The 72,089-nt window shown below is 32.4% G+C and overlaps 1 protein-coding gene and 1 long non-coding RNA gene across 3 annotated transcripts; both read right to left on the bottom strand.

Moving 5' to 3' along the window:
* Positions 1-16,734: 16,734 nt before the first annotated feature.
* LOC135802399 (ras-like protein family member 10B) lies at positions 16,735-67,357 on the bottom strand. 2 transcript variants are annotated; one of them, XM_065315972.1, is made up of 4 exons: positions 67,030-67,357; positions 18,174-18,364; positions 18,066-18,111; positions 16,735-17,975 (listed from the first exon to the last, which is right to left on the bottom strand). In XM_065315972.1, the coding sequence occupies exons 1-4, from the start codon at positions 67,283-67,285 to the stop codon at positions 17,518-17,520; spliced, it is 951 nt and encodes a 316-aa protein (XP_065172044.1). In that variant the 5' UTR covers positions 67,286-67,357; the 3' UTR covers positions 16,735-17,517. The 2 variants fall into 2 exon arrangements, with proteins under 2 accessions (XP_065172044.1, XP_065172043.1); XM_065315971.1 differs by having other exon boundaries at positions 16,735-18,111.
* Positions 67,358-71,053: 3,696 nt separating this feature from the next.
* LOC135802401 (uncharacterized) lies at positions 71,054-71,669 on the bottom strand. Its single transcript, XR_010550544.1, has 2 exons — positions 71,380-71,669; positions 71,054-71,243 (listed from the first exon to the last, which is right to left on the bottom strand). It is a non-coding gene; the product is annotated as an uncharacterized lncRNA (long non-coding RNA).
* Between the last annotated feature and the right edge of the window lie 420 nt (positions 71,670-72,089).

Raw genomic sequence — 72,089 nt, 5'->3', positions numbered from 1 at the left:
TGTTTCCTGCAGATTGATTCGAGATTGTCCATTAATGTTTTCCGTTTCAGCCTTGTAGTTGTGGAGAGTATTTCCTGTTGAATTGATGTCATGCGATGATGGAAGTTTGTTAATGTTTTGTATGGACGGCGACGATGGCCTCATATTTCATATTTACTTGTTGAAATACCTTATTAACAATATTTATTTGTAAGAAAATATCATACCAAATCACGAATTCGCGCACTGTTTGCGCCATAGGTCATTAGCAAATTCGGATACTTCCACTAAAGCATCATATTTAAATAGCATCTCTTTAACGCTCTCCAACCTGCGCTCTCATCTCGTTTCGGGAATAGGCTTGACACTTAATTTGGAATCGTGTTGCTTTAGAATTGCCCACCTTTGCGTTGACGCACTAAATAAAACAGAAATTTGTAACAAAATTCCAAATAAAATAATGGCTTCAACAGATGATTTTGCAATGTCACCTAGCAATAAGTGGCAACCACAAGACACAAAAACAGCTTTCGAATTGATGTTCTTGAAATTCTTGGTTGAATACCAGAGTGACAGCCACCTAGTCTTGTCCACGACAATTTTTTATGTCCATATTTAGCTGTTTAAGTTTGCTCCAAATTTTATACATTGTTCCAATGACTTCGTTCGCTATCGATTAAACGGCGTGCTTTTTTGTCAATAGTTACGTTCTTTTTTAGTCTTAATTAAATTTCAAACCATTCATGGGTTTCGACGATGTTTCATGTTCTTTCAATATCTTCATCATGTTAAGATTGCTTATCCATGATTATCAATGATTGATTATCCTGCCCAATTTTATTTTCTTATGGAGCCAAACATAGGAAAAAAAACACATCAAATACTACAGACACATTAACACAATTACCAAAACAAAATTATTAAAAATTCAACAACAATAAATATGTATGTTAGAATTACGAAATGTTGTTTCGGTTTTACTAGTTTTATTCAATAATACAGAGCGATCGGATCTTAATTGTGAACAGTTTACAACGAATGCCGGAGCACGAGTCTGTGTTATTTCTTAGGAGACGCATGCCCAGCGACGCAAGTCGCTGTCATAAACAGAAAAACCCCCCATCAATGATGTGACTCCATATCCACTGGGTGTTCTGCATGTTGCTGGTGCATGGTCATATACGCAACCTTACATATATTAAACAGAGAGGGGAGTAGCAATGGGATCCCTTGTCAGTCCGTGTGCCCATTTAAAAGAGCATTGTTAGTACCATGTACGAAATATTGCGCAACCGGTCCGCCGGCTAGCGCAGCGAGCCAAAACGCGTAAAACCAGTGCAAAGGCATAGTGCGCGCCACGCCGCCGTAGTGCAGTGCACACAACATCGCCACAGGTGTACACAACACCCCCAGCCGCTGCACCAGGTCCCGTCGCGTCGCCATGGACGGCGACACGGACGCCGGCCACTCGGACGCCTCCAGCGAGCCCGCTTCCGCCACAAACACCGCCGCAACGCTCATGGGTAAGTCCCGTGAGTTATTTTTAAAAACTAAAGCGCGCGATGGCGCAAAACATGCCCGCAGGCGAGTCCGAGCGAAGCTGCTCGACGATGACGGCCGCCCTGTTGAACGTGCCCGCACGTCCGACAGCGAGAACGGCTCCGTCGTCCGCAGCCGCTCCTCCGTCACCACCACCTCCACGGCGACGCTGCTCACCGTGACTTCTGCGACGCCCGTCGCGGCTCCCGTGCCGGCCGCTATATGCGCGCCCCTGTCGCCGGTCGAGCCACCACCTGCTGCCTCGGAGTCCTCACGGAGCATAATGCCTCCCCGCCGGCCCCGCTCCACCGCCTCCCATCCGCGGGACCTAGAGAACGCGATGCTGCGGGAGCAGCTTAAATCTCAGGCAGAGCAACTTACCGCCATGACGGCCGAGATTCGGCGCCTTACGGATCTGCTCATGGCGCTGCATGCGCCTGCCGCCTCCAGAATGCCGCCCCCGCCGCCTACGAAAAAGAAGCTGCATCCGCTCGACGTTCCGGGCGTCACTGGGCGCAAGTTATTCCCGGACGTCGCCGGCAAGGGCGCCAGGGAGCGGCTGACTACGGCCAATGCCGCTGCCGCCCCCGCTGCCCCCCCCCGCAGCCGCCATCGACTCCACCGCTACAAGGCTTGGGGCCACTAAACTCGCTGCGGCCGCTGTTGCGTCAGCTCCCGCCAACGCACGCGCCGCTCGGGTCGCCGCCCCCGCCGCCACCCCCGACGTTTTGGTGCCGGACCCAGAGTGCGGCACTAAAAACGAAGCCGCAGTTGCTGGTCAAGCAGGGCGCAACCATCTCCAGCCCGCCACCACCACCCCTGATGCCGCCGCCTCCGTCGCCGCCCAGGCAGGCTCTGTTCCGGAAGCCGGCCACTCTGCGAGCGACGCCAAGGGCAATTTTGTGCTGCAGGGTAAAGCAGCAAAGCAGGCCCGCCGCAAGGCCGCCGCTCTCGCCTCCACCACCGCATCCGTCGCCGCCTCCGCTAGGAAGGAACCTTCACGCCCTCTCGATGCTCGTGATCTGCTCGCAGCACCGAAGGCACGACGCAATAGGGACCCCAACTCCCCGCCCGGCATCCTGCTGAAGGACCGCGCGCGCCACGTGTCGGTGAAAGACTTCCTCATTAAGTACAATTTACCTCACCGTATCTCAAATTCCAGGTCCGGCATTTGGTTTAACGTTGACACGGTAAATGACTTCCGGGAACTGACACGGTGCCTAACGGAGGCCAAGATCGACTATGCTACAACGGGGCTCGAGAGCGAGAGGCCCCTGAACACCGTCCTCATCGGCGTCGGCAAAGAGCTGAGCGAAGAGCGCATCCAGACAGAGCTTGCCGGCATGGGGTTTGAAGTGGTTTACATCCGCCTCATGCGCTCGAGCGACGGCATCGAGCGTTTCGAGACTGTGGTTTCATTGGCCCGCAATGCTAACTGCGAAAGCATTTTCGCAGTCAAGAACATCTACGGCATCCCTTGCCGTTTTGAGCCAAAGCGCCCCGACAGACTCGGCATGCTGTGCCGGCGCTGCTGCAGACCCGGCCACACCGCTCGCTTCTGCGCTCGCCCGTTTCGTCTGCGGCTTCTGCGCAGGCGAACACTACACAAACGTGTGCGAGCACCTGGAGGATCGTGACCACCGCCGTTGCGCAAACTGTGGGGCGGCGCACCCGGCATTCTCCCGGAACTGCCCGGCGAGACTGCAGCACGCCACCGGCGCCAGCAGCACCCCTCCACCACCTCCGGCGCCGGTTGGCTCCGTCGGCGACAGATTTCCGGGATTACCGCCGGCCGTTCGCACCGCCGCGTGCGCTCTGCCGCCGCCCGTTATGTCGCCGCCGGCTCCACCCGCTGCACAGGCTCTTACTAATCCATCTTATGTTGCAGCTGCTGCTCCCTCCGCGCCAACGCGCCCTACGCCTGCGCAGCCGGCCAACAACATCACGGCCGCAATCATGCAGGCAATGCAGGGACTCATGCCCGTGTTTACGAGCATGCTGATGCAGGCGGCGGCCAGCATCGGCTCGGCCTCCACGGCGCAGGCTCCTCACCACCAAGCCACGCCTGCACCAGCCCATTAGGGCTCTCACCTTCTGGCATCTGCATCGCCGCTCTTCTCCCGCTTCATTTCTTCGGCCGACAACCACGGCTGGGAAACTGCTACGCATCGTCACGTGGAACGCGAACGGCATTCGCCAGCACGTTCCAGAGTTCGAACTCTTCTTAGAATCAAACAACATCGACATTGCGTGCGTTGCCGAGACGCGGCTGTCGGCAAACCACTCGCTCTTCCTGCGAAACTACGCAACAGTCCGCCATGATAGACCCGGTGCGGTCCTCGCTGGCGGCGTCGCCGTCTGCGTCCGTAGAGGCATCAACTTTAAGCCAATTGGCTCGGACACCGGCACGGTCGAAACGGTGGGCATCCAGCTCACCGATTCTCCTCTCCACGTCTATGCAGCGTATTGCCCACGGCAGAACATCGATTCGAAGCTCTGGGATCTCTTCTCCGTTCCCAACCGCGCCCCTGTCATCGTTGGGGGTGACCTCAACGCCAAGGACAGGGCGTGGAACTGCGTGGGCACTAACAGCAACGGTCGCCGTCTTCGCAATGCGACCGTCCGCCACAACATCGCGGTTTACGCTCCCGACGTCCCGACCCACTACCCGGTCAACCGTCGCCATCGCCCAGACATTCTCGACCTATTCATCGCGGCGAGAATCTTCGTGCACTCCGTCACCGTGCTGTCGGACCTAGGGTCCGACCATTTGCCTGTGGTGATGGAAGTCCAACATGGTGCCATGCGTCACCGGCAAGAGGTTTCCACAGTAGACTGGACAATGGTCCAGTATCTGTTGGAAAAATCGACCCTCCCATGCCCCATCATCACTTCTACGGACGACGTTGACTCCGCGGTGGCTGCTCTAACCAGCGAACTCAATTCAACCGTCATGCAAGCAACCATCACCCGAACAATTCGGCCTGGCCACATCAGCCTTCCGGACGACGTTCGTGAACTCGTGCGTCGCCGAAACCGGCTCAGAAAGAGGTGGCATCGCACACGCATTCCCGAGTTGCGTCACCCGTTGAATGTGATGTGCAAAGCCATCAAAAGCCGGATTGTTCAGCTTGTCAGCGAACGCAAGGAGGCGTACTGCGCTGAGGCTGAAGAAAACCCACGCGCAGCGTTCCGCATCGCTCGCAAATTTCGCCGGTGGGCCCCTCAGCTCAGCCCATAAACTCTCCGCGTCGGAAATATAAATTGTACACTGTTAAAGAATATTTATACCTATTATATTATTTTTTATACATTATAGTTTTAGGTACAGCCAAGCTTCATGCTTATTGCAAAAACTAAGCGTACATCTAAATCAAGGTTTAATGTAAAAGTGGTGAATTTTTAAAGTGTTTAAATTGATATTTTTGTACAAGATTAGAAATTTCTTACAGACAACCTAGTTTTCATCTGCATGTATAATATCAATATTATTCATATACAGTGGAATTCCGGTAATTCGGACACGGCTTAATACGGTACACCTTGTAAACCGACATGGTCATATGCCATATGATTGTACTTTAGAGTTTGTCGGATTACAAGGTACTCTTTTGTCAAAAATTCCGGACTGTGAGGGGTCTTAGGCAGTCGTCTATAATCCGACCTAATTCGCTCATCCGTGACTGCCCTGCAAATGATTGTCAGATTATCGAGATTCCACTGTAATAACAAGTATTAAAGGAAACTTTTTTATTTTTACTTGATTGCATATAGCTCATTTGAATTTTTAATTTTTAATTCATTTTCAACTCTTAATTTTTTCATACAACTTGCATAAAATACCATTGACAAATAACAAGGAACAATACCCCTGTCTGATATAAATGAAACTTAAAACGGAATTGATATTCCTTATTCCTTCTTATATTCAATTACTTTTTTGTTCCTGGATGTCACTATTTGAGCGATTTAATGTAGTTTCGCTGAATTGCTATTTTCATAACATTTAAACAATTTTATACCTCTTAATTTTTATAGATTAGTATAATTTCATATATATGCACTGTTGTTTTGTTTAAATTGAACAAAAAGTTTTACTGTTGGGGATCATTTATGAAAATGAGATCACTAACGTCATCATAGAACATTATGTTTTGTTTCTTTCTGCTCATGCTATATACGACATGATATTTATTTTAGTTAGGGAAAGTATGTCCAGGGTTTAGGGATATACTTTTTCTTCTGGTATCATAAATATTTTGAGCTACCTCGTTTAAATAAAGCAGATGTGAGATGTGTTATGACAACTTATGTATAAGACATTGTCGTTACGTCCAGCGCATGAGTATGTCGATTTGTCTATATAACCGTAATAAAAATAAAAATAATGAAATAGAGAAAGGTCTCAATACAAGAAATATTTATAAACATAAAACTTAGAAAGCATGACTCCTGGGTGCGGTTGGCGAGTAAGTATTATAGTAAATAGTTTAGTCGGTCATTATTGTTTAATTTTTGTGAAATAAATACGCTTGCCAATAATCAACATCAGTTAGTTTTTGCTGATCTAGAATATTCTGGAACAGTTTGTAGTAATCAAATTGCACTTCAAAAGAAAAGAATTTACTAATATCATGAATGTAGGCGTACCCTACAAATATTGCTGCAAAAATTATTGACATTCCCCTATTCCAATCTATTTCAACTCAGTAGGAACCTAAATATCCTGGAACCATTGCTAAGCTTTAGAAACATATTTTACTATTGGATAATCATCTCTTCGAAACCGGAGCGCTATACTGCACTCCGTTCGGGTAAAATGTGCAGAGAGTAGTTCAATCTAGTAAACTAGGTGTAGTATGCGCATGAGAAACGAACTTAATATAGTACTGTCGATTTTAAATTATGGCGCAGATTGAACGTGAACCATCAAATCCGAAGAGTATAGATTTATTTAAAATAACATTTTGTTCACGACTTCTCTCCGGTAGATTTTGATAAAAAGTACATTTTTGCATCCAAAATATCTTACTTGCTATTTCAATTTTAAAAATACATCAATATATGGTAAGTGATTTTTGCGTGTAGACAACACGAAATGATACAAAATGATAGGTACTATATCAAAAAAACTGAGTACGAAGTAAAACGCAAAATAATCTGTGTTTATTCGTTGATTTGTGTAACGTACTATTATAACAAACGACTTTTTTAATTTTAATGGCACTATAATGCTTTAAGTCAAATAAACAATTCGGACAAGTTACATATATAGTACGAAAATCAATTGAATTTCTCTACGTACCTGGAATTATTAATCTTTATTTCCATTTTTATTTAAAACTATCAGACTCTACCGACTTCGTTTTGTCAAAAAGATTTGGAATGTGGCGGTTTTTTGTTCCTACCTAGTTTATAGTTGGCGCAAAAAATATTCCTGAACAGAACCGCTACCCTGGAGATTGGCGGTGTGTGGGGTTCAGTTCAGGTGACCAAAGTAGTATCTTTACTTCTACAAACTTTGGCCACCCTTTCAAGAACAAATATATTAGTGGAACCCACAAAACACGATATAATACAATCAATAAAAAATAAATGGAAAACAGCTACGAAATTTGTTTCGTTTATATTTTGGAAGAAAACGTGTGTATAGGAAAAAGATAAGAAAGGACGGTCTTTAGAGTTTTTCCAGCAATTATTCAAATTTTTCTTTCCGTAAAACCATCTTTGGACTTCAACGTATATTTAAAAAAAGAAATGGCCTAATCGGTTTAAGCATTGTGGAGTTATGCGCTTACTAACACATTTTGTGATTTATTTCGATATTATAGATGTACGTGAATTTTAATTTTTGTTGATTTGTTGAGTTTGCTTCAAATAGCAGCTTAATTTGTATTTTGACGAAATGTAAATATGATGAATTTAAATAAAAGTTATTGAAAAAAAATTAAAGAATTAAATTTGGCGTTAATAATACAGTAAGAAGAAATTGATATAAAATTTCCAAAAATCCTTAATACAACACTCTGGAAATGGAAATAAATACGCAACTAACTACATTGAAATAACGAAAAACAAATAAAATAAAATTTGGTCACTAATTAATCACTTTAAGCTAAATTTATGTTTTATGTTTTGATAAGGTGATATAATACAATCATGAAGGTTTGAACGACATTTTTTCGACTTGTAAAGTACAACACAGATTATTAGAAAATATTAACTTCACGCAAATACTCGTACAAAGTTAATTAGTTCAGAGAACCGGCGTTCCATAAACAAGAAATTGCAAATAGGAATTACTAGGAAATTAAGGCATGTGAACCAATGTGTTATATTCTATCGTTTTTTGTGTATACTTTACGGTGTTCATGTTTTGTTTTTTATTGTGAACTTCAAAGGGTTAAAAATATTTAAAGACACAAGTTAATACGTAAGTACCGCAACAAAATGGAAAACATAAATAAATACATAAGTAATAAAAATTACATTAAAACTTGTTTTGATACTAACTGCAAATTACAATTTCAAATTGGCGAATATATAGGGCTAAATGTGAAAAATATTTTTTTTTTCAATCCCATGTGTAACAACAGTCAGAAAATGTTGTGGAAGTTGTAAGTTAATAACAAGTTTTGACACGCGTTTCGTGATAATTAAGATGATTTTTTTTCATGCAATTTAGATAGTTAGTTAATAAAAAGAAATACTGTACAAAAATATAAATTTTATTCTCAACGTATCGAATAAAACTAGTCGAATAAAAATAGTTATTGCACTAGGTAATGATCTTATGCATGGTTATAACAAATTTTAAAATTTTATTTTGCATGGTTTTGTATAACCATTGTATAACCATTATTTTCGTTTCATGCGTTGTTTGCGAGTCACTCGTGTGCAGTGCGAAAACCAGTCTGCGGATATTCACATTTTTTATCACTCTTTCACATTGTCCGCACCGTTCAAAAGTATAAAAACAATTATTTTCGGTTAACTAATAAATATTTCTGGTTGAAAAACATGTATCTGACACTTGCTGTAATTTCGAAGCTGTTTGTAGAAGTAAATGTCTAAAATTTTTATGTGTTTATATTTTAAACACAATTTTCATATCTTATGTTTCTCTGTTACATCAAATTCTAAGTATGATTACAAATATGGCGATGTGAAGCTAGAGCACCGGGGGTCCGGTACGGCTCGGGGAAAAACCTAAATCTTATGTTACCGGTGCATAAGCATAAGGGCAGGCGCAAGCCTTGTCTGACCTCAATCCTCGAACGTTTAAAGCGTTTAAGTGTTGGAAAATAGTTGATGCACATGGCGGTAAGCGTCGACTAGTAGTACGCACGCAAATCTCTTTACAACGTGTGAATTCTCTCTCTCTCGCTTCTGGGTGGTTACTAACCGTGGCCGTCGCGTGATCCCTTTTGTCACAAAGACATTTTATACTAAAACTATCTTTTAAAGAAACTAGAAATAAACTTGATATATTTACAACAATATGCTATACTAAATACATTTTAAACAATATTGCAAAAGTATATTTTTAACAGTTGCTTGTAGACATGTTTAAATTAAATGTTAAATTTAGGTTTAAATAGAACTATGTCCGCATAGTACATCGGGGGTCCGGTATGCGCTCGGGAAAGTGTCATAATAAATATCGTTCAATTTGCGATTCGGACAACGACGAGCAAGACTATAACAAACTGCCAGAACTATTCGAGGGATTGAACAACCTCGAATACTACACGCATCGGAAAAACAGATCGTAAATCGATCTTAATTAAAACGGTTCCATTCCTCGAGAAGGAGGAATTAGGAAAATTCTACAAACAGCGGCACCCCGCAAATCATATCTTTTAAAACTTACGACCGCATCTAACCTCAACGACATCAAGAAAATCAACAATATCATCGGCGCGGACATACGCTACGAAGCGTACAGCTGCCCATCAATAGTGACCATGTGTCGAAGGTGCCAGTAATTCGGCAATGGTACCGAGAACTGCCATAGCGCACCGAGGTGCGTTAAGTGCACCAACAAAACAGCACTTTGCTCGAAAAATATGTGAGCGCTGCCTCTGATACTGATATCTATTGCTACTTATCTAATTTATGTATGTACTCTTCAATCCACACTGTGTGCTCTTTTGCGCGCAACTTCCGCCTATAGTTATCCACATCAGGTTTGACAAACACTCGCGTTGATTTGCAACGGTTTTAATAAAGTATCGTTTAACAACGATCACTTGTGAGGAAATAGCGTTCAATTTGACTACTTAATTTGTTAACTTTGGCTTAGGCATCTCAATATTTAAAATTCGACAATCTAAAACAAATAATGTTTAAAATACAGAGAGAATAGTATGAAAGTTTGATTTTAAAACCAATAATAAATTTTAGTAGAATCCCATGCCGATAAATATAGGTATTAATATGGTAAATATTAATATGTAAATCCACAAAAAATCACGTATAAATTTTAATAATATAATTTTTAACCTATACAAAAAATGGATTACGTATTTAACACTGAAAGTAGTAAATATTTTATAATATAAATATAATTGTTCAAATATAATAATGACGGAGAAAGGCAAAATGAAATCATTTTAAAACATCCAACAGACCCAACAACACTGCTATAAGCACTATTGGCGTATCTTTTATAAAATATTTAATAATATTTTATTATTTCTATTTTAATGTAAATACTAGGCAAATTGATAGTGAAGACATTCAGAAGTTTTTAGGAAAAATTAAGTTTGAATTTTGAATTTGCATCAATCTTATGATATACGAATATATACATACCACATTTTACATTTCCAACTTTATTTTTAAGAATAAAGTTTTAGTTGAGGCACTTACTTACATGATGAAACTCCATTACTATCGTAGAAAGAAGTGATAAACCTTAAGGGTTTCACAAAAACTTTAAACATTCTGCGACATATTTTGCCACACTGAGGCATGATCAGGCAGATGAATATTAAAGTAAAAAGTGCGAAATTAAACTATTTATAGAGAAAACATTTTTAAAAAATGATGGAGGAACTAGTTTAAAAGGTGTATCTTCTACCTGATCATTTAACAATAATCCTTTTTTGCAATAGGTGCTTATTTCCAAAGATCCTAATAATTTTAATTTTGTACTTTGATTACACCTATGTATAATTTTGAAATTTGGATCGAAATTATGATTATGTTTTAATAAATGTTCTGCATATGTTGATGGATTTAACTTGATTTTAAAACTGTTAAAGGACCTCCCTGTTTGACCGACGTATACTTTAGGACAATCACCACATGATAATAAATATTCACCAGAATCTGTTTTGGGATCTACTTTGTCTTTACAATTTTTAATTAGTTTACCTATGGAATTGTTTGTTTTGTATGATACGGTCGGATCTACTGTTCTTAGGAATTTAGCAATGGTTTTGGAAGATTTTTCAACATAAGTTAGAGAATAAATTAAAAAAATAAATTAAAGAATAAATTTTTGGTTTAATGTTATTTTTAAGAATTTAAAATTTTTAGCGCCAAGTGATTACCACCTGTTCCTGTCCATGGCGAATGCCCTTGATTGTGTAAAGTTGAACTCAAAAGAGGCTTGTGAAAAGTGGCTGTCCGAGTTCTTCGCAAATAATGAGGGGGGCTTCTACGAGAGAGGTATTATGAAGTTGCCGTCTAGATAGAAACAGATTATCGAACAAAACGGCGCATATTTGAACTAAATCCGATAACTGTAACACTTTTGATAAAGCATTGAATAAAGAGCAAAAAAGCGGAAGGGAGATATTTGACAACGTATATGATATACAATTCGTTAGAAAACTCCGTAAAAATAAAAAAAAGATATTTTTTTTAATAAATAGTCAATAGTTTGCAAAATAGTTTGCCATCTATTTTTGCCCATTTTGTTAAATTCGCTCAAAAAACTTCTTAACGTGAGGTCACCTGTATTCGACTCTTGTAATATTAAAACAAGTTCTTAATTCGGATGACCATCCCTCAACAAGTTAGTGATTGATGATTTGTGCAGCCAGGCAAAAATTTTAAAACGTAACGGGGCAGATAAGAGGGCCCCGCTGATCGCTCTTAAATAGCAGACACAATAAAAATAGTAAAAAGTTAACGATTCCCGGGGCCCACAGATTTTCTCCGTGCCCCGCGGTTTCTCCCCAAAGGCGCGCGCTGGCTCTCGACGGCCCTAAAACGCAATCGTAATGATAACTATTCGGTGTGAATATTATACATATAATTGAAACTGACAATAAAATAATACTGGATATACTTACGATCAGTAGAAGCTTACGTAGTGGTTTTTTACTTTAAGCACAATGACTGCTGCTTCAGCACCCGTCAATTGTCAATGTCAATTGTTTTAGTTATAAGAAACCATCATTCCACTAGTCATCCTTTCTAATACGCCAATTCTATATTATCACTTGACATATATATTGTGTAGTCTTCAAGAAATACTCATAACAAAATCCCAGAGGCAGGACAACATGAATTTATTTGACTTGTACATCACCATGGAATGTGTGTAATGGAAAGTTCAGTTCCTGTTCACATTGACTAGAAACCCAAACAGCAATTTAATTAGTCATTTAATTGCTAATTGCTTTTATTGTAAAGTAAGTCCTAAAATACACACATAGTTTAAAATATTAATTTCTGATTACCTATATCATTTTTAATTGAAAATATGTTTTTTAATGTTTCAAGTTTTTAAACGTTAATGTATACTAGGGTACAATAATCGTGTTGATTTGTGTTGAAAGTGAGCGGCGCAGGTCTACAATTCCTAACTTACCCAGATGTATACAATATCTTTGCTTCAAAAAGTACAGAAAAACACAAAAATGTGTCTCCGGATGTGTAAAAAAAGACAAAATTTTCCTAAAACTTTCAAAAAGTCAAAAAGGTCATGATATTCGGTTACTGACTTGTTCTTTTGAATATACAAAAGAAATATTTCACAGATGGTCATATATTGGATTTCATATATTAGACCTTTTCTCATTTTTCTAATAACAACTTCATAAAAAAAATTAACGAGACCAAAAACGAGACTCGGACTGTGGTCTCGGAATCGCCGAGAAATTGTTGAAACACGTCTCGTCTCGGTATTGTCTCGCTTTTCCGAGACGAGAACGAGACGATACGAGAAAAGTCTCGGTATCGTGTGAAGCCCTAAATTGGATTCTATCACTAAAGCGATTTTTTAAATTTATTTTTGTGGTTTGAAAACAAATTTTTACCTGCCTTTAAATTTTTGGTGCGCTTTTAAATTTAATGTAATAATATTGTTGTTGTGTGCGTAGTCGTCAGTAAGGGCGACGGACTGTCACCAAAAACTCCAAAGTTCGTATGCTCTGGAGGTGAGGTGGAGATTATAGAGTCAACAACTTGCACGATCATTAATGCAGCACAACGTCGTTGGAGTTGGCTGAATAATTGCTAGTAATAAATATAAAAGAAGAATATAAGTTCATTTGGAAACATTTTGAATTCGCTTGAAGCTGTTGGGACATTGTCGTTCTTGGTTTCCGTTTTAGGAATAGGACCACTCCAAGGATGGCTACCCCAGTAAGGATTGCTATCTAAATGGCGACTGAAAGATGATGATGAACGATTTTCAATGTTGGTTCATCTAATTTAGTTCAGCTTGCTCGTTTCATAGTTGTTAAAATGATTCTGATTTAAGTATGATGAACCTCACCATCATGAAAATACTGTCATCTGTAGGGATCAGTATGAAGCTGGTGTTTGACAATGGCAGGTGGAATCTATCCATCACAGATAGACTACATTGATTTATAGGTATCAAAATGTATTTATTGTTTGTTGCTTTGCCGTTTGCAGAAATCTTAATTATTCCTGCTCAAGATAGTAATATGTTGGATATTTTTCCTTTGCAAATTGTTGCAAGTGAAGTGTTGACGTTTATGGCAAACATCCAAGTATTTGGTGAAAGCAATGCTTTCCAAATAATTCGATTCATCTGATGCGTTTGCATAGAGAGAGCTTTCCGAATATAGGTTCGATCAAACAATTTTTTTTTTTTTGCATCCAGATTAGTATGGGATTTGGCATGTGAACTGGTGATTTCCAAGGCACATACATCTATTTAATTCTTTCTGATTTATCTCAAAGTATTCGAGAAAAAAATGTTACTTTTATTAAATTAAAATTTTTTTAATAGAATTAAGTTTGTAATTGCGCGTCTCAATTTTGCATTATTCTTAGTTTGCAACGTTAGTTGAAAGCGGTCTTGAATTAAAGCCGCTTTCAATCTGGCGCATTAACATTATCATTTTTTCATAGGAGCATGAACTATTTCCTAATTGTTTTTTTATGTGTTGTTTCATGGATTTCACCAGCAGCTTACCATATTACTTTGACATTTGGGGGAGCAGGCGGAGTAAAATGTCTGTGTATTGCTTCTTGTTGAATTTCTTTCGATATCTCAATTTGTTGAATTTCTTTTCCAAATAATTTGCTTGCCCTAAAAAATGTCATATGATTGTCACTAAAAATTTGTTTAAACTTTCCTCGTCGTGCAATGAAACGACGAATTGCGGCTAAAAATGTATTCGTTGTCATGTCACTGACGACTTCTACGAGTATATGTATAGCCTTAATAGCTAAAGTTCTATACAATAGAACTCGTAACATTTTCGTAAGCGATAAAACTTGTTGATTACGAGTATGTCAAATCAAGTTCGTTTACTTGCAACATAAACCATTTGTCTATCCCATGTGAAGCGTGTGGGGCCATTCCACCAAAAATTGTTCTGAACAATTTTCTCGTGGCTAATGCCCCTGAATATTAAATCCGCTGGGTTTTCCTTTGTTGGTACGTATCTCCTGAATTGTTTCCGTACGTTGCTTTGAATTTCTGCAACTCGGTTGCCAACAAACGTTTTCCTTTAATGAGACTCTCCTTTTATCGATGATAGGGTGATCATAGAATCTGTCCAGGCGTTCCAATTTCAGCAATGTTAGCTTCATCTTGCTAAGCGCAATTGGGGATTTTGCCTGTAATAACGTGGTGTATATTCCTCTATCATCTCGCGTTACGCAATATACAACGGTTCCATATACTCGTTTGGAGACGTCACAGAAACCATGTAGCTGGATGCTCTTTTTGAAATGTGTCCATCGGTTAAGTTGAATATTCGAAATAAGTGGTAATTTATATTAGTATTTGCAGCCATTCTTCTTCTTGCTTCTTTGGAATAGGTTTATCCCAAGATTGGTCATCAATCCAAAGCGGTTAACTGTTTAACTTGGCATTGATTATTTATAATTGTTGCCAACCATCCCAATGGATCAAAAATTTTGGATGCTTCTGATAGAATGGTTCGCTTAGTTATCTTCTGAAACAAATTTAACTTATATTTGAATGTGAATATGTGCTCTTCAGGACTTCAGTTGATTCCCAGTTATTTCTTCGTCTCTTGGTTACAAACCTTCATGACTGAACGATCAATTAGCGCTTGTAGTAATTGTGACGATAGTTGATGACACATCACATAACTACTACATTTGTGTCGAGAAAGATAACCAAATAGATCTACTGGAAGACAACCATACTACAATTATGCCTTGTCAGGAATATACGTATCTTGGCACAGAAAAAAACAAACAACAGAACATACGTTGAAATAGAACACCGCATTAAACCGCAAAAGAAAATAATAGGTAGCCTAACTCTATACTCTGGACTCGAATTTATAGAGAAGAAACATGCGGTTCAACTCAATGCTGAAAAGTAATGTTCTGTGCGAAAGTGAAACGTGGCAATTAAACAACAACTCCAGGTACTAGAAATATCAAACCAGACGTCAAACCAGATATACTCTAACATCCCCACAGAAATCAAAAATAACAGAAGACCAAAATCATCCAGGAGGGAAGGGATCAGAAAGAAGTCTTAACCCAAAAGACTGGGAAGACAAAAAAAATTAGAGAACGAAAACTAGAAAGCGTACGAGTATAACGCTATAAGAACTGGATCATGATGATGATAATGACATTAAGAATAACCACAAAATGGTCAACTAAAAATCGACAACAAATTCACAAATCTAAGAAAAACCAAATTCACTGCGACACAAAACAATCTATTAAACAAGGGCCCCAATTACAACTGTAATGCAGAACTCTAATTCAAAATAGAAACAATAAGCGTCAGCCGGTGTAGCCGAAACAGAAAAAAAAACAATATTACATCTTCCAACTGCACGCAGAGAGAAACACGATTCAAAACCGAAAAGAGAAATTAACAAAATATTACACAAACTCAAAACCAACAATAACACAAAAAATAGCACACAACAAAATTACAAAACCATAGAAAACAACATGATATAACAAAAACAAATCCAAAATCAAGCAATAACAAACCAAGACGAATAAACTCACAAGACAAAAACATTTCTAAATAATTTCAAAATAATTACATTACATTAAATAAAGCTCCAAATACAAAATTCTCAATGACCAAAACTAATAGCTTTCCTGAAAATTCACAAAACAAATACCCCAATACCCCTAATTAACTTCACAAGTACACCATCATACAAAAAATTCAAACTTGTACTACGGCCATCAAAAGGCATAATCTTAAACAAAATCATACCAACAATAAAAATAATGAATATAATAAATACAAAAATTGACAGATATAATATTAGAAGCAACACACATTAAATACTACGTAGAAGCACTAACACAAATTCTAAAACAAAACTGCTGCACATTTAACAATAAAATATACGCCACGGAAAGAGGATTAGCAATGGGATCCCCTATATCCGGATTCAATAGTTTAATATTCCTCCAATATATAAGACACTAAAAAATAAAATAGAAAACAATGGGTTACACTCTGGGAGTGCCGGTAGAAGTGAAAACTAGAATAATAATTTTTTCTATTGCAGACCGAGTAACAAGATTTTTTACTTAAAGGAAGCAAGATATTATTATGCAAAATTGTAATTTATCTTCTTTTAATTTCTTTCTTTGCACTTATTATATATGTGTAAGTGCAGATATCTATAAAATACTATCAATTAGATATAGTTCTAAAGTGGTGGGTGATCAATCGTTTTCATAATTTTTATGAAAACAATTTATTTCGCATAACTAAAGATACAAAATATGTGAAGTACCAATTCAACCCATTTATTCAAATTAATTGATGATGAATTTATTAATACTTTTTTATTTGTTGTATATTTTAAGTACAATCATGATAGTTTACAATAATGATTGCAATGACAACCAGTTTAAAATTGTGCGACGCAGATGATTAGTCATTAATACCAAACCAACAATTATGTACACAATTAACAAATATTCGCTACAGCTGATTGTATAAACAAAATATTTGAGCTGCATTAAATGAGCATACAATAACATTTTCTTACAGCTTAATTATTTTCTTAAGTAATTTAGATTCTAATTTGGCTTAATTACATGTTTCGAGGGGTTTTCGTTTTTATTGTACATCTAGGATTCATCAAGGGATGTTACCTAAAACAGTGGTTCGTCATCGTTTTTAGAAAATCACAACCCTTAGTTTTTTACTATGCAACAATTATCTAGTAGTAAGTCTACAACTAATTTACACTCAATTTTTGTTGGTTTTTCGTGTACAAGTATTTGGCCACAATACATTTTGAACAGTTTTTACACGTAAAGACTTTCTGAAGTTGTTGTTTTTATAAAATTTATAAACAATAAAATTTAATACAATTAATTTAACAGAAATTTAGACTTCTACGTGTATAGAGGATAGTATAAATTGTAATAAAATGGACAGTATGGCAAAAAAACACTTTTCAAAATAATACTAAACATTCTTTAACAATAGTTAAATTTGAGGATAATAACGTAACTTTTCAATGAAGTTAAGCATATCTTTCTCATCCTTAGTGAGGGATCATGGCGCAGATGATGCGCACTGGCCGAATTTCAAAGGATTGCGCACTTGTTGCGATCGAGCGCATCCTGCAGATTGTCGAGCATGGGACTTTGCTCACGCACGTCAATGCTATCTACCATGCCCATAAGTTCCCGAAAGGCCGCCACTAATTTCCAATTGTATTTTGCTGAACATTCCATATAACCACACTTCCAGTGCTTGCGTACCAGATTGGCGATATCGCGTCGCTTTTCCGCATCTCCACCAGTAATTGCCTTGGATGAGGCGCTTGTTGAAGCAGCACCATCTTCACCGGATATAAGATCTAGTTTGTTACCAATAACCAGAATTGGCACGTTTGACATGTTACGGCTCTCGCAGATTTGCTCGCGCAGTGTTTTCACGTACTGGAAGGTTTCTAGGTTGGCGAGATCGAAGACCAATACATAGGCAGAAGCGGAACGCAAGCCGTAGAAACGGTAATCGGTCCACTCGTAATACGAATTGACTGGGAAATAAGGTATGACTGGTAAGTCGGAGATTTTAATTTCGTATAGGCGGTCGTTAGAGATCACGCTTGGGTAGTAGGTGTGCTTACGGTCAGTCGGCTGGTATTCGTCACAGAAGCTATTCCACACGAATTGCTAAAAGCATGAAATGTTTATAGCTGATTCAAAATTTAAGTTATTGCCATATAAATTATTACTTGAACAATGCTGGTTTTGCCCACTGCTGGTGGACCAAGGAATATCACTTTAACACGATCAACACTTTCCGGGCTAAACTCTAGCGGACTTTGAAGCGGGTCCTGCGGCCGCAAAGCGTCGTTTCCTGGGCGCTTTTCCGACGCCTCTCCGTTTGCATGGTGACGCTTCTCTAGGAAATCCAGGTCCAATTCTAAAAATTTAAATAGACACATTATTCATTTATTCACAATCAAACAATCAATTAATATACGCTAAATGTAAATAGTGAACTATTGAATTGAAAGTAACATTCATGTTTGTGTTTTGTTATTAAACTCGGTGGTTAGAGGAGATTTGGTTGGCGTTCCGCGTAATTGCATTATTGCTGATTTACGAGCAGCTTTCACGCTTCGCCAACTGGGAGCGTGATGCGATTATCTTGAAATTCCCCGATTGCGCGCCAAATGTATTCTCATACTATAGTTGTTGCATTGTTGCAATTCTCAGCAAGCTCACGTAAAATATTGTTACTCATCACAAAAATTAATTCAAAATTCAGTTTTTTTTATTAGCATATAATAATTAGTATATGAATATCTTTAAATACTTGCACCATTAAAACACAAGTTTTTTCACAGTTTTGAGTGAGCTGTGAATAAAGTACTTTAAAAGCTTTAGCCACGGGATGGAGCTTGCGCCTGCACATTTGCCAACAATGTAGCACAACATCATATGAAATGCCATGCATTTCAACAAACAAAACGATGTTAAACAAAAACTTCCGTTTAGCAACTTAATATTTATTTAGCACCTATTAACTAGTAAATGTTAATAGGTCTCAATTCAATTTCTACGTTCTATGCTGTCCTTAAACAAGAAGTCCGATTATTTCTAGTAAAAATATCAAGTTCCAACAAATTTATGCAAGCCGTGACATGTTTTATATAAATTTTATTTCAAATTTCGCATTCATTTTACAATGTGTGCACAATAGTGTTTAAAATCAATCAATTTGTTTATTTTATTTTTTATACTTGCTTTTATCGCCATGGTAGCCCAAGCAATTGATTTTCTGACAATTGGCAAATAACTCGTTGCCTTTTCTTTATTATCCTTCCGGTTCTTGTTCCCTTGAGCATGGAACTGCTTTGCGATAGTCTCGAAACGAAGGCTTACGTAAATGGCAATATCGACAGGAGCCCTACAAAACGTAGCTCAAGCGTGGTTAAACTACTTTAGATTATTTGCTAAAGAGCGTGTCGAAGGAAAATAGAAGACTGAGCTGTTGATTTTCGAACGTGATAAAAATGTCAATTTTATACCTCACTATAAAAATTGCGTAAGCATCTCGTCACTAACACGGCTCAACAAAAAAACTATTGTTTTTTGTCCTAAAGTTTATTTTATGATTTTTGGGTTAATTATGCACAACTACTACCAGTGAATACCTCATTTTGGTATAAAGTTTGCTTTTGTGATATCTATAGTAATAATACTCATTTTCAATTCTACTATATAAAAATAGGTCGGGTTTTCCTTCCTGACGCTATAACTCCAGAACGCATCAACCGATTTTCACGGTTTTGCATTCGTTGGATAGGTCTCGGGTTCAGAGAGGTTTTTAACAAAGAAAATGGTAGAAAAATTCTAACAGAAAAGCGGGAAAGTACCAGGGAAAGCACCTGGAGGAACAGGGAAAACATTTGTCATTTCATTGATTTTGTTATTGTAGAAATTAGTTATTTCTACATGTTAGGTTGGTATCGAGGAGAGAAAAGTTTTATGTAATTTGCAGTACCAAGAATCTGGCGCTAATTTTGCGTTGTAAATCAAAATAAAAGACATAGCGGAAAAAATGCAAAACCATGGGTTGCAGGATGTCATTGAAAGTACATATGCTTCATGCGCACTTAGATAAGTTTAAAAGTAACATGGGGGCATATTCCGAAGAGCAAGGAGAACGTTTTCATCAGGACATCATGAACTTCGAACAACGATATCAAGGCCAATATAATGAAAATATGATGGGAGACTATATCTGGGGTTTATTGAGAGAAAACAGTTATGATCATAAAAAAAGGGCAAAAATGTACACTTTTAAACTATATTTCACTTATTTATAAGTTATTTTAATAGTAAAATTTCATGAAAATGATAAATTAATTTATTTGTTTAGTTCTATCGTTAATTAAACATAAAAATCCCAAATTTTGAAAAATATTGTTAAATCTGAATTCTGAGTACAGAAGCAAACTTCTTTATGTCATATATTTTTTTTTCGTGCAGTTATGACCTAAATTAATACTTTAAACTGAAAGGCAAATTTTGTGTTGACCTGTGTAATCGTTGAAAAGCGTTTGATTAATTATACGCTCGCTACGCTCTCTCTCTTAATCAATCTCATGCCGTTTAACCAACTTGATTCTTAATATACTGTTTGAATAAATATTTAGTGTTTACTTTTTTTGAGTAATTATATATGATATTTAATTCCATATTAAAATGTGTGTTGAATAACAGGGAAAAATAAAATAAATATTTTGAACAGTGTCAATTAAGATCATCAAAATTTGATCCTAAAACTTTGTCACCAAAAATTAAAGGCATCGTAAATTACACCAAACACAAAACAGTATCTTCCTACTCGTTGAAAGCTCAAAGCTTAATCTATAGATGTCCCATTTGTATTAATTGGTATTTTAATAAAAATTCAGAAAAATGGTGCAACATAAAATTGACATTTTATTACTTTCTTATTACCCTTTGGTTTTATTCAAACAGAATACAGGATTATAAGTATTTTAATTCATTTGGGTAACCATTTGTGGCAGTATTTACTTTTACGGTGTTTGCACGTTCGGCATACAAATGCCTTTATATCAGGTTTATTCTTTCTCTTCCCCAGCATGCCTTCCGAATCAGTATTATTTCTTTTCCCTCACGTATTATTTCAACCGGAAGCAATTTGTACGTACTATAAAGACTAGCATCGAATTCCGATGATAATCACGCGGTAACACCGGAAAACAGTTTTTTGGCAGTTTGCTTTATTTGAAGTGAACTGTGTCATTGATTGGGTCACCAAAAACATGAATTACTCTCCATTAAATGAATTTATATTTAATATTAATGGAAAGTATACAATATAAAAATATTACATATGTAATCTAGATATAAAAAAATACATCGATTCTCAAAATAAGTTTAGCGTTCAAAAGGAAACATGATAAAATACAATTTCAACATTGTCCTCGTAATCATTCATTATACTTGTATCAATTTAGCCTGTTATACGTCTTGTATAAAGTTCACACGTTGATACTCAATTTTACATTTCCTTAAAGTAATAACTTCTCACGTAACTAAAGATGCAAAGTTAAATTCGCAATGTAAATATTGTAAGTTATCAAACACATGACGATGCAAAACACTAGTACAAATTTAGGGGCAGTTTGCATTTCCATTCTTACAAATTCCCCATTTCATAATACATATTTAATATTCTTCCTGTTTTTCCTCCTGAAAATTCACAAATACCATTAAGATATAATACACATTAACAAATAAATTTATGTGTAGTTTTTATTTTGTTAATATTATCACTTATTTCACTTTCTTCTATATAACAGTATTTCCATAATCGACTATAATTATCCATATAATTAGCAAGATAATTAAATTTTTTTAAATCAGATAAATCTAACAAAATTACGGCAATAATAACAATTTACTTCCGCCAACACAACATCATTTATGCTGATGATTATGTAATTTAACAAGAACTAACTTGTGAAACAAAAACTTTAAAACTTTATTTGATTTTCATCACGTCATACGAAGACGTAGCAAAGTAGCAATTTTTTGCATATTATGTCTATATTATCATATTTTTATATCATATTTTATTTTATTTTTTGCGTTAATAAATCCCGACATTTTCTCTGACATTTATGTTGCTATATTTCTTGTGTTTTTAAGCGAACACATTGCATATAAATGCGTTGTCTTTTTATGAATCCCAGCGGTTTGTCCCTTCTTTTCAGTGTGCGTATTTAGATATATTTCCTTATTTTTGTTATGCGTTGTTTTTTTGTCAAGCAAAAGCTAGGTCACATGCTATAATATGTCATATCATATTGTTGTTGTAATCTATTGTTTGTCTTGTAAATCTTCAGGACGAGCATTATAATCATAAGTTGAGTGAACTAATATAGATCGATTATATAATTCTAAACCATTTTATTTGACATTGTCGTAACTTGGCTATGTGTGAGATTAAGTACTGCAGTTAACGAGAAAATCGTAATCGTATTGAAATTTGAAGGTTCGGATTCCTTATATTTCTATTTGTTAGGAAAAATTCACTGTATTATCTTCCGGACAGAGATCATGCTTTTAAATCTACATTTTCATGCCTGTAAAACCACCGACATCGAACGCAAACCTAATTTTGCCATACTCTCTTTTTTCTTTAACAATGTCAAACTTGTTTTGATATTAATAAGGTTCTTCCTAGTCTATTATATATTTGCGTTGAAATGTTTGATTTGTTTTTGCAAAAGAAATTAAAAATTTACATTGATTATCGTAATGAGATCAGGCACAATTTAATAGTCAATAAAATTGAAATCGTAAAACAGTCATAAATCTAGATATTTGGTGTTGCGCTGGGAATTGGCGAAGATTTGCGATGCCATGCGGATAAATAAATCAGACGCTTATCGTGTCAGGCATGTTCGCAAAGTGCAGTGGGTGGTGGAAATGGAAATTGAGGGTAAACTGCGACTCGTTCCAGCCAATGTAATTTGAACGCTTGAAACTTTGTTGACTTTCGCACTTTGTTGAATTATTAAATTCAAAAATATATTTTTGTAACACTACTCGTATTTTTCAGAATTTGCCGTTAATTTATTAAAGTAGGATAGAAATCTTCAAAATGTAGATACAGTGCGAGGTAGAAGTGTTTATAATGTATAACAGAATATTAGGACACATTTGAAAAAATCATTTTTGCCAACTATAAAGTGCTACAAATAGCAAATATGGCTAGGTATAAATGTTGAAAAATGCAATGATGATACATTTTTAAACGTTTTTAAGGCGTATATTTGATTGGACATTGTTAAAATTTTATCCGAAATGTTTAGGTTTTAATCTAACCACATGATATAAATTAAATAAATTCTTTTATTAGAAATTATAACAAACTACGTAATTATTTATGTGTCAAAGTAATTTATGCCCGGTTGTACTCAAAAGATAATTAAAAATTGTTTTGTTTAAAGCAACAAAATAAGTAGTGACGAAGAAGAGAAAAACTTGTAGCACCCGACTTGAATATAAATGTTATAAAATTAGTATACCCGCGTGGACTTTGAAAGCGCAAGCATAGCGAATTATATTTAAATGGATGAATGCGCGCCGCACAAGTTGACAACAAATTGCAAACTATAAATTACACTTTGTAGAAAGAAGGTGTGACCCAGAAAGGTTTTTAACCAGTCCTCAAAAAAAAAAACATTCAAATTTTTTTTCTAAAGTAAACCATTAATTTATAAAAGTTAATTATAATTTATAAGAGAGCCTCACAGTTTCAAACTATATTGAATCAAATATTTTTTGCCAGTACCTTGCAGTTGCAAAAGTACGTTACATTTATTAGGAACATTTTACTAGTATTTACACGTATATTCCTCCAATGTTTCCGATGTCCACGGAACTTTTGAAATATCTATATATCAGAAATGTATGATAATAGTTCCAAATATTACTTGAATGATCCAAAACAAGTGTGGAAAATTAATATACACATTAAGCAATCATATTTGGAAATTAATTTATATGTGCAATAATTATGGTGACACTCGGCACGGTACTGATTTTAAATGTTAAACACATTATCGCTGTGTAAAGCCGGGACAAACAGCAAGCTTTAAAAGAAATGAGAAATGAAAAATGAATTTACATATTTAAATTACATCTGACTTTAATCGCATACTTCAAAAGACCGCTTTTTACGCATAAAATAAGCTTGGCTATGTTGTGTTCATAGCTGTGTTTCAAGTAAATGCGGTTTTATCGACGTCGTTGGTTACGTTTACGGCACCATTTCACACTGTCATATTGTGTTAGGGGTGACATTGTAGCCAGATATTCAATAATACCAAACTTACATAAAACAATAAATTGTAAAATTGTATATTAGCATTTCCTAGATGCGTAGAAAATGAACTTGTCGTATGACATGAAGCATGCAACATTATTCATTAAACTTTGGAATGTATATTGTATCTACCTACTCAACTCTTCATGTCTCAATCAGATGGTTATTTGCATAAATTAGCCTCAGGCATCTAACTTAACATGCATTTGAAGCTTATGTGCACTTTGCATAATGTAATTTTCATTTAACAAATTATTATTATGATACATAATTAATCAATTTCAAGCAAAATTAGCATTTAACAATGCTGAATGTTCAACTTTAATTTTAAACCATAACATTTGAGCCACGCTAAACATACACATATCTTGGTACACCGTCGAAAAACTGTGATTCTGAATCACTTTCATTTACTTTCATTCACTTATTTACTCAATTTAACTTTCAAAGATGGTTTTACAAAACACGAAAACATTTAAAAATCTTTGTTCAACTTAATAAATTTAAAATGATTTATAAATATAAGAAAAATGTACAAAATCAAACATACATATTTAGCATTTTCGTGCTTGCGTTTACACGTTAGTACATTTCTCATGTTGAGTTTTTTTTTCTTTCCTGTACGACTGTTGCTGTCTGTAATTTTTGTTACATAATATTTTCTTTGTCCTAAACATTCTGTACACGTCTGATTAAATTTGGTATTCTTGCAAAGTATTCAATTCCCATTATTCATTTTTCATACTTTCATACTTTCAGTCCAATATTAAATAGAAACTTTTGCATTCCTTTTGCTGACTACACTTTTTCGGGATCCAGTGGTTTAAGACATACTTTATATTTTCATCGTGTCAGCTATTCACCGTGGAGTTTTATATCTACCAATACATTTCTTTTCATATTTATGCAAGTTATAGTATTTTTAGAACGCAACTGGAATAAGATAAGTGCGCAAGTAAAAAGATGGTAAAATATTGAATCACTTGGAGCACCACGCTAAATAGTTTTATGTTTGGGGAAAATAAATATTTTAAGAAAAACCGGAACAAACATTAACGATCTGCTACTATATTTTGAGAACATAATAAATTCAATTCAATTCAAATTTTTAACTTTTATTCTAAACAAAACATTAAAATAATTACTAACTTGGTCAAATAAATATAAATAAATAATATTTTATCGTTTCAAATATTTGATTATACTCGACATTTAATTCGTTGAAAGTTAATCAATGCATTATGAAATTAAAATATCAATTTTCTCAACAAAAATATTTAACTGTATCTTTAAATCGATATAAACTGAAAGCGGATAAAAAGTCATAAACGAATTTGAAACTAAAGTTTTAAATAACACAGGAAATTATAAATTAATTAGGTTTAGCTTAATTATTCAATATCTCTGCCATTTCCATAGATCTGTAGGAATGGTAAAACTGCTGCAGGCTTTGCTGGTTCCTTTCTATAAAATAACCTTTTCAATCTAACTGTTCACCTTCCCTTTTTTGTGATATTGTCAGAATCAATGGCTTACTTTTCCACATGCAAGTGGAGCTAAAGGTTTGTATATGTGTGTGAATTGGCAATAAATCAACTTCTTTATGCTTCAATTCATCCTGTTTTTCATTTGGTCTTATTTGTAGAAAATAAAATGAAAAAACTATTAATGCTCTTTTATTATTTTCTATTCTTTTCATCGTCTTATATATTTTTAGTGTCCGATAGAAACCACTTATAACGGGCTAAGCGGAAACTAAACTTCTAAATAATATTTATAAAAAAATGTTGTTTGAACTTTTGTTCCAAACCTGAACGTGAAAATTATTAGGTATCATAACCAAACTGTCTAACGTTCATAATTTACTCTTCACACATCTAAAATGGCAACTTTTTGCTTGTTGATTATAGATTCAGGGAGCCGTTATACCTTTAATTTGCATACTAGTGTTAATATCTTAAGAACATAATTCATATCTCCCACACTGCAGTCACTTGCAGGTGTAGCTAAAAAAGCTTTTTCAAACAGAACTCACGGTGTCTGCTACAGCTGAAGTTAAAATATGTAATAAATTCTATATTTAAGAATCCTTTTTGTTATTTGCAGTCATTTTGATCAGATAGATCTTAGAATTTTGGTATTAATTTCAAAAATCTAGTTTGCAATTATCTATCCATATCTATCTAGTATTAATTTATATTGATATTCGATAAGCTTTCAAGAAAAACATATGTCCTAAATGTTATTAAAACATATTGAAATTCAGATATTTGCAACAATATTGTAACAATACATTTCAAAAAGCACCGAAAAAATTTAACGCAGGTAGGCATTTGCTTAATAAAAACAAAAATATATTTATAAAATCACTTTAGTGACAGTATTCGATTAATTGAATTTAGTAATACCACAGAAGGCGTTAAGTGATTATTTAAATTCCCCTTAAATACATCCGTGGCAAGTAAGCGCTGCTGCAAAAAGATGGAGTGTTAAAATGTTCTTTCTTACAGCATGTACAGTAGGTACATACTCTCAACATGAAATCCAATGTTGTACCCGTAAATGCTTTAAAGATTTTTGAGCGCTTACTGTAAGGCGCTAACGTTAACAAATTCAGATAATTAAATAGCATCACCTATATATTTGAGTATGTCATATGGCTTTAATCCCAGAAGTAGTATTTCTTATATTGAATGTTGGATATTGCAGTAGACGCTTCTTAATGAATTTATGCCGGTAAAAGGTGTTTGACACAAACGATGCATTGTTTGCAAACACTACAAAAAGTGACCTAGAATTGGTTGAATTTGGAACGTACGTTTTAATCAACCAGAATCTTCTGGAATGATGAATTTTTAAACATCCGTTCATATAATATGGGCTCTTCATATTACTTTTCCAACCCCGGAATCCTAGCACCAAACTTATTACTTTTTTTAAATTTTTTACTGCTCTGCATGCCGTTTATTCTTTATAATTTTTACTTTACAGGAAAGAATATCTTTCTAAATTTTGCAACGCATTTCTGTTTGAGTTTTTAGTAAATATGAGCTGGAGTTGAACACACGACAATATTAAAATTAGATTGAAGAAATAACATCACAAGAAATACTTTAAATTTATTTAGATTATACGCGCTGATTTCTATGATTATTATTTTTAGATTTATTTAGCGTGTTGCTTTACACATTTTATTTTAGTTGAACATATTTGACCTAAATGGCATTTTCAACTGTTGAAAATGGGCTAAGTCACATTTTTTGCAGGCTTACTAGAATTTATTGTACTTTCCATCACTCACACTCCAAGGTGACGTACAAGTCAAATAAATTCATGTTGTCCTGTCTCTGGGATGTTGTTACTTGTGAAGGCAGCGACAAGTTTTTCTTAAGAGTATTTGTTGCAGACTACCCTTATACACAATGTACATGTCAAGCGATAGAATAGAATTGACGTATAAGAAAGGATGACTTGTGGAATGTTGGTTTCTCGTAATTAAAATAGATAAGACAATTTACGGTTGCTGAAACAGCTGTCCTTGTAGTTCAGATAATACCAAGTAAGCTTTTAGTGCTCATAAGTATATAGACAGTATTATTTTATTTTCATTTTCCATGATATGTATAATATTTACACCGAATAGTTATCAGTACGATTGCGTTTTGAAGCTTTTGCCCGGTTGCACAAATCAACATTCACTAACTTGTTGAGGGAAGGTCAGCCGTATTGAGAACTTGGTTTAATATTACTAGGGCCGAATACGGATGACCTCACCTCAAGAAGTTTTTCCATGAATTTAACAAAATGGGCAAGAATTGCTGACTCGCATCTTTTGCAAACTATTGATTATTTATTAAATGAAAACTATCTCTTTTATTTTAAGCGCGCAGTTGTTTTTATCGCGTTTTCTTATGAATTGTATATCAAAATATTGGGAAATTATAAATACTATAAAAAAGGTTGGAAATGCAAAATGTGATATATCATAATTCAAAATTCAAACTTAATTTTTCGTAAAAAACTCGGCATATCTTTTTAATTAGCCTAGTACTTACATTAAAATATTAAAAAAAAATTCATTAAATTTTATATTTCAGATATGCAAATCCTGCGTATAACATTGTTATTGGGTTTGTTGGATATTTTAAAATCATTTCATTTTGCGTTTACAGTCACAATTAAATTTTAACAATTGTATTTGCATTATAAAATATCAACAATATTCATATATTAATTGATATCAAATTTTAATAAAATTTATTATTGACTCTAAAATCAAACTTTCATAAAAGACATGATCCGTTATTTGGTTAGTTCTTGCGTTAAAGTTTCATATTATTCCATTTATACTTTAAACATTATTCGATTTACATAATCAAATTCTAGGTGTGGAGAATCCTAAGCCTAAGGTAACAAATAACGTAGTGAAACCTGTAAACTTCTATTTAAATTTTAAATTGATGTTTTTTGAAAAGATATTTCAGTATATATGAGTACGTAAATATAATTAATTTGTAACAATATTTTAAAGTAATATTGTATATGCCCAAGAGACGCCCAGCCAATTCATAACTTATATCCTAAATTTGCAGACGTAAATTTGTGTAGCGTTTGTGGTTGGCGACTATACAACATTCTCATATGAAACACACATCCTGCAGAATCTGTACACTTATCGAATTCCTAACACACTGTTCACATATCTTGCAATGTTTGCATATTCAGTTGAGAGACAACCACATTGCACAAATTAATCCTTGCGTAACACAAATTTCTGTGTATTAAATTAATAAATAATCTATGCACATTTAGGATTATGAATTATGCGGCGTGCAGCACATCACTACAATACGTAAATGTTATATTAATAACCTATAGATTAAATATAACTACTGAATAAACCATGTACGTAAGTTTATAAACAAATTACTTATTTTAGTAAATATCTAAACTTATAATTTAAACAAAATAATTGCGTTAATAGTATGGTCAAGCTTGAGTTATTCTTAAAACTTAAGCTTCAGTTGAGTTTTTCTGAGCATTTATATTGAATTTTATATATTTGTTTAAGAAATATGTTGACGTTCTGCATACTAGAAATAATAGAATAATTTAAATATGGTGTAATTTTGTTTGGATTATTCAGTTTATCTTGATAGCAACACTAAATTAATAGAATTAATAATTACTGAAGAAAGATATTTATTACGGTGGATAATAAATTCGTCGCGATTGCGACATTATAGAAATGTAGGTTGATTATCTCTGTTTCAAACAGTCACCAACGAGTTAAATATTGTAAATGTTATGAAGTATACAAATAGTAGTTTTAATGTGCCATTTATTTATTATTTGATAATTTTTATCAAGGCAGAATTGTAGATAGCTATTTAGATATTTTCCTACTACTCAGGTCCGCGGGTCCACAAGCTCCAGCCACCACAACAACACCGTTGGTTGGGAACGGTTCGCAATCACTCAAAGGGATTGAGTATATACTAATATGTAGTTTCTAAGCCAAATCTGGATAAAAACAACAGGCTAAATGCCTATGATGCATCACAACCATAAAGCCAGAAGAAGAGTTGAAAATTTTTTTCGTAGAGTATTGCATGACTTCCGTATTCTAAAGTCAATGTCATTTATATTCGCATACCTAATTTTAATAATCACTGTGACAAGATTTTACAGAAAGGACCAATAACTGTTAAATCAGAGAACAGCTATAAATTTTGATATTTGGTGTTGCGTTGGGAATTGGTGAAGATTTGCGATGCTATGAGGATAAATAAATCAGACGCTTATCGTGTCAAGAGTGTTCGCAAAGTGCGGTGAGTGGGGAAAATGAAAATTGAAGGTAAACTGGGGATTTGTTTAGTCCTATATGATTTTCATGTTTGAAACTTTGTTGTCGTTTTGTGAACTCTTTGTAGAGCTAGGATTTGAAAATACTTATGTATCGATCTATATATTCTTAAAGATCTCTTTGAAAATTAGATATTTTTAGAGATACGAACAGCCACATCAATATATCCATCAAGTAGTAAGGCAATTTTAAATTCGTAGAACAACGAATATGTTTCAAATAATTGCTTTCACTTTTACTGAAAATTGTATAAACGGCTATTTTTAATGGAACTCTGTCCATAAATCAATTCAAGTATTTGAAATAGATTTTCATTTATAATTTCCATATTCTTCAAAGTTTTTAGTTTTAGATTTTGCTGAAGTGGCACTATCAACTGTTCGTTCACACGTTTTAAACAATTGTGAAATAAATGTTTACATTATTTATAACACACAGTATAAAGAAAATAAAAACGCCATTTTTATTACGAAACGAATTTAGCGTTTAACGAAGCAATTCACGTTTTTAATAACATAGCTATAGGTGCAATACCTTATTTAGAAAAAAATGTATTGATCTTTTTATTAATATCGGTGCTCATAAATTCTTTCAGAATCATTCAAAGGCCATTGACAAAGAGACAAGAGTGGAAAATGAAAAGACCGAAAAAGAAATTTAGTTAATTATTTAACTCCACGTTTCCCCATACATTCAATCCTCTATTTTAAAGCGTATACTTTGTATATGTAAGTAAAGAACTCAAACATGGTCAATTGAAATGACTCGTTTAAACTATTTAATTCTATCTCAAACCAACATAGTAAACTTGAACGTGCTTTCGTTTACATGATTTCGCGACTGCGAAGCTGCTGTGATGTTGAACTTTCCGACACTAGCATTAATCATTGCAAACAACTATCTCTCAAAACTTCTTAAAGATCTGTTCCGTTTTATTCAAGGATTTGTATTTTTATTCATCGTTAACAAATTATTTTGTTTCACGTTTATATTTCGACTGTTTTGCATACCAAATTAATAAGTTTAAAAATATGCAAGAATTTACATGGTTATTAAATATTATTGAAACATAAGAAATCCAAATAATTATACTATGCCTTGTAATTTTAAGCAAATAATAACAGCGTAACGATCAACTTGTGTTTTTATACATACATTGTATAAATTTATTGGTTTTTCTTATGAAACAATTAAAAGACCAAAAAGGCTCATAGAGCAAATGAGTAATCAGAATATGATATAGTATAAAGTTTAAAAAAATAACAATTAAAATCTTACAAACTAATAAATTTGCAGGTTTTCACTTTACTTTTTGTAAAGGCCCCAAATACTATTGTAATTTAATAGTGAAATAGATGCCAAGATTTAAAAATATTTTGCTTTTTATATTTTTTTATTAATGGATGCGTTGAAATGTCTGTTAGATTAAAGATTTAACTTACTGTATATATGAATACACGTGCAATACCTAAAACTTTTTGTGATTAGTACAGCTTCAACTCTAAAACTATGCTTAAAGTTTTTATAGCGTTGCTGTTGACGCGAAAGTTAGAACTCATTTAGTAAGCAGCAAGTATTACTCTGAAATGTGTGAAAATGTCTTCTATTTATTCCGGCAGATGGTCCCCCCCAAAAAGCAGCAAATTTCAATTAAATACGCGAGTTCTTCGTTTATGATAGTCGTTGCTTCCCCCACAGCTACTTTTACAAACTTTCAGAACAGTCCAAGTTTTTCGCGCTTTTATAAATATACCACTTTACCAAAAGTAGCGTTCATATTAAAAATAATATTGTCTTGGTTAGAAACTATATATAAGTTTTCCAAAAATTATATTAAATCTATTGCTATATATTTTATAATTTCAGTATTATAATGACCACACATTTCATAACTGGGCATAGAAACTATTATTAGAAACCTATACTTTTCTAATATGATGTTCCAGAACCATTGTTTAATATAAATCAAAATTATTTTTTATTATTGTTGTGCATTGTAATAAATTGTTGTTGAATGTTTTATCCATTTTGATCTGCCAAATTTATAAATTACTCACTGTTTCAACAAATTTAACATAAATTGTATTTCAATGTAAAGTTGGCGAAATATCGAATACGTCATTTAAGATTGAATAAAGTGGACTGAGGTATAATATTGAAGCAATATTAACGTAATAATCTCAGCTTCCTATCTAATTAATAAAGGATGGCGTCTTACATTAAGTACTAATTTTAGATTGTCATTCATTAAAAATTCACACTAATAAAAAATTGAACTCATTTTGTCAGCATTTTCAATTCAATTCCTATTGTCATATGACAATATTGTCAGTTACTAGTTACTACCAGTTATGAATCATCAAGAACTAAATTGAAACATAGCGGAGGCGGAAATCAATTAATGTTAGCGATCGAATATAAGATTAAATTCAATGTTGTTGAGCGCGGTTGACACTTTACCTAATTGAGTTATGATTTACAACATGTTTTTCTCACATTATAACTGGCTCTAACCAATGCAATTATCTCAAAATTAATACATTTTAATTATTACACTTATTGTTAAAATTTATAATAAACATATAATAAAGTTTACAATTATCCGATATTAAAAGGATTTTGTTACACGAATTTGCTCATTCACGGAGTACACTATTCGCTGGTTCAATCAAAAAGAAAAAAAAGGAAAGCCAAACTATTATGATTGTAAATGTTTTAGTTTTTAATTTCATAATAAATAAAATAATACGTACTTTATTAAATGAAGACTTCCAGCTATGTATAGTATACAATAATCGGATTAGGAGCAAAGGAAGGCAATTAACAGTGAACATATTACAAGAAAGTTCCTAGAATTAAAGATTTAAAAACGCACATTTTCAATTGTAATTATTGATTTCTAGTAACTCTAATAAATTCATTTTTAATTTTGTCTTTGTATACTTCTTTAATCCATGCGTTGAAGGAACAACCAGTTTGCCCCACGTGAACTATGCGACAATCTCTGACAAAAGAATAAGCCATCTAATTTGATATCGATTTATTTTACACCACTAATGAGATTTTAACAAAAACATTCAATATTTTTGTAATTTCCCTTACGTTCGGTTTTCGAAGTATGTAAAATATTCACTAAAAAACGAAAGCCAAAATAAACTAGTTTGTGTTTCTCGGGTGGTTTCTGAATACGCTCTTAATCATTTAAATTTCAAACACATGGAATGCAAACCTGCACAAAACATAGAATTGCAATGCAACTGTAAATTATAATTACCCTGGAATGGCTGAGGGAACTATTTTCAGAAATGATTAATAGCTCCTCGTTTTCTGCACTATTTGGCATTATTCTCTCAAAAGCATTGCATACATAAACTGAAAACGAATTTGAAATTGCGTTAGTTTCTAGTATACTGAAAATGCACCATATATAAAATGACAGAGAAAACCCGAATATCAATACTTTACAATAGTGATTTTTAACAAAGAAATATAGACTATTGGAATGAATATAAAAACAATAATAACAAACAAAATGTTAAATTTAGCGATAAACTCTAATATTTTTAGTTTTTTTTGTTAATCCCAGAAATTAAAAATATATCTGTAACGACCATAGAGCAATCTATTTGATAGGGTGTTTTGACAATTATATACATAAAGAGAGGATTTCAAGCAAGGCCATTCAACAAAACCTGACCTGAAATAAACACTGCACTTGATCATGATCTGATGCATGGTAATACGAAACCATTCAAAATAAAATTTTAAAATTTGGTAAAACCATGCACGAAATCATTACATAGTTCAGTAACTATTTTTGGAGAGATTTTTTCAATAGGTTTGGAATAAAATTTATATTTTTTACAGTTTATTTTCAATTAATTAAATAACTAAATTCATTATTACGTAATAAACTTGCTGTCAATATAAGATTGTGCAGGGAATAAAAAGTTTCATCATAATTTTTACGAGTTGCGTGTCAAAACGTGTTATTAACTTACAACTTCAACAACATTTTCCGACTGTTATTGCTCATGGGATTCAAGAAAAAATGTTTTCCCCATTTAGCCCTATATATTCGAAAAACTTCGAAATTGTAATTTGCCGTTGGTATCAAAACAAGTTTTAATGTAATTTTTATTACTTATATATTTATTTTTGTTTTCAATTTTGTTGCGGTACTTACGTATTAACTTTAACTTTTTATTAACTTTTGATAATCATTTCCTCATGTGTATTTTATTATTTTTAACCCCTTAGAACTTTATGTTCAGTTTATACTTTTTAAATATCGTGATACCATTTAGATCATACTGTGCGCACGTGTGGCTAGGCGATGCGTCTTTTTGGCGTCAGGGATGTCTTACATTTACGCGTAGTTCGATCACTTCTCTCAACAAGTTCTCACGCGTCTATATTTGTTCAATTATATAATAAGCATATTATTATTTGAACTTTGTTGCTTGTTGATTAATTTAGAAGGACTAAGCAATACCTTCCTTGAACCTTGAAACTTTGTATTTGCAAGAAGTTCATACCTTCTGAAAATCTGTGTAGTATAACCCTACCAAAACATAAAAATTGGCATTAAAAATTAGTAATGAAATTTAATTTGATTTGCTTTTTATTATTGCAATGTTGTTAGTTAGCGTATTCGTTTCCATTTAGAGCGTGTTGTGTTATGGGTTGTTCTTCGGACTGGCATTATTACTAGAGACCGACCGAAATTTCGGTTTCGGTTTCGGTTTCGGCCAGTTTCGGCCATGAATTCGAGTTTCGGCTTCAGTTCCGGTTTCGGCCAAAAATTGCCGAAACTTTCGGCCGCATCGAAACTCACTTTTCGTGAATTGTCGTGCGTCACTCGGCTCACTTCGCGGCTAATGGCGGTCGTTACTTGCCATCTCAGTTCGCTCATAGAAACTTAAATTAATATTATATTAAGTATCAAGTGATTAAACGGGGACTTTACTCCCAAAATGGCTTTTATATCTAAAAAACGTGGAAAAACTGGCGATGTGTAGGTAAAAGTAGAAAAATATGTTTATGTAAATTAGTTTCGGTTTCGGTTTCGGCCGAAACCGATTGCAGGGCCGAAATTTCGGTTTCGGTTTCGGTTTCGGCTAAAATCCAGTTTCGGTCGGACTCTAATTATTACCTGAAATTTTAATTCTATTTTATTTTGAAGATAAATTAAAGCAAAGTGAAGTAAATACTCGCATTATTTTTTTTCAATAACATTTATTTAAATTTATACAATATACTTTCCTTCAAAATAAAAATGATTTATCCTAGGCACATAAAGAAATACAATTTCTTACTGTTTATATGACTAGTCCGAATTGCTATATTTGGCATGAATTGTTATCGAGCCATTAAAATTAAAAAAAAAGCCGTTTGTTATAATAGTAGTTTACACAAATCATATTTCTTGTTAAAGAATAAAAACAGATTATTGTATGTTTCACTTTGTTAAATATAAATAAGGATGTAAATTTATGTATTTATTAATAACGTTTACACGCAAAACCATCTTCGCCTATATTGATGTATTTTTGACATTAAAATGGCAAGTAAAATATTTTTGAGGTAAAATGTATTTTTATTAAAATCTACCGAGGTGACGAGGCGAACAAAATGTTATTTTAAATAAATCTATACTCTTCGGATTTGATGGTTCACGTTCAATCTGCGCCATAATTTAAAATCGACGGTACTATATTAAGTTCGTTTCTCGTGCGCATACTTCACCTAGTTTACTATATTGAACTGCTCTCTTCTCATTTTGCTCTTGTTGTCTTCGAATGGAGTGCAGTACAGCGCTCCGGCTGCGAAGGGATGATTATCCAATTGTAAAATATGTTTCTAAGGCTTAGCACCGATTCCAGGATATTTAGGTTTCTATTGAGTTGAAATAGATTGGAATAGTGGAATGTCATTAATTCTTGAAGCTATGTTGAAGAAGTTAGGCCTTCATTCATGATATTATTAAATTCTTTACTTTTAAAAGGTTACAAATTTTTCAGTGCTTGCCAGAAGAACTTAAATCTGCAAAAACTGACTGATGTAGATTATTGGCAAACATATTTGTTTCATAAAAATTAAACAATAATGACCGATTAAAATATCTACTTGCTTGCCACCCGCACCTAAAAGTCATGCTTTCTAATTTGTTGGTGATTTATCATGTTTAAAAAAATTATTAGTGAATTCATTTATATGAATATAAATATTTCTTGTTTCGGGACCTCTCTCTATTTCATTATTTTTATTTTTTGAATTGTTGTATAGACAAATCAACATATACATGCATTGGACATAACTATATTGGCTTATACGTAAGTTGTCATAACACACCTCACATCAGCTTTATTTGAACAAGGTAGTTAAAAATATTTATGATATCAGAAGAAAAAGTATGCTCTTGAACCAAAACTATATGTCGTAGGACATACTTTCCTTAACTATAATAAATATCATGTAGTATGGTGCTCTCATTTCTATAAATGAAGACAAACTGTAGGACCTATTGTTCAATTTAAACAAATCAGCAATGCATACACATGAGTATATCAATACTCAAAACCAAATCTATGACTAAAAATGGAATACAAAATTATAAAGCAGTAACCAGCAAACGAGACATCTTGACAAAAACAAGAAAAGCAATGGTAAACAAACCAAAGGACAACGAGAAAAATATATATATAAAAAAGAAACTTTCTTACTCTGAGTCGGTGTTAATTATAAAGCGTCCAAGAATTAATTTTTAATAGAAATTTCTTAGAAATTAGTATAAAATTGAGTGAATATTTGCAAGCACATGTTTATCTGCAAACAAAGTTGCATTTTTAATTATCTGCATCTGACACGTTCTCACTTGATATTACGAAATTTTTATACTGCGTTTCATCCTATTTTCGTTCATTCACAACTTGTCAACACGGTACTTCCGCGAACAGCTTTATTAAATTTGTATTCCGTTCATGTTCAACATAAATTCAACTCGTTTCTGATTTGATTTTTCGCTCCGTACTTACAGCATATCAAAAAAATATCACAAGAAAGTTTCTAAGCATAAAGAACTATATATAACATAGCATATTAGTATATTCTAGTAATATATGTAGGAATGTTGTAACAAATAGTAAATAAATAGACTTGACAGTTTCATATTAGAAATCTTCTAAACGCAAATACATGTAAAACATATTAATAAAGCTAAAAAGTAAAATATTACAAGTAGAATCGCGCACACGCGAAGTCCTAAGCTTCTAAAAAGCGACGATGAAAATTGGCGGCTGTCGTAATATCGCCCTACCATGACCACGTTCTGGAATACTGACTATATATTATATAACCTATTTTCAAAACAAACAAAAATGAATGAAAATTGAAAATCGTAAATATAATTACATCAATTTCTTTCGTTTTTGTTCTCTTGAGCATTGAACCCCAAAACAAAAGTATAAAAAAGTTGTTATCTTAGAGCAGAAATATCGGCGACGGAAGCTAGTAAAGTGTTGTTGGAACGTGGTTAATCAACTTCTTTTACAAAAGTACGTGCCAAATCAAAATTGGAGCAACAAGAAGATTTTATAAGACAATGACGGAAGAAACAAAAGTGGTGAGAGTTCAATTCAGCTGAACTCAAAACAAAATTATCTATATTTACCAATACCATCTAATTTGGAATTGTTTTTAGTTTGTGCAAATTATTGGAATTTTGTATCACAAGTTCTCATTTTGCTAGGTTTAGGTGGATGTAAGGCCATAAAAAGAAGAATAATTAAAACTCGTGAGAGGCTATCAAAGCCCATTGGTCCACTAAACAAACTTTTCCTTTTCTATGCTTTTCCAGAACATCGCAAGTTTTTAAAAATCCTTTCGCTCATACGATAAAAAATTAATTGCTAATTAATTCAGTGTATTTGCCTATGTGGCAAAACTTATTCATTTTTATTTGTTTGTAAGTTTTACTGTAAAAAAACTAATGGATTTTACTAAAAAAACTATCAAAAATATTTACCACACGCGTTATTGAATTTTCTTATTTGTACCATCGCAAACACAAACGGCCGGCTCTGTAAACATACTCAATATTATGCAAATTCTTAATTAAGAACATCCATTTTGGGTTATTTTTTGTTTTATGTTTTTGCAATATTTTCTAAAAAAATACGTGGGTACACTAATTTATGGCAATCTATGTAATGCAACCTAACCCTGAAATATTTCGTTACCACAAACAATTCCAATTGTGTCTAATTATGACAAAAAAAAAACTATAAAAACCAGACTAGCATATTTTATAGCTCAATATTTAAGCATTGAAGATGTCTTCTTGATGCCAAATTTGGTCGGTAAATAATTCTATTTTATGTTCCATAAAAGTTCCTTTCAGATCATTGTATAGAGTCTTATAACAGTATTGATTTTCCATAAAAACCATCAATACTTAATTCTTTGAAGATATAGCAGGGTATTAAAAATGTATATGTTGATGGTCATAAATTGCGGGCTTTGTTTTTAATTCAAATTAAGATACTTACATTAATTATTGATATACTTTTTCATTTTCCCAATTATATATTGTTGAAGCTATAGCTCGACTTTTATTTATACAGATTGAAGCATATAGAGCAGGAATTCACAAGTTCTGATATAATTTTATTGCTTTTGCAATTATACTCGCAAATAGACCAAATAACTGCCTAACCTATTTTTATGCTTGTGATGTTGTTGGATAATGATGTAAGTATTTGATACAAGATTTTTGATTTATAAACTTAACCATTTATTTCAATGCTCTATCATAAAGATATAAGAATTTAATTTCTGTTTTAATGTTTATGTCAAATTTATTAGTTCACGGTGAATCCCATTCCATTATTTACTAGTAAATTTAATATACTTTTAAATTTATTCTATAATTAATCTTCAAAAATTTAATTTCAAAATATTGTTGTAATGTTTACTCACAAAAATGATAGGGTGTAAATTGATGATCGCATTAAATTGATTTAATTTAAATCACTAATATTATAGCGTTACGAAATGGTCTGTAAATTTAAATATTGGATGGTGTATATTTTGTCAGTAAAATTTGTATATGTACATTTGTTGACGTTGCGCGTAATTGCAGAACTGTTTACCCATAGCCGGCTTTTGAGCCCTGCGTCATGTAAACACCCGGCATTTTCCCACTAAATGCCCGGCGCATGCACATTATAACGAATAATGTATGAGTTCAATAAACACTGGCTGCCTAAACGTACACTGCTCAAAATGTTAGGTAATCATAATAGTAATTTAAATTTAAAAATTTTAACTAGATTAATATAATTCATGTTTCATTGCGGGTACATATATTCAAATATACGAGTATTGTCATACGAAACTAAACTTTAAACGCTTTCTGGTTAACCAAACACCGCTTAGTTTAGATCGCTTTTATATACGATAGCAAACAAACCAAAATAATCACCAAAGACAGGGGTTAAATGTGGTTTGCAACCGCAAAGCAGTATTTTGTCCTCTGCAGTGACATTTTAATTAGAATGCAAACGACTTCGTCACCAACAGTGGTGCTAACTAAATGCTAGTTTTCAATATATCAAAACATTAGATATAATTAGACTTTGCAACTTTCAAACTCCATGATTTAACTGTGTTACTTAGTGTTAAATTAATTGTTGAACAAATTTTTTATTGCAAATTTTCAAGTTTCAAGATTTTGTTTTCTCGTTTTTTGAACTAGTATATGATTAGGCTTTCAATCTCTAGCTATATGTAATGGTGTGACAATCCGTAGCTCAATCAAAAGGCCAAGCAGTTTGCAGTCTGTTTTAGTGTAATTTGGCCTGCTGTATACGTTTCCATGCTTTTGGGCATACAAATATTCGTATATCACGCAGAAATCTCTTTATCTATTGTTGGTGGTGCAATATAATTTATTTTCCCAAAGGTACTGTTTTACTCCAAGGGAGGCAATTTGTACGTGCAATGAATGTTCAGAGAAAAACTTATACACAAATATTAACATATTTGTGATTAATGTTGGAATAGCATTAGTAGCATATATCATATATACTTTATTAAACTTTGAACTTAAACTTAAATTGTATTAAATTAACATTGGATAATGTGGTCAGCTTGCTAATGTTATTAATATACATCAAATCATTTCAAATTATGGCAATTAACGACACAGAGCCCATTTTAGACCTATGGTGCATGTACGCTAATTGCAGTAAATTTTCTGTTTATACTTCAATTTTGCCTCAAACTTGCTATTTTGTGAATAATTATATCATTTTTGTTATTATTTGAATTGTAGTATGAGATCATGTATATATAGCGAGTAATGTTCAGTTTACAATCAAATTTAAGCATTCTTGAATTTCGTCTCTATAGGCTGTGATTAGATCAATATCTACCTCTCTAATCCCTGCCACTCAATATGTTTTGAAGTATGTCTATCATAAGCGGTAAGATTCTATCTTCCTCCAATGTGCAAATAGTGGGTACTATTAAATATAATGTTACTACTTTTTCATATCAATATCTATACTCCTCTTAGTAGTTCAGGAATTTTCATCAGCTTGGTAACCAACAAAAAAAATGTAATGTCGATAAGTACAAAATGTTTCAAACGTTATGTAAATGACAATTCTGTGACTACTTATAACGACACCCAAATATCTATTTTCATCATGTTTTAGACATATGTGGTTACATTAAGGAACAAAAAAGTAAATTAATATGAATTTTTCACCAAGCGAGCTGTTCAAATTCCGCCGTTATAGGTCTATTGTCGTTATATTAAGACTATATTGTATTTTTATAAATAAAGTACGTATATTATAATTTGCATTTTCTAAACTTTCGAGCACAATTTTCACATTAAACTTTGATTTAGGTGTACCTATGCTTATGTTTTGCAATAAGCATGATAACTGGCTCAATGCAACACTAAAATTTGCATTGAAAAACATAAAGTATTAAAATTTCATTGGATAATACAAACTAATAAAATTTATATAATAGGTATAAATTATATACTTTAATAGTCAGATTCCACAAACTATATAGACTATTTTAATAACATTATATAAGTCATCTTTTACTGGTCTTGTCTTGCAATGGCGCCTATACTTTCGCTAGCTTAGGCAATTTATTACATATTCCGTCATTCACAATCCTGAGTAATTCGCAATTCAAGCCCAGAGAACAATGAATCCCGTGCTTCCCTACCAATGCATAAGCACACAATTCTTGGCACCAAAAGTATCAAGTATATATCAAGAAGTAAATCAAAGAATCACTTGAATAATGCTGGTATAAAGTCAGCAAGATAAACATACATGTTTACAATATACTGCAAATATTAAAGATTTGATAAAAGTGGCAAGTATATGTTATGTAGAATCCTGTTGCAAAACAAGTTCGATTAAATTCAATTAGATATTTATACTTATATTCAAAAATTATCTGTCATTTATCTTTGTTTTAATATTTGCACTTCTGTTAATCTACAAAATTAATAATATTTTGTGGACTTCTAAATATATTTGGGCCATTTTACGTCAATAACTTGAGAGTCAAATTTATTATTTTTACATCCATTTGCATGAAAGTGAAAGAATTTATAATATTAATGCAACTTACCAGCGGCATTGTGGCAAGTTACTAATTTTAAACAAAACAGTATGAAACTCGTTTTTTACCACAAAACTGCTTGTTTTATTAAAATGGGGCTTATAGGGTTCGGAAATTGACGCTGTCAAAGTGTTAAACCAAAAGCACGAAACAACTTTAATTGGTTATCCGTAATTGCGAATTCAATTTGTTTTGACTTTCAATTAAAATTCATACACATACACACATAAAATTCACCCACAGTTTGAATCATACATAGATGTCGTTGTCAGTATGCTTCATACGAATATGCAATTTGAACACACTCCAAATTATTGACTTTAACATTTAAACTGACAAACAAATAATTTCTTATTTACCTATTTATCACAAATAACAAGTTGTTAAACTAACTAACAATATCTTAAATCAACACCATGAACGTTTGGAGATCATTGCAAATCTACGTATTTATCAAACAAGTTGAGAAATTAAAATATTAAGTAATTGCACGAACAAAATAAAACCCAATCAACTCTTTCTCCTGTGGAACATTATTGTAGCAACAATAAACGGTAATGCCATTCAAAAATAATTAAAAATCTTACTATATTAGTTTTTTGCAATATCAGGATGTACAACATATATTTTCTTTAATATAAAAAGCGTTTTTAATATATTGCAATACCACTACGCTGTTTGATGAAATGTCAGTATATCGTCTCGTTTTAAAATAACTGAAGTTGAGATTTATGATTTCGGAAGCTTAAATGTAATAGGGATCAGGTTTGTTTACACGGTATTAGATTCCTGTTATCTTCCCGTAGTGCTTGGTTTAAATTCCACTACGAAATATGAGATCATTTTAAGTGCCCCTGACTGCTCAAAATATTGGAGTACTATAGATGTAGATGCCACCTCATATCGTCTTGCTAGAAACTCCTGTCAAATAATTATTATTGAAAATAGAAAATAGCTTCCTGGTTTACAAAACTTTCATTTCAAGAAGTTTGTTTTATCATTATATCAGATTATTTATTAAAAGGTATTTCCAGTTTTGGATTATGTTTTTTCACAAAAATTGCCATAAGTGGCATAATCAACAGTTAATACTACACTCGTACAGCAATTCCATTCTTGATCACTTGCGCGGTATGCAGCTATTGTATGTATTGAATTACTGTTTTTGTTGTTGTAATCACAATTATAACTATTTTTGTTTAAATAAAATGAATAAGGACAATACCTCGTAATACATATCATCATTGATCTATATTTATTTCAAATCTTTCAATTAATCCGGTGATGTTGCAGAACTCACCTAGAACAAAAACAACAATTTTTATTTAAATCATTTAAATTATATGCTTTCATATTTTGGAGATATAATTCATTCGATTTAAATTAAATTGAATTCAGGAAACATTTCAAAATGATTTAGAATAATCTAAATGAATGCCACATAACTCATAACTCGTTTTCGAAATATGCAGTGCTAAAGTGTCGCGTTGGCGGTTTGCGAATGTGACATTCTTTCACATACGAGTAGCACAACTAATTGCATCTCTACTCCTAAAATATTCGCAACACATTGTGCAGATATAATGCACTGCGTGCAAATTTAGTTGTAAGATTCAATCCCACATTCCATAAGCTAATCTGTGCAAAACACAAATTTATGTTTATTAAATTGGTAAACTATGCATGTTTGAGTAAATGAATCATGCAGTTAAATAGTATATTTTACTTAAAAGAGGAATTGGCACATTTACCTAAGGTACTAAAAAATATATTAAATGTTTAAGGTAGATTCTTGGTCAATAGTGGAGGAAGTTAAACCAGATTGACTGGGGTTGCGTGTAGGTCACTATTTGATTTAATCTGAAATGAGCGTAGTAAACTTAAAACGTGCTTCTATTTATACGTATTGAATCACTTTTCTATGCAGTTCTACGCCACTAACAGTAATGAAGATTAGCGTAATCAACTAAATAACATAAAAAGGTTGTGTCATAAAACAACACGTGCCCTAAAATTGGACATAGGAAGGTAAAGCACAAAAAATCTCTTTTGGCCGTCGTCTAGGTTCTAAATTGCTTAGTATCTTAACGAAAACCAATATGTGTCCTTTTCAAGTTTGTCCTTTTGTTTTATAAACTATAAAATAATTTAATTTGTCTTTTATATGTTAAAATAAACAAACACGCCGAATTAAAAATTAAATTTTAGACTTATTTCTTTCTCACTTTTTTTCTTAAGATTTTAAAAACTACTTTGCGTTTTTCCAGTCACAACATGTTTATAAATTTTCCAAATTTGTTTGTTGTTTCATTAATTTAAAAAATTGGGATTTTGTCTTATTTAAAACTTTAGGCATTCGCTCAAAAGTTTTTCTTTTGTTAGAGATGACATAAAAGTAAAAGACAGGATTTGTAAACGCAACCCTTATCGTTAAATGTCTTCTATTTATTTCAACAGATTGAGGCCGAGAAGGCAGTGAATTTTAATTAAATAACTAGCTGATCTCTTCAAACTTTCAGAACAGACCAAGATTTTCTTGCCTTAATAACCAAACCACTTTACCATAACTACCAATTATATTTAAATAAATACATTTTTAAAATATAAATTATATATTATATATATTATATAAATTAAAAATATAATTAAACATATTAGAATCTTTGGAAATAAACACCTATTACAAAAAGGGATAATTGTTAAACGATCAGGTAGAAGTTAACAAATCCCCATTGCTCAATTTACACCTTTCAAACTAGTTTTCCCAACACTAAATAGTTTAATTTAGCACTTATAATTTTAATATTAATTTGCCTGATGATGGCACAGTGTGGCGAAACATGTCGCAGAGTGTTAAAAGTTTTTGTGAAACCCTTAAGGTTTATCCTTTCTTTTTATTATGCATTACTTAATATATACAGACGGGTTGAATAGAAAATTTATCAGACATGTAAATAATTCAGTGATTGAGGCAGAGTTAAATGAAACGGAACAAAAAAACTAATAGTGACACCATTAATTAAGATCAAACTACTATTAAATAAAGAAATGGAAATAGATGGAGTATATGATTCAGGTTCCAATGTTTCTCTCATCAATTCAAAATTACTAAAAATAAGATCAAAAAGAAATGGTCAAAACGAAGAGAGTATAGTAACAATTAATGGTGTCAAAAAGACAAGTGGTTCGACAAACCTAAAGATAAAGATTTTCGATATAGAAGAAAATGTAGATGTATATATCATGGATGAGCCAAATTTCAGATATGATTTTCTAATAGGACTGGATATAATAAAGAAATATAAGCTCATACAAAATGAGGACTTAAAAATAAGTCAAAATCAATACTTATTACAAAACAATATAAGGTCAACTGGGGAAAAGGAGAGAGAGATAAACGAAGACAAAAACGAAGATACAGGATTAGGAAAAGTATATGAAATTAATTTCAATGAACATATTAAGGAAGAAGACTTTAAAATAAAAGTTGACCACTTAGATGAAAATAAAAGGAACGAAATAAATAAACTTATACAACAATATAAATCAGTATTTGCCAAAGACAAGTATGATGTTGGGACAGTTAGGGGGTATGAAGCAAGAATAGATTTATTGATGGATAAATACTGTTGCAAAAGACCTTACAGATGCACAATGAAAGACAAAAAAGAGATTGCGGAACAGATAGCAAAATTATTAGATAATGAGCTTATAGAAGAGTCTTACAGTCCATTTGCAGCACCAGTAACTCTAGCGTTTAAAAAGGAGGAAAATAAAAAATCAAGACTATGTATAGATTTCAGAGATTTAAATAAGATAGTAGTACCACAGGCACAACCCTTTCCATTGATTGAAGACCTGATGATAAAAACAAGAAATTGTAATTATTTCACAAGCCTAGACATAAATTCCGCATTTTGGTCAATACCGCTACGAATAGAAGATAGGAAAAAGACAGGTTTCGTCACACAAGAAGGACACTTTCAGTGGACTTGTCTACCATTTGGTTTAAAGACATCTCCAGCGATATTCCAAAGAATATTGAGTAATATACTTAGAAAATATAAACTTACAGACTTTAGCGTAAACTATATAGATGACATTTTAATATTCTCCAAATCTTTTGATGAACACATAGGTCACTTAAAACAGTTACTAGAAGCAATCCTAACAGAAGGATTTCGATTGAAATTTACAAAATGTACGTTTGCATCAGCATATGTCAAATATCTAGGACATATTATACAGAACAATTCCGTCAAACCAGTGAAGGACAACCTAGTTTCGATAAGGAATTTCCCAGTACCAAAGACTCAGAAGAATATTCGACAGTTTTTGGGTAAAATAAATTTTTACCATGAATACATTCCAAGAAGTGCAATAATACTGGACCCACTTCATAACTTATTAAGAAAAGACCAGAAATTTTATTGGTCAGAAGAATGTCAAACAGCATTTGACAAGATTAAGAGCCTGCTATGTTCACAACCAATACTAGAGATTTTCGACCAAGATTTACCTATACATATTTACACTGATGGATCGTTAGAAGGCGTTGGAGCAATTTTGAAGCAAGTACAACCAGATGGTAAAGAAAAACCAGTTGCATACTTTTCAAAGAAACTAAATGCAACGCAAAAGAAAAGAAAGGCTATTTATATTGAATGTTTGGCTATCAAAGAAGCTCTGAGATATTGGCAATACTGGTTGATTGGCAAGTCATTTACAGTTTACTCAGACCACAAACCATTAGAGACAATGAACCTACAAGCAAGGACTGATGAAGAGTTAGGTGATTTGACTTATTACCTTTCACAATATGACTTTAAAATCAAATATTCTCCAGGAAAGAAAAATGTAGAAGCCGATAGTTTGAGTAGAAACCCTGTATTAGAACCAGGGGAAAATGAAGAAGAACAATTGAAAATAGTGAACTTAATTACATTAGAAGATATTATAATGGATCAGAATCAAAATACAGATATACAGACCAACAAAGACAAAATAATACAAAAACACAATGTATATTATAAAAAAGGAAAGAACAGAGAAAAAATAATAATAACAGAAAGATTCAGTATTAAACTTATACAACAAGTACATAAAGACCTGTGCCATATTGGAGTTGGACAAATGCTAAAGACTATTAGTTCTCTGTATGTGACAAACAATTTAACGAAGAACATAAAAGATGTTTGTAGAAACTGTGAAGTTTGCATAAAGAATAAAACAAGAGGACAGCACAAATATGGATTAATGTCACACTTAGGACCGGCGAGAAAACCTTTTGAAATAGTATCAATAGACACAATTGGTGGTTTTGGTGGATCAAGATCAACAAAGAAATATCTACATCTTTTAGTCGACCACTTCACTAGATATGCATTTATTATTACATCTAAAACCCAGAGGCCACATGATTTTATAAAGCTAGTAAACAAGGTTACCGAACCGGATAGAATTGTGATACTCCTCACCGACCAGTACCCGGGTATAAACTCCACAGAATTTAAGAAATTTCTTAATGACAATCAAATAACAATAATATTTACAGCAGTTAATGCACCTTTTTCTAACGGTCTAAATGAAAGACTAAATCAAACACTTGTAAATAAGATAAGATGCAAAATTTATGAAGATGAAAAAAAGAGCATGGACAACAATTGCACATGAGTGTGTAGAGATATACAATCAGACCAATCATTCGGTAACTGGTTTCTCACCAGCCTACTTGTTATATGGAACATATGTTACAATCTTACCAAAGGAACTACGTCAAGAACGCGAAAAAAATGTCTGGATGAGAGATAAAGAAACAGCGTTTAATAATACTTTGAAATCACATGACTATAATAAGATGCGTTATGATAAAAATAGAAAAGATAGAGAATTTAATGAAGGAGATATGGTCTATGTTGAAAATGGGAATAAGCTAAATAGAAAGAAACTAGACCAACTAAGAATAGGACCATATAAAATAATAAATAAAAGAACAAATACTATTTACGAGATTGATACAGGACATAGAAAAACGGAGTCAAATCTATTTCATGTTTCAAAATTTATTCCAGTACAGATAAGAAAATATGTTTATATTTTTTTCCAAATTTGTTTGTTTCATTGATTTAAAAAATTGGGATTTTGTCATATTTAAAACTTTAGGCATTCGCTCAAAAGTTTTCCTTTTGTTAGAGGTGACATAAAAGTAAAAGGCAGGATTTGTAAAAGCAACCCTTATCGTTAAATGTCTGGAAATGTCTTCTATTTATTTGAACAGATTGAGGCCGAGAAGGCAGTGTATTTTAATTAAATAAGCAGCTGGTCTCTTCAAACTTTAGAACAGACCAAGATTTTCTTGCCTTAATAATCAAACCACTTTACCATAACTACCGTTTATATTTAAATAAATACATTTTATTTTATTGTTTTTATGCAATTAAATGTATAATTACCTAATTACTGCATGTATCAATTCTTACTAAATATATAATTAAAAATATTAAAATAACACAATTTCAAATTTCAAAATTTTACCTAAGTGTAATAAAAGCACATAATCAAACTTATTAGAATCTTTGAAAATAAACACCTATTACAAAAAAGGATTATTGTTAAACGATCAGGTAGAAGTTAACAAATACCTATTGCTCGATTTACTCCTTTTAAACTAGTTCCTCCAACACTAAATAGTTTAATTTTGCACTTATAATTTTAATATTCATCTGCCTGATGATGGCAAAACATGTCGCAGAGTGTTAAAAGTTTTTGTGAAACCCTTAAGGTTTATCTTCCTTTCTATTATGCATTACCTAATATATATTGCTTGTACTAATTATATAATTTGAAGGTAATCTTATTTTTAAAGATCACTTTTAGGCGTTTGCATAAGGTAAATTAAGTAAACACCAAAAAACGAATGTAGAATGAACTAAGTCCGAGAGATTTGTTTAAGGTCTTAACTTGCAACTCCTCATTTTTTAGACATTGTATTTTGTTTTGGTGTACATTTTTAATTCAGTCACAATTTATTATTGCCTTCTTATATACATTAGAAAATTTACTTTATTAGAACTGTGGGAATCCCCAACAACACATGTTCCAAAAATTTCCAAATCCAAAATTTCCGATTAATCCACAATTACTCCATACTTTACTACTGTTGTAAGTAGATTTAGTGTTCCATCCCTTGTTTATTGAAATTCCCAACATTATCAGTCGTTGCAAAGTTGCAAGTATCGCTATCGAATACTCCACCAATCAACAAACGCCAAACTCCTACCCCTACTCAGTATCCCTACAACGATTTGCCAAAGATAAGAGTTTGGAGAAATGAACAAATCAGTCAAGACACAAGAGTTTGAGGAAACGGTTCATCAACAACAATCAGTTCAAGAGTTGCTCAAGACAGTTCGTTAACTTGTGCATATTTTATAATAACATAGTGTCTTTTTGTTATTAAAACTCGTATCATTTTACTACAAACCGGTAGACGATTATTTACATCACCACGCTCAAAGAAACACAACCCCACAGAACACATACTTTTCTGTAAATAAATACTTTACAGTCATACTTAAATAATCAATTAAATATACGTCATGAAATAAATTTTCGTGGTATTGGTGGCCTCTGAATGTATTGCATTCTCGGCCAATGTACAACTAATAACATTTCCTCCGCTTACCTAATTCCCGTTTCTAACTACACATATTCTACACAGTACGCAAATTTAGTTCATTGCGACGCAATTCCATTAATTTAGTTCATTGAATCATCAATTGTTCAAGTGGCTATGCACGAGAAGCCTCTCTGCATCAGGGTCACTTTTGTCTTATTGGGCCCATACAAGCAATTAATTAATTTTTCGACGACCACCAAAAATGTTTGCAATCGGCAAAATACCATTAAGATGTAAGCTCGAGTTATATAGAAAGGTAATGCAATCTGTTCCATGGGTGTCAATTACCTCGTGATCAAAATATCAGCATCGATAAAAACGAAACAACATAAGCCAGAAAGATAGCAGGATGCTGGAGTGAGTAGTTATTTCTAAACAAATACCTGACAACTACCACTACAAATATTCAAAACAGCCATTCAACTTATGCAGCAGAAACCAGACCTGCGACAGCTATGTTTTTGTTTCTCCAAATTTCAAAGTTTAATTTTGTGTGATTTCGGAAAACACTTTCCTATTTCCGCTGTAGCTGTATGTAGTCGTCAATCATGCTGCATAACGTTTCAATATCTTTTTTATTTGCATGGCAACAATTACTTGGTTTAATACTTTGCGCAAGACTCACTAGCAAAAAATCTCCTGAACAAAACCGTCACCCTGGTGATAGGGCGGTGTGTGGGGTTTATCTCGGGTGACCAAAGTATCTTCGCTTCCACAAACTTTGGCCACCCAGGGCTGTCTTTAGGGTTTTACCGGCAATTATTCCAATTTTCCTTGCGGAAAAAAACCATCATTGGACTTCAACGAACATTTAAAAAAATGACCAAATTGGTCAAGGCGTTGTTGAATTATGCGCTTAGGTACTAACAGATTTTGCGAGTCATTTTTATATTATAGATGTTATTGTGCAAGTAGTGTTTTGTTACTAGTTTGCCGAGAATTGTAAATGATTCCACCAAATACGTAGGTATTGGGGTTGACAAAGCAAGATAAAGGATGACAGCGTTGTCGTTAGCACTCCAAATTTTCATTTCGATCGTTAGACGCACAGCAATAATTACAGCTGACAGAAGCTTATGATTAAGAGAACCATTTTAAACAGCCGCATTTACAAAGTTTTGTGTTCAAAACATTGAATGGCAAGATGTTATTCCTTAAAATTAGTGTGTGGTCTTTATGGTCGACAAATGTCCTATAATGGCGGAATCTGAAGAATATGCTTGGCGAAGCGTATTTTTGGTTATATTTGTTCCTCAATGTATTTATTATTATAATTTGTATGCTTTGCGTTTGCAACTATGTTAGGGCCAATGCTTGTTACTCACTACAGCATTTTACTGTAATAACAGTACTGAAACTATACAATGAAAAACTTCAAAACGAGCTTCAAAAGACATTCAAAATAAAGCTTTCTCAATTTCCGCCTCGCAGGTATTGTTTGAAAGATAAAAACAAAGATAAATCTAAAAAATAAGTAAAACAAGGGAACTATAATTACGATAATAGTTTTCGGGATATGCATACGGGCACGGGATAACTGCGTTCGAATTATAGGCCAAAATCAGTACCTACCCAGTAGGCTTTTTTAATATAAAGTGTTAAAGCGTAAAGCTATAAAACGTTTTAAACATAAAAAGTGGTACTTTATATATGGACGGTCAAGCCGTGGGTAAAGTGCTTTTTCTACTAGGTGGATCTTGCACCAGCGCATCACCTGAACATAACGTTACGGCTACAGCATAACGGCTAAACACTCAATCGATTAAACGCGCTCTACGCTCGTTCTCAATCAATCTCGCGAGTAAAACCCTCGTTTTTAAATTTGAAAGTCAAGTAATATTTAAGAGATTTAAGAATTTGAGTTATTGTGTAAATGATTACCTATTGTTCTACCTATTGTTATTCACTTAAATACGTCAAGAGTTCCAAGATTTTTCTTAAATTTTTTTATACATTTTTTCTTCAGTATTTTCTGCGTACCTAGTAGGAGCTTAAAACTTTCACATTGTTGTTTTTTCTTATTTGCCTCACAAGTATGTCTCACATTTTGTCGACAAATACCCCCAGTTTTTTTTGCTTTTAATTCGGGCACAACCGGCTCCCAGAAGGAAGACGTGTTCCTGGGTGTAGATTGGCAATAAATCAACTTCTTTATGCTTCAATTCACCATGTTGCATGGAGCAAATGTTTATTTTTTGTCTTTTCATCTTATACCAGTAAATTTCATGTATGTAGTATATTACTTTGTTTCCTTTAGAAAACAAGCAGTACAATAGCATTATCAAGAACTTTATTGTTTAATTTCAGATATAAACAATTAAATTCTATAACTAGTAGACGGTGCCGGAATCGTATGGATATAATTTGCTAGTGTATAAAATTTAAAATCACTACTATTCTTTGAACGCTTTAATTATAAGACATAAATTGTTTCCCAAGGAAATTTGACCCGCTAGACTAGACTAATCCCAAGATTGCGTGAAAATTTCATCAATATCAGTCCAGCTCTTTTGATGTTTATAAATAACATACATACATTTACTTACTTTTATTTTTGCATAAATAAAATCATGTTATATTACTTATATTGCTTTTAATTAAATTTTTTTGTATTTCATGTGTTTGATATTGCTATAATATTTGCCAAGGCAGTCTGAAACCAACCCAATACTTCCGCCTCATAAGTATGGCTTCACACACTGACGCTTCCGCCAAGCCAAACACACTGCACTTTAAGTTCAAGTACATTTATTCATACCTCGTTTGCTTTGAATGCGTACGTACTCGCATCTTCAAAAGACGTTCATCTTAAATAAATCTCCCCCCGATTCAAACGGTTCAGCCCATTGCCTGTTCACGCTCGACGTGAGCATAATTTACAATCGAAGCGACTCTATTAAGTTCGTTTCTGGCTCATGTAGTTTACTGTAACTTCAACCCTTTGCTTAAACATCCCTTGTTGCTCCTCATCGATCTGTGTGCAAATTTTACCCAACATGCCAGCTTTCATAACATGATATTCCAACCGTAAAAGCTGCTTCTAACAGATTTTGCTTAGCCACGGTTTCAGGATATTGAGGTTTGCATTGAGTTAAAGAAGTTTTGGTTATTGGATTATCATAAAAGCTTGCCGAAATATTTAAAGGGGTTGGAATAAAGGAGTAACTATTATATTGGTATATAATCAAACCGCGACTTTTTAACGTTATCATCATTAAACGTGCTTTTTATTTGTGCAAAGTCTGCAAATATGAATTATATCAGAATAAGAAGTGTATCTTTCATGCATGTTTATCTACTGCACGAGTTGAGGTCGTAAAACATTCCACGGTGATGTATGGATATTATGGAGTGAAAATGTTATCACATATCAGATAAGGCACATGAATTCTGGGTATTCTGAAAATTACTATATTTTGCACTTTTATTCCAACATAACTCCGACTAGTACACGTTTCAACTTGTTGCGCTTGTTACAAAATGCATCAAATGGAAATCATAAAAGGAGTTTTAATTTATATTATTTATATTAATTTATATTATAAATTATATTAAATTATATTATGAATTTGTTATTTACTTCAGCGATACGACTTTGATATATTAAATTAAATTAGTGCTTGGCATTCACTAAAAAAATGTATACCTCGTTATTTTATTTAAATATGATTAGAAAAAATACCTTTGTTTTTGTTCTAACCGTTTGTGAAAATAGCTTGTATTATCTACCTACCTGTATATAGTGGTTTTTGTAAATAATTATCCTCGGGTTATGCAATTATTCTACTAAGGAAGACAGTTTTAATTGCCAACGAACGACTAAAATCAAAATAAATGTAATTAGTATACTCAGAGTATGCCTCAAGTTGTGCTTTGCTTTACTGATTTTCTATAAAGTTGAAGAAAGTTCAAAGTAATTAACTAAATTACACTGAGAGTGACGCGGAAATTTGAAATGAACTGACATAGTGTAGGGGCAAAGAAATTGGTATATTAGTATAAAGTAACTAATTCTAAGTAATTGCGACATCAGATAAATAAGTACAAGTTTATATTAGCCATATAAATTTGATGAATGGCTGAAAATTTCAGCAAGCTAATTAATGAAATAGTGCTAAGAATTGCTGAGATTATCTACCAAAACTTCTGATCTACGTATTAATTAAATTTTACTAAGTATTTCCGCTGAGTTGTCAAAAGTTGTCTATTGGTGCCGTAGAAATGGAATGGAAATTAAATTTCCAACTTTAGAAAACGCTCTTTATAGAACCATTAAATAATTCAAGTTTAAAATACAGACTAAGTTTGGTAGTTCGTAAGATATTCCAAATTTAATTTTCCAGATAAAAAGTTGTAATTAATCTAGATTAACAGTAGTACAACCTTCCTGTAAAATCTTTTCACTCCAAATGTTAAACTATAATTTGATTAATATTAGATTTACTATTTATAGTAACCTATACATTTTTTGTCAGAATCAAGAATATTCCTAAGTACCTACATCAAAAGATAGGTAGTATTCCGTACAAAGAAAACAAATCAATACAATTGATCTATAGTATTGTAAGTAATAATGTTGATCAAAACTATCATTTAAAAAAAATTAAAAATTTAAAAATTTAAAATCATAACATCACTGTTCCAACATCACTCATGCAGACATAATATAAAAATATTGACATGTACTCATATACAATAATTTCGCTTCCCCGCCGAAAAAAGTATTCACATTATGATAGTGGGGAAAAAATGTTGATTGAGTTTGAATTGGATTTGTCGGTGAATTGGCATTTGAGCAAAAATTCATATTAGAATGTCGATTCAAATCTATTACAAATAATAATTAGCACAATATTGATTGCAATGCGGGCGCTCGTAATTTTATTATGTGAAATTGCGTGCGCAAATCATTTTGCTTCAACAATGCAAGAATTACATTGGTTATACCTAATCTTTATAAATACAATTCTTCTCTCCGTGTTCTTTTTTTTTTAAGTAAAAAAAAATGCCTAAAATAAATTGACAGATAGAAAGTCAATTCGTGACAATGATTACATGAAATATAGTGTATCTAGTGATAATTATTAAAGTGAATTTGCTAATTTCGAAATAGTAACTGAGAGTTATAATAATGGAAGTGGCACATATACCATATAGCAAATGGATGTAGTCCGACAATAATCATTTCTCACCAAACAGCAATGTGGAAAAGCACCCTCTTCCCGCCAACGTCCTGAAAACCAACCGTCAAAACTGACTCCCCACGAACTCAACCAAACTCTCATCACGAACTCAGCCGAACTCTCAGCACGAATTTTAAACAAACTCTCGTCGAAGATTCCCACAGAATCTTTCAGAAGTTTCGAAAAGACTGGCCAGCTGTATGCCAGCTGGCCGGCTGGAACTGTATTCTGCTTTACAATTTCTGATTGGCATGAGGCTACCATAAATTCGATTTTGTAAATCTGATGACAAAAATTAATGTTGTAACAACATTCTTTGTGCAATATTTTTGTTTTACTTCCTTCATTTTTATCAACTAGTTCTTAATTAAGCGTAATTATTTACTCAATTATTAATTTAATGATATAATTTATATGGTGATATGTTCATTATCGTTTTTGCATACTTGAACATGTACATCTAAATGTAAACCATGTCAACAATAGTATTTCTATCTTATTATCTTTCTATAATCTTTAACTTCCAGCTTTATTAACTTAAATTAGATTTAAAAAATGCTCAGTTCATTATAATTATGCTCAATTTTGCCAGGCTCAGTGAAACTTGCAGTGTGAAAAAAGATAATTTTTTGAGTAATCTAAAATACGCACATTTATAATGAAATGTGGAAAACGGGTTCAACAACTTTTTATCACTAAAGCAAGTTTTTAAAATACACAAAAACAAGGCATGGAATCGATATTTAGCTTGCTCGACATACGAGTATTTGTGAACACTTTATTTGTCAACAGAAACATATTTTGTTATACATTCAAAAAAAGCAATACATTCTATGGTTTTTTGTTTGCCTTCTGAATCTTTGCCGCAGAGAACCTGTGGACCACTTTTTTTAACTCACTTAATCATTTAATTCGCTGTTAGCCAAATCTTTTCTAACAATGCGTCAGTGTATTTGTAAAATAATCTAATGGGGGTAGATGTGTAATAAATACAGTTTAGAGTTAAAATCGTCAATATATCGTTTTCTTTTCTACTACCTACTGAATTCTAGAGTTGTTGATTATGTCCAATTCCGCATTTGCATTTGAAACTCATTCCGGGATCAATTTGTCCACGGTTTCAATAGGCTCTCAACAGCAACGTTGGAACCGTTGGTTACTGAAAACCTTTTCGATTTGGCGATGTCACTCAAATGTTCTACCTTTTACAGCATCACTTCGGAAAGCTAATTTGCAACATCAATTCTAAAGGTGTTTTGCTTTAAGTTCGTTTAGCCACCTCAATGTGATAATGGTGTTTAAAATATGAACTTACTCAAATTAAATTGATTTTGAGAATAAAAATTAAAGTTGTATCTAACACATTATTACTTAACTTAACCACTATAACATGAAAACAGAATGCAAATGTTGTTACCAGGATTACAAAAATAATGTATTTGGTTTATCCACAAGAAATACTCAGAAATGTTTTGCTTGTTTGCCCATTTGTTCTACGACCCGAAGCAATCCGAAACCTGGATTACTCTCAAAGGATTGCACTTTTTGTTTGTTTTGTTGTTTTTCCGATTTTATACGTTGCTCCCGGTAATTACCTCCCAACCTATTTCGTGTCATGTTGTGGCTGGTGAGATAGATTACATCCATGTTTACGTTTGCGTTTTTGGAATCCAAACGTTCTTTCGACTTTCGACGGAAAAGTTTTGGCATATTTTATATCAGTTTTATGTGTACCAAGATTAAACTCAAAAACTTTTACCATCTCTCGTCGGTCACATTCCTCATAGGTTGCAGAGATAAGATTAAATGGAAAAAAATAAAAATAAAACATTTATTTTAAGTATTTAAAATTTTAATGCAACAAAATTAGAAAACAAAATTATTGGATAAAATTATTGAATTTTTATAAATTATAATTCTACATTGTAAGGGAATTACGAACCACAGCCGGGAGACTCAAAAACATACTTTTTGATTTGCAGTCCTAAAAAATGCAAGTATTTGACGTAGTATTAGTAATACTATTAGACATATAAGCAGACAAATTATTTTTTAATACGGTATTGCTAATGCAATACATTTAATATTTTCTTATATGTTCCAATTTTATTGAAAAATAGTTATGCATTTTACACATTTAACCAGAAACAAATTTCAAAATTTAGTTTTACATGGTTTCGGAGGTTAACTTAATCCAAAAACGAGAATGCGACATATAGTTGTAGTTTTGTAATTTCTTAAAACAACTGCAAAAATAAATTCTCCTCTGCAATTAGCTATATTTTGAAAACTGTCCTTAAATTTTCCATTTCTACAGAAAATGCTAAGCAAAATAAACAATTTATCGCATTTCACCCAATTCAACTAAACTTTGAAGAATTTTTTTTCTCCGGTTCTTTTCTGTTCGTTAGCCGAATGGTCGCTATGCGCGTGTTTTTTCTTATCCTGACTTGATGAGAAACTATGAGCATATTCACATTCCCTTCGGGTTGTTACCAGCCAATATCAAAAGTGAAGAAGCCTTCTGTCACAACAACCAACGATGTTGGTGTGGTTGCCACAGAACAATTAATTCTTATCGTATATATATACGAGTATAGTCATATTTAAATAGTTGCATTGCCTTAAAAATGCAACGTTTTTCCTGAACGGCAATGTTTTAATAAAAAAACAGTTCTTATTGTAGAAATAATAATACTTATAACTTGCAAATTTAATTTATTGTAAATTTTTAAAACTAATATGCTAATAAAACAAAAAAAGAACTCATATGGATATTTTGGATGAAATTTCAGTTTACTTTAAAACAAACTTTTGAATTTTATTCAAATACCGTACCTTTTGCCTTCAAACGTTAGTGTATATAGGAAATGGCTACAAAATAAAACTTTTTCCAGAAGAAAATATTCCAGCATTTTAATAAACTGAATACAACAACTGTATAGAAACTACTACTATTGCATATAATACTTCACCAAACTTCATCAAAAATGTTTATTATATACGTATATGAACCAATTTGACATGACATTACTTTTGATTTTATTAAGTTTTGTTCAGTTTTGGTACGATGGTAGCATTTTGATTATTATAAAACAAAAATTATATATAACACACACGAATAAATTATTATAACTTTATATCAAAAATTTGTTACCGTTTTACTTGTTTAATACATAATTAATAATCCTTTATTTCTGCCTCAGTTGTTACTGTTTTCTCGAAATTGCAGGAATTACTCAGAAGTTCTAAACAACTAGTATTTGTTAAAATTGCATTAGTTTCTAGTTGTTTTCACATGCATGAAACATGACACGTCACCGCAACTCAAACAATAATACGAAACCCACAAGCATTGCAATGTGTCGCAATTTCGTTTAACAGAATTAATCATTTTAATTTTTTATTTTTATATTATTAACGTATTCACTTATGATATAAAATGTATTTTAATTTTTAATGTGTCGTGATAAAATTTACTACTACATTATTTGTATAATAAATTATTTGTTGCCAAATAATTCTGGATATCATATTCTTTTAAGTTTACCTACTTGGTTGACTTTAGGTATATGCAAGCAGTACCAAATTGAATGGAACACAAAATGTCATAAGTTATTTCTAGTTTAGGATTTGCTTTTCCAAATTCAATTTCTAGCAGGAAATCGGATACATAGAGAAGAGCTGCAAGTTTCGTGTATTTTAGTATGCGATATTTTAGAATACGTAAATGGGTCATACTCAGTCACAGCTGGTTGGTTTTCAGAGGCAATATCTCATATCATCAAATAAGAGATTTCACATACGAGTACCTCTCGTGTTCAATTATGGAATATATACTGTTTAATAACTTTTTTTTAATATTAATAAAGCGACTCGATAATTTAATGAAAACAAAATAAAGAGCGGGTTTCGAAGCACAGCAGCGCCACTCAAAAAGACATGTTTTTCAATACATATACGATTCAATACATGATTGATTTCTCTTTAATACAGTTTGTATAGCAATAATGTGCACTGTGTACATTCATTGGTATTTCAGTTCAAATGAAAACTGATTTATGCATTTTATTAAAAAATAATCAAATAACATCTGACATAAAATTAGATTCTGCTGTTGATCATAGCTAAATGCAATGCCTCACCATATATCCAAGTGCTTCAAAACTCCCTCTTAAACTTTCTTGATAAATTGTTCCTTCATTATTCTCAAATATATCTGTGAAGATCTAGTCACAAACGCATAAAGAAAATAAAATCAGATTTCCCCATGGTGGCATTTGCCTGCTCCCTAACTTTTGACAGTTAGCTAATTTGACCCTAAAAGTGCAGATTCTTTTTCCTTGAGATTTCTTTTTTCAACCAGTAGTGCCAATCTTTGGATTCCCGGACATTTACCCACAAGACGATCGCTCACAAGACAACTGCTCAGAGACAACTGCGCACACGGACAATTGCTCACAGGGCTTTTGCTCACAGGGACAATTGCGCACACGGACAATTTCAAATAAACTATTTGTTCATTCTATCTTAATTAATTAGTAATAAATATAACTCTTTGAAGTTTCACTTCTAGTATACTCACACATAATTTTTAATAATTACATAATTAAAGAACTAATATATGAATAATTGTAAATTTGCCAATCTTCTTAAATATTGCATTATTATTCATTGTTTTTTAATAAATATAAAAAAATTAATTGTGAGCAATTGTCCGTGTGCGCAATTGTCCGTGAGAGAAAAAGTCCTGTGAGCAATTGTCAATGTGAGCAATTGTCCGTGTGCGTAGTTATGACTGTGGGCAGTTGCTGTGAGCAATCGTCTGGTGGGTAAATGTCCGGTCACGCAATCTTTGCTAGTAACCAAACTTGATTGTTTGCGTAAACATAATTTTTTTTGCAAATTAAAATACGTTAAACTTATAGGATAAATGCAAAATAACCAAAAAAATAAATAAAATTATTCTAAAAATGTTACGTTTTTTTTTGTTTTCAGTGCTAGTTTATAAATCTTTTCAACTTCAGTTTTGCCTGTTCAACAATTCAACAATTTAACCCAATTCAACAATCGTTTGGTGCTTGCCAAAGTTGCAATGAAATGCAGATACATAACTAAATTATCCAGAACATCTTTCAAAAGACTTTACAAATTGAAACCAATTTATGTATTTATTTATTTATGTACCACTTAACGTAAACAGTTAAAATAATAAAAACTTGAAATTGCTTTCACATACTTACATAAACAATTTTAAATAGTTGCTGGAGTAGCAGTTTATAACGAAACTTACCTAAAACAAAGAGCAACAGTTATGAATCAATTTAATTTAGAAAATTACTACGTATATAAATAATATAAAATAAATTAAATACTGTACGTATAATTTGTGTAAATGATTTTGATTTTTAGGTTCTAAGAATAATGAAAGGCAGTAATTAAAGTCGCTGCAAATATAATAAAATATGAATGACAATTACATACCAATCTACGCAAACGTTGCCATTGATCGAATTGAATAATTTGCTTATTTTTATAGGTTAAATTATAATACCATAGCTATAACAAACTATACCGTATGTAAAACTTTGCGTAAGACACTTTTGGTACTGTTAAATTATTATTATTTTTTAAATTTTAATGCATTGTATTTAGAAGTATTAATATTGGTTTAAATCGAGTTATACAACATAACCTAGAACATTGTATAAATTATTAGGTTGTAAGTAAATCGATAGAAAATGTTGGTAGTAAATTGTGGTAAGCAATTGCATTGCAATGGATCATACAATCCATTGGCAAAAATTTGAATGCAGAATCTGAAAAGTAAGCAATAAAATTTAAATAAATTCGTATTAGATTTCATTAACCCCTACTATATTCATTATTTACAATTGTTTTGACAATGTAATACTAGAACAGAGATCAATCCTTTAGATTTTGATGTGATTATCGTCTTCGTATTTTTCTATATTTTCTATCCCAACGATCGCTGGAAATGTCGCTGGCAATAGAGTCAGTACTATACATATTGTACTTATGACATCGTTTGCACTTCTTCCTGTTCCTGACCGATGTTTTTACAAGGTAATTTTTCAGCATTTTAATAAATTTTGGCAGGCCCATTTTTGCACAGGCTTTCTGACAAGATTTCTTGGAATTTAGGGACAACACGCATGATTCATAAAATTGCTGGGATCGATGAGTTGTTTCAGAACTATCTGAATCATCAGACATAGAATTTCCAATATTTGTACGAATACTGCTGTGACGATATAAAGAACTATTACTGGATAATCTTTTTGTAGGAGCCATTACAGGAATTTTGATTTTTATCAATACTAAAATCACGGCCGAATATTTTTAGATATGACATATATGACAGTTTTGTATAATTGTCAAAGCCTTCTGTAGGTGTAGGAATTTCATTACTGTTTCTGCACCTCTCACTTAAAAATACCCATGTTTCGCATTTTATTCAGGAACTAATCAATAAAACCGCACTTGATTAAGATACGGCACTAAAGCATAGCCTGATGCATCTCTATACCAAATTTCAAGTTTAGTTTTGCTTCGATTTCGAAGATTAACCCATTCACATTTCTGCGCAACCAAGCAAACTAAACTTTGAAATTTGGTTTAACTAACTCAGGAAGTTGCGTCACAATCGGCAAGTGATTGTTTTCGAAAAACTGTCGCGTACTGCTAATAACTATATTATTGTCAAATAATAAAATATTATTTCTATGTCCATCATTTAAGCGCAAATTATTTCACAAGTTTGCGACACAAAATGATACTTTAAACAGGGACGTGACTAAAGTTATAATAAGTTATAATAAATATATATCATTCATTTTCTTAAAATATATAATTTTTGTACTTTTCAACTGCAGTCATCATGCACGTATTATTATATTCGTCTTGGCACCATGTATATTCGCGTTGATTTTAAAGTAATTTGGTTACTAACCCTGAACTATGTGGATGTTGATAGGAAATCTGCAAAGGGAGTAGTAGCGTAGAAATTCAGTAAAAGCATGAGTGAAAAGCTATCTGAAACTCCGCGCACTAAATGATTAAATCAAATACGACAGGAAATGTAATGACCCGTTAGAGCTTTCACTAATCAATTCACACTTTACTTGTCAAGCGACTAGAGTAAAAGATTATTTATAATTGCAATTAAATTTTTCCAAATACATTGTATACGCAAAATAGCGCAATTAATTAATATTTTTACAAGCCTTTAATTCATTCCAAACCTCTAATACCGTTTTGGAATGGCTTCGGTTGGCAATTAAATGTCAAAGAAATAAATTTCTCTTTGTACTCGTAATTCGACTAAAGCTGTACCGCAAAACGCAGCTTGAATTATTAAGAGAATTAAACGCTGAGGCAATAGCCGAGAAGGAAGTTCACCGAAAAGGTAGCGAACGAGAAAGATCGAAAAAAGGCCAAGCGAAAATCGGTGAAGTTTCCCACTTTGCAATTACATCCACCGCTTCTTTATCTTGAGTTACAATTATGATGAAATATGAGAGGTAAGCTCAAACAAATGGTGCTTTTATTTGTTTGCGAAGAACCAACCAAGAGTGAAAAATTTAATATTTGTACTTTCAAATTAGATTAAACTGAAAAAAAAACAATAAAGTCTAATTGCATCATCACAATGTGTCGCATATCTTTTGAATATACCAACAAAATTGTGAAGAATACGATTTATGTCTCTTTATGGCACTCACTTCTTTAAATATGTATGTGGTTCAATATCAGAAGTTGGTTATTGTAATAATAACAATTTTTTACACCGGTCCCCACAATTTTGATTTCCAAAAATTAATGATCTGCACTTTGCTGACATGGTTATAACCCTAAAGTTATATTATTAGGATGTGAACGGAACTTATTATGGGAAGACCAAAGTGATATAATTAATTTGTAAGTTGATAAAAAACTGAGCAACAGGTCATAAATATGTGGTTAATGATGGAATACAGTATGTAAACGACGATTGAGTCTAAGTGGAGTCACATGGATTTAAAATAATGGAAATGGGAATAAAATAAAAGAATAAAAAGAATAAAAGTATAAAAGTGCATGTTCTTCATTTTTGCGTTCTATGAAATTTTGTGGACGCGACAGAGTGTAACAATGTTTCATGAGAGCAAAATATTTCGTACATTTCAAGAAAAATATTTAAAAGAGGGTTTTGACACTCAAATTGAATACATTCATTAAGCAAAAATTTGATATTAGAAAAATGTTTTTATATCTACCACTCCTAATAATTTGAGGCAAATTAAAAGCGGTCGAGATACAGAATTTGTTTTTTTGTTATTCAGGGATTTTTGGAAATAGTATGGAAATAGAATAATTTAAAAAAGGAAGTTCACCATATATAAGAGGTAACATTAAAATATTTGATATTCTTTACGCTTAGCAAACATGCAATCCACATGTGAACCATGCGAGTGCTTAAAACAAGCACAAGAAATACTGCACCATAGCGGTCAACAAAAAATTTGGGAGATTTATATGACAAGAATAAAACGCAATATAAAATAAAATATTGTCCAACATGTGCTAAAAGTTTTCTCTAAAGCAGTGGCAATTGTGCGAAATTCTTTACTACTGCAACAACTTGCAGACACAACAAATAAATTACTTGTGTGTCTCATATATAAATTTACATTCGCCAAAACCAGTAGAATATAATTTAAATAATTCCATAGTAATATGTGGTGATGCTGTGTTGTTATGAGCGGACATTTTTCGTGCAATACGCATTTTCAAGTGTGACAAACGTTTAAATATAAGATAATGAACTACGTTTACAACGAAAAATTTAAAACAAAAGGATATAATTATAACATAATATCTCATACACAGTAATTTTCCACATAAAGAGAAATTAATTTGCTAAAAGCTTAAGCAAAAAGGTAAAGCTTAAAATGAATGTCTTTAGCAATTTTATCGTATCTATAAAGTATTGCGATTGAAAAAGACGTGGTACAGTAGTCAGAAATCGAAAAGTACCTTGCACCGACAATTGTGAAACCCGTTACTAATCCGTTGCTGTAGGATAGAGAAGATTGAGAAAATTAAACAAGTGATTTATTGTAAATTGTATAATATATTTTTTTGTAGAGTATGATTAAGGTTGATTGAAAAGAATACTACTACAAACTTTGTAAATTTTATTTGCTAAAAGGGAGTACATGTATATACTTACAAAATGTATTCTATTTGACATAATTTGTAGATTTATAAACTTCATTCGGTAACGAGACGCAAACATATATTTTGACTAATTATGTATTTTTGATCTAAGTGTCGAGTAAATACGATTTCTCTTTCTATTAGTTCCAAATGTTGTTTGCCTGGATTTTGTCATTTGGTTTTCGTATACGGAAATTTGTCAATTTTCTGGTATGTGAGTTTGGAGTTCAAAGGAATTTATTGAACTCGATGGCAATCATTCGTGTAGGAACGACTTGCGCATGCATGTTTTGGATTATCTGAGATTTGCAAAAATATTCAATATAAAAAAGAACATAATTTTGCAGTAATAAAATTGAATGAACAATAGTTTTACGAGAGAGTGATTAATACACATAAGTCAAAGGAAACGCTTCGACTTCCATTAAATAAAATGAGAGTAACAGACTATACCCACGAGGCAAAATATGTTTAACAAAGAACTATTGTAATTCAAATCACATACTCAATTAAGTGAAGCATAGTACATCCGTACATGTTCATGTATTACCTTGTTCATATGTTTGACATTAGTTAGTTCGTAAAATAAAATAATCAATCCACTAAATTTATAAATGTTTAAAGTTTTGCAAAATACGTTAGTTGCGTTAATAGCATGAAAACATAAACAACTAAACAACACAACAGCACAACCACCACTAAATTGCAAACAATTCAACTTAGAAAATCGCAACGTTGCCGTACTACAGATCTAGAAAGCAGAGAAATAAAGTTGAGCACACTTTCAGTAAAAATTACCCCATACTATAACTAAGCTTTCATTTAGATTATTTTCTGAGTGAATAATTTTCTATGTTATTTTCATGTATAATTTGCTTGAAACAAATATATTTGAGAAGGGTTATATCCAATTTCCACAGTTTTGTTCACTTTGTTTTACATGATTGCAAATTTCGTCTTCTAGATAAAAGGCTTATTAGAACAAGCAGTACCGTGCCAAACTGATTTGCATTCAAATTAGAATGTCACATTGCGGTTGTAGTTACGATCACAGGCGTTCACAGACATTTCACTTCTTCCTTCTTTTTTAGTATTGAGAATTCTTTTTCCAAGTTTTAATAATGAACTCTTTACTACAGTTTTTACATTGCTATAAATATACATCATAAAGAAAAATATAAAAATATTGAAACATCAGTAATTATATCTAACATGGCAAGAATTGCTCAAAAACCACTGAATAAAGATCGCCATGTCAGAATTATTAAAAAATATTCCATTTTATTATTTTCTAAGTTGAATACGTAATCCATGGTAGTAATTTATAAAATATATTTATTAAAATAATTTGTGATTTTTCTTTGAACTTTACAATGTAACAACAATGTAACAACAATTTGTAAAATTCAAAGAAAAATCACAAATTATTTTAATAAATATATTTTATAAAATATTCCATGTACAGTATTACACCTATTATGCAAAATAGAAATTAATCGTATAGCTTATAAGCATAGGAGTTTCAAATGCCTCAAGTATTTTCAGAATGCAAACCAATCTAAACACGTTTTGGACGGACGCATTTCTTAATACATAATAAATTAATTTTGAAATACAATGGTCGTACGAGAGGGTGAGTATAAGCTAAGTAAAGTTTAGTAAACACTTACTGTACGCTATACCCTCACAATATCTAAAAAATTATTATTAAATCGTTAACAATAAGAAATATGTACTGTGTAAGTTATTTTCTATTTAAATTGTTTTTGTTTATACTTAATTTATTAAATGTTTTCCAAAAAGGAAAAGTGTTTTTTTTTTACTACCTACGCAGTATTAGTCAAGCCAGTAGGTGTGCTGATGAGACCTCTAATGGTCGAAATAGCTATCCACATCAGGCTTGACAAATACTTGCATTGACTTGCAATGGTTTAGTAATATATCGTTTTACGGCGATATTATTAGGGTATAGCGTACAGTAAGTGTTTACTTAACTTTACTTAGCTAAAATACATTAATTAGTGATAACTTCAAGTAAGAACGCAATGAGAACACTCGCACTTCAATTAAATTTATTAAACTTTTCTTTCGTCTTTTATATTCGTTCTTGTTTCTTTTGGATTTAGCTGCTTCAACAATTAGGTACTTATTTAAATTTAATTCCATCTGCTGTAGTTTTTATCGTTCTATATAAGCAGCTTATTTTTAATCTTATTAAAATTTATTTCCACTTGACCGTCCATTATACAGAACAGTACATTCTGAAATCCTGATTGCACTTAAATATAACAGTTATTTGAATAGGATGTATACAGTGTGAAATTTTAGTGATGAAAAAACAGTATCTCCAATGGTGTTGATACTGATATAATACAAGCATACGTTATCTGTATTACAGGTTGTAAACCTGTGCGTGCATCAGAAAAGTTTCCTTGTTTGAAATTGTAAATATCCCACGTTTAAATCACGTTGTTAGCAATATCTGCATATCAAATTTTTAACAACTTTCCAAACGTGTGTTCCATCATAAAAATTGTTTTGTTTTACAGAATGTATAACTCTGCAAAGTAAGGTTGCAGGATATTAATGTTGCCCCAAGCTCACACACATAACAAAAAATGAATGCAAATAGATATTTTTTAATTCATTAAAAGCGAGTTTAACATTTTTTCAATATAAATTTAATTCTGTTCACTAATACTACAAACCAAATATTAATAAAAGTTTGATTCAATATTTTGTTATTTTATTTGATTTGATTTTGTGTTTCGTTTTTTTGCGCATGGTACTCCGCACCTTGCACATCGGTGTTTAATAATTTTTGTACTTTTCTCAGAACATCTTGCTGTCAGATTATTTCCGATTTGTTTGGTGCTGTTAAAGAATTTGTCTATTTTTAAAGTTTTTGCTTTCTTAATACTTATCGGTTTAGGCCTTAAATATACCGATGATTTGGAAACTTTGTCCAATATATTTGAATTCCTAACTTTGTTATCCTTTGAAAACGATTTCACCTCATCTTCAAATGCATAAAATTTACCGCGGCGCACCAACACTCCTTTCACCAGTCCATAATCTAATGCATCTTTGACAAATTTGACAATACCTTGACGATCACAATTTTCTGAGACTGCCGAGTGATTTGAGCAAAAAGAGCTGGAACTCTGGATGGGGCTCGATGATTTGGTCCAGTAGTCTCGCAACCGAAGAAGCACTTCGTTCCACACATTACTGTTCTCTTCTTCAAACGATTCAGGGCTACTAGTTGATGGGTTGGTCTCAGTACCTTCATAGGAAGCAATATAATTTAACGTTTCTTTTTGTTTCGGTTTCGTCCGAGAATTTTTTTTAAAACGACCCATATCTTTTTTATTCACGGCCAATTTATGACATTTTCAAAAGGTTAAAAATATTTTTCGCTTTTATGTCATAAATAAAACAATATTTATTTTGTTTTATAATCAAGCAGTAAATAGACTTACAAACCGTTTGTTTGCGCTTAAATTATATGCATGGGTTTGTTCTGCATAGTGTATAATACGACCTTTTAAAGTTTCATAGTTTTAGAAAATACACATTGAGGAAAACCAATTATAAATTCAAACAGATTAATACAATGAAATCGTAGTACTCGTAATAATATGATTTTTGTATTATGAACAAAAACATAATTGTTTTAAAATGCATTATTCATTCTCCATTTTTAATTTCTTGGCATAGTATCGCGCCAAGAAAGTAAAAAACGTTTTTAGGAAGATAAATTGTGAATTACAAAAATGTATATATACATATATTTAAGCTTAGAGCCATGTATTAAAAATACAATACTCGGGAGCAAGATTTAATGAAATTTTTGTTTGACTTAATTAAATTTTCCCCTTGGGATACGTTTTCAGTTTTATATAACGTTTAACAATGTTACACGTGTTTTTATTTGATATACACACAACACACCTATATCCTGATATAAATATTATATAAATTATTACATATATATGGATTGGCATTCTAATATTACAATTTTGCAAAACGACAAAAAATAGAACGTAGCATTAATGTATTACGCTTTTGAATTCTTTTTATAATAATGTGTAAATCGAAAGACTGTTACTTCCCTTTCACACTTTTAAGAAATTATATTTTAATGCCCTATTTAATATTGGTTTCGTTACTAGCATGAATATGTTTTAAAGAATTGCTCTAGACATATCAAGCAGCTAGACTGTAGCTCTTGTAGTCGTATAATCATTACGTCGTAATCATAATATTCTAAAACAGCCAAAACAGAATAACATAATAACCACATAAGACCTAACTTTGCTTTTCCATTGTTTATCAACAAAATTTATTTACATCTACAAAATTAAAAATATCAAATTTTGAAATTACTCTGAGATGAGATTGTATACTAAGTATTGCAAAATTTCTGATTTGCAAAAAATGTAACTTTTTTAGAAACCAACGAACATAAAATGTTAAAATAACATCCATACAGAAGCCTTTCGCTGCCTGCAGCTGGTAATCACATGCGTGGAAGAACGGATCAATATTTCATACTCTCGAAACAAAAATGATCATACCTCCAATTTCCAATCACTCAACCCTCCCGGCATTTAGTTTTTGTTAGACATACTTGATTTTATTATTATTATTTATAAAAACTTAGTTAATATTAGTGTGTTGCCTTTTTTCTTGTACTTTTACGTCTATTTACGTTTTTATGGGTGACAGGATGTGCCAAACTTGCTTCTAAATAAAAAAATATCAGCTTTGATTTCCTCAATTCATTTCATATATCTTTTCCTGTAAACTATTTCCGTAAATCCACATTAATTAATCAACGCTGTGATTTCCATACGTTAAAAAATTATACATTAAATGGCATCGTCATGAAACGTAATAAAAAAACACAGAATTTAAAAACCAACTAAGGTAAAATATAGTGCTTTGATATAATAATCCAAGCCTTTAACGAGTATAAAATGTCGGCAATGGCAGCGACAACGACCATGAAGTGTACGAGTATCCTGCGAGAGCACTTTGAAGCAACGCTCGTTGAGAGCTCAAGCGCATAAAAGAACGCGCAACATGAGCCGCGTTGTTTAAAACTCATAAAATGTACCAAGTAAATATTAATATTTTCTGTTAACTGAAATAAATTCAAAAAGTGTGTTTAATTAATATATTTTTATTTTAGAAATGCAGCAGCTATCCACCTGAAAGTTCAAAAAGCTGGTAGCAATTTTTAATAATATGCAAAAATATTTCGTGCTAAATGTTCAAAGTATGCATGTTTCAAAACTAGAAGTTATTCACCCGAGAAAAAATGAAATAAATAAAAAACTGTAGTTAATTTTACTCAATTTTTTTGTCACCAAATCTTTTTAGTTAATTTTTAAACATATTAAAATTATTTTCCTACTACCTTACATTTCCTAGTGCGAAGTTCGTCCAAAGTACAGATATAAACACCTAAGTATCACTTCGCCACTTAGAGCACTATTTTAATTCTACTCATATCTTATATTACTTTAAACCTGCTCGCACTGCAAAGTTGAAAACGATGTCAAATGTATTTCACTTAAAATCGATTATCTCAGAGAAATTCATTTATTTAAGGATGGTATATAGAGTTAGAAACTTTAGTGAAGGCAATTCAATCACTATAATGGGGTTGATGCCGATATTCTACATGCAGATTGCAGATAGATTATCCGGTGGAACACCCTCCTTATATGAGAAAAGTTTTCCCATCCTACATATCTACCAAGGATATTCAATATATTCTTAGGAACGTCGTTAGCGCGAGGGGAATTTTTAACCATATCCTAAGTACGTATTAAATTATACAGAACTCTGAACAGCATCATTTTGAGCATCATAAGATAACATTTGCTACAACACATTATGACTTCAAGTTTCACTTAGAATAGAATTACATTACATTTTATTCCCAATCATTTATGATTATATATATTACTAGTTAACCGGGCAAACGTTGTTTTGCCATATAATTTATTTCTAGTTTCTAGATAAATTTTAGTGTAGACAAAAAGTAACTTACTTATTATAAAAAATAGGGGTTTGTGATAAAAAGCCAAAAATTTAGGGTTGTATGTATTTTTTAATGCCACATTAGGAAAATAAAAACAAAAAATTTGGACCAAAATAAAAGAAAAATTAAGGGTGAACAACCATTATCACTTAAAGATATGAAGAATAGATAGTTGCCGATTCTCAGACCTACTGCATACGCATACGCAACATTTTCTTTGGGCGGGATGAAAAATGATTAAATTACTAAAATGGTTAAAAAGAAATAGGGGTTGATGATAAAAAACTAAAAATTTAGGGTTGTATGTATTTTTTAATGCCACATCATAAAAAATAAAAACAAAAAAATTCGTCCAAATATTAAAAAAAAGTTAAGGGTGAACAACCCTTATAACTTAGGGGTATGAAAAATAGATGTTAGCCGATTCTCAGACCTACTGAATACGCATATAAAATTTGGTAAAAATCGGTAAAGCCGTTTCGGAGGAGTATGGAAACAAACACTGTGACACGCAAATTTTATATATATATAGATAAGGAAATTCTAAAATGGCAAAAAAGTGCGAAATAATTAACTTTATTAATGTCTTGTTTTAGGTTAGTAAAAATAATAATTGATAAATTAACAAGTATCAAACAAGTCTATTTTTTACAAAACTTTTATTTATTTATTTTACAAGTATATATATTTTATCAGATATTTGAATCAGGTTATAATCAAATGCGCTCTTCAGACGTAAAAAGTTTTTACTTACTTTAGCAATTTTGTACCGTTTCCAAGCAATTTGTGGATTTTCTGGTTTGTGAGTTTGTAGTTGAAAGCATACCAGGAAAGCAATCATTCGCGTTTAAACCGATTGAAAAGGCTGTTTACGGCGGTGTATTTACGATTGAAGTAAAGCTCAGCACAAATCCGTGGATTTGTACGACGCTGAAAAGGAGCAACCATTCGTTTCAATAATTGGGTATAACATGTAGCCCATGTTAGCGCCGTTTATTACACTAAACTTTACGTGCTCATATTATTTCAAATGTCAAACAAATTGCTAAAATTTATCATGATTAAATTTCAAACATGAAAAATCTATCCTTTTTTATTTTTATAGCAAACTCTGATAAATGTGTACAGTGATTGAATGTCCAAAATTCGCTTTGACGTCAATACCAGAATTCGATGCGATTTGGGCCGAAGGCAAACAATTCTGCACCACGCTGCGATGCAATCAATGCTCTGGTCGTATTTCATCCCTTGCGTTGCAGGTAGGTCTCACATATAATGAAAAAAATCATAAAAAGATCGGCGCATGATAAATAAAACTGTTTGAAGCATCTAATCGTTTTTATGGTTTTTAAATTTTTTTTTGAAGTTTGAAAGGTTCAATCAAAATTAAAATATTTTTACCTTCTCTCTGCGTTAGTAGTAGAACAACGTCAAATATTTGAGATAGTCATTAAAGCTTCAATTATTGTTTATTCTGTTGGAATTAATTTAATCCAGAGTGAATGCAGTGGTGACCAAATATAATTAAAATTATAATTGAACATTAAATTGTCTACTCAATTCGGTGTTAACGTGATTAAACTGCTCATCGCGTAAACTCAGCAATTCACGTGAGCGTAGCAAATACCTCCTGAATATATTACAACTACACTATGTGAAAACGAGTAAAAAATGTTGGAATATAAAACCACCAGATGTGAACACGTAATGAAAAAATAAAATCCACAGAGATGATGTTTGCGATTGCATGCAGCTGTCAAACAAAGGTTTCCATAGCACATTTTTGTGTACTAATTTTGTTCAAAATCAATACCTTCATTAATTTTTTGTCGAATATTTATTTTATCGCTTGATTTATGCATACCTTTAATTTTTAATCCTGTTTTCCATAACATCGAGGTATAAAGAATGGCGATTAATTAGAAAAACTTAATGTTGAAGTTGTACAGATATTTATATGTCTCCTTTAGTATTATAAATTAAAACTTACTGCGCTATGCTGACTGATTTTTATTGAATCATGCTTTGCTAATTAATAATTATGGTATTGTCATTCTAAATTTTACAGTTTTTGAATTGCTCTCTGTGCAACTCTTTGAACTTTGTCCATA

Source organism: Atheta coriaria, unplaced genomic scaffold (genome assembly GCF_025399875.1).
Source record: "Atheta coriaria isolate IRGN ID8LTWV9N9 unplaced genomic scaffold, Caltech_Dcor_3.1 hic_scaffold_18_pilon, whole genome shotgun sequence".
Lineage (NCBI taxonomy): Eukaryota > Metazoa > Arthropoda > Insecta > Coleoptera > Staphylinidae > Dalotia > Dalotia coriaria.
This window is presented reverse-complemented; position numbering and strand designations above follow the sequence as displayed.

Excerpts from the sequence above, each read along its gene's own strand:
- LOC135802399 (XM_065315971.1), bottom strand. The coding sequence starts at position 67,285 with ATGGGTCGTTTTAAAAAAAATTCTCGGACGAAACCGAAACAAAAAGAA. Across the intron at positions 18,365-67,029 it reads AGAAAATTGTGATCGTCAAG|AATTGGACCTGGATTTCCTA; the intron begins GTATTGTCAAAT and ends TTAAATTTTTAG. Across the intron at positions 18,112-18,173 it reads GCAAAACCAGCATTGTTCAA|CAATTCGTGTGGAATAGCTT; the intron begins GTAATAATTTAT and ends TCATGCTTTTAG.